This window comes from Toxoplasma gondii, chromosome VIIb (assembly GCF_000006565.2).
Source record: "Toxoplasma gondii ME49 chromosome VIIb, whole genome shotgun sequence".
Taxonomy (NCBI): Eukaryota; Apicomplexa; class Conoidasida; order Eucoccidiorida; family Sarcocystidae; genus Toxoplasma; species Toxoplasma gondii.
This window is the reverse complement of record NC_031475.1, coordinates 3,729,834-3,793,191: the sequence shown is the minus strand read 5'-3', so window position 1 is coordinate 3,793,191 and position 63,358 is coordinate 3,729,834. Positions and strand designations below refer to the sequence as shown.

At 50.4% G+C, this 63,358-nt stretch overlaps 2 protein-coding genes across 2 annotated transcripts; both read right to left on the bottom strand.

The window, feature by feature from the left end:
• Positions 1-21,981: 21,981 nt before the first annotated feature.
• TGME49_257810 (hypothetical protein) lies at positions 21,982-25,473 on the bottom strand (the record flags this gene model as incomplete). Its single annotated transcript, XM_018781156.1, has 7 exons — positions 21,982-21,992; positions 22,621-22,722; positions 23,165-23,253; positions 23,729-23,758; positions 24,176-24,278; positions 24,569-24,617; positions 25,180-25,473. 7 exons carry the CDS (start codon positions 25,471-25,473, stop codon positions 21,982-21,984), a joined length of 678 nt encoding a protein of 225 aa, XP_018636991.1.
• Positions 25,474-26,336: 863 nt separating this feature from the next.
• TGME49_257910 (hypothetical protein) lies at positions 26,337-39,755 on the bottom strand (the record flags this gene model as incomplete). The annotated part of the gene is made up of 17 exons (XM_018781157.1): positions 26,337-26,744; positions 27,338-27,441; positions 27,601-27,690; positions 28,543-28,647; positions 28,813-28,902; positions 29,381-29,482; positions 29,895-30,014; positions 30,799-30,855; positions 31,873-31,929; positions 32,501-32,581; positions 33,332-33,730; positions 34,474-34,590; positions 35,153-35,203; positions 35,585-35,641; positions 37,117-37,575; positions 38,143-38,379; positions 38,930-39,755. 16 exons carry the CDS (start codon positions 39,753-39,755, stop codon positions 27,377-27,379), a joined length of 2,913 nt encoding a protein of 970 aa, XP_018636992.1. The 3' UTR covers positions 26,337-26,744; positions 27,338-27,376.
• Between the last annotated feature and the right edge of the window lie 23,603 nt (positions 39,756-63,358).

Genomic DNA, 63,358 nt, shown 5'->3' with positions numbered 1-63,358 from the left:
ACTGCTGTGAGTCGTGTGAAAGTATTGGGTGAAATGCCAGTTTTGTTGGTGGATACCCGTCTACGGCTGATTCGTACAGTCCGCATCCTCGGGCACGGCCAAGGACCACAGAGCGCCGGCGTGCTTCCGCGTGGTTCGAACTGTGTATTTCCCGCCTTCAAAAAAGACTCCGTGTGGTCGTCGGATGCTGAAATGCACATGGCCCTGAAAGCAACCGTGTTTGGAGATTCAAGCAGTATGCCCAGGACTCCAAAGAGTGTAGTGCAGCTCTACGCAGTCCACACATTACTGCCACCTCGCTTACGCTGGTCTTCTGGCGCAAGTGTCGTGGCGACCTCCTGATCTAGGGTAGCGCCGCCTTCCGGGGATTGAGGCCCGTGATCCAATGGCACAGTAGAATCTGCATCCAAAGTGATGACAAAGCGGCGGGGCAGGAAAGTGCGTGATTGGCCGAGAGCCACGAACTAGTACAGAGTCAGCACTGAACAGACTGCTGTGAGTCGTGTGAAAGTATGGGAGAAATGCCAGTTTTGTTGGTGGATACCCGTCTACGGCTGATTCGTACAGTCCGAATCCTCGGGCACGGCCAAGGACCACAGAGCGCCGGCGTGCTTCCGCGTGGTTCGAACTGTGTATTTCCCGCCTTCAAAAAAGACTCCGTGTGGTCGTCGGATGCTGAAATGCACATGGCCCTGAAAGCAACCGTGTTTGGAGATTCAAGCAGTATGCCCAGGACTCCAAAGAGTGTAGTGCAGCTCTACGCAGTCCACACATTACTGCCACCTCGCTTACGCTGGTCTTCTGGCGCAAGTGTCGTGGCGACCTCCTGATCTAGGGTAGCGCCGCCTTCCGGGGATTGAGGCCCGTGATCCAATGGCACAGTAGAATCTGCATCCAAAGTGATGACAAAGCGGCGGGGCAGGAAAGTGCGTGATTGGCCGAGAGCCACGAACTAGTACAGAGTCAGCACTGAACAGACTGCTGTGAGTCGTGTGAAAGTATGGGTGAAATGCCAGTTTTGTTGGTGGATACCCGTCTACGGCTGATTCGTACAGTCCGAATCCTCGGGCACGACCAAGGGCCACAGAGCGTGATCGTTTGGGGGCATGCAACAGGCACTAGGGCCGCGGATTCATGATGAGTCTTCGTGTGAGGAGATGGTGACTACACAGGAGAAAATCACGCATGCAGGGGTTGGCAATAAGGGACAAGCATGACCACAGTAGCCGGGAGGCAATCGTCGAACCTAATGAGTCGCACCATACGTGCTGCAGGCGACTATGACCGCTTTGAAGCTCACCTGTGGTTTCAGTTGCTCTTTCGTCGTTTTCCACTGACACCTTTGTCTGTTCCGTGATCGCAGGTTCATCGTGGGTTTCAGATGGAAGAACGGAGCTCGCAGGACGGGGCGCAGGCCGTGCTGTTTGGAGTAAAAACACACAACTGCGATGGCTACACTGTAAACTTCAAAAGGAACCTATGGATCACCTGATACCAAATTGCTCACACTCAGAAACGAGCCTTGGTTATGTGATTGATTCTGAAACACTCCTCTGCGGATACCACTGTTTTCCGGTTTTTGCCGCAATGCTCCCTTCTATTTACTCGGTCGTTGCATGTGCATGGTGGAGTAAGTCATGCGCTTCCCCCGTGGCCCCAGCAGAGACGCGACGACTCCCGCCATAACTTGAAGGAACTCAGACAGCAGGAAAGTACACGCGAATAGCTCAACAGATGCGCGAGACGTAGGCGCACCAATCCAAATAAATTGACCAGGAACTAGGCACAAGAATAAAATGCAAGTCCCCAGAAGCAAGCGAACGAAGAACCCAAAGAACGGCTCAACGATGTAGTTCTCGTTTGGCGCAGACGGCGAGCATACAGATGCCCTACGCGGAAACTGTGAATGGCTTGGAACTGAGTCGTTGAGCACCGGCGGTGTCGCAGCCGCGCGTCAGCTGTCAGCACTTCACACGTGCCTCTAAGGATGCAGTCGAAGATGGCTAGCAAGGGACTGAACGTGGGCGACAGGCTACCGATACAACCGGACTCGAGGGATGAGGTGGAACGGGACTCAGGTGGATATGGACAGGTTTATCCCTACCAAAAAAGAAGGCACCAGAGGGCGGGACCAGCGACGAGATGAGACAGCGAGAAGAGAGGAACACATATGGAGGAGAACACAGAGCAACTGTAACTGCCGTACCTGCGGTGTTGAGAAGCAGCTGCTTCAACATTTCCGACCCTTTTTTTCTGCGACCGCCGTCTGGGTGTTCAAACGCCACAGGCGAAGCAGACGATAGGGATGTCATTCAGTCTCAAGGACGAGCAAAGCAGCGACATGTGCGCGTCAACTTCGAACTCATGACAGAGACCAGAGATAAAAAGATGAACCTGAATTTGGTTTTCTGACTCGTACTCGCATGACGGCTTTCGGTCGTTGCCCGTCAACTACTCCACATATACATTTACAAGCCTGTAGAGAGTCTACATCCCTTGAATCATTCACTGTCGTGTGCCGCCCTTTCGAGGCCTTCACACAACATTGCCAACTACAGAAGGAACATCTGGATCACATGAAACCAAAGGGCTCACACTCAGAAACGAGCCTTGGCTATGTGATTGATTCCGAAATACTCCTCTGCGGATACCACTGTTTTCCGGTTTTTGCCGCAATGCTCCCTTCTATTTACTCGGTCGTTGCATGTGCATGGTGGAGTAAGTCATGCGCTTCCCCCGTGGCCCCAGCAGAGACGCGACGATTCCCGCCATAACTTGAAGGAAATCAGACAGCAGGAAAGTACACGCGAATAGCTCAACAGATGCGCGAGACGTAGGCGCACCAATCCAAATAAATTGACCAGGAACTAGGCACAAGAATAAAATGCAAGTCCCCAGAAGCAAGCGAACGAAGAACCCAAAGAACGGCTCAACGATGTAGTTCTCGTTTGGCGCAGACGGCGAGCATACAGATGCCCTACGCGGAAACTGTGAATGGCTTGGAACTGAGTCGTTGAGCACCGGCGGTGTCGCAGCCGCGCGTCAGCTGTCAGCACTTCACACGTGCCTCTAAGGATGCAGTCCAAGATGGCTAGCAAGGGACTGAACGTGGGCGACAGGCTACCGATACAACCGGACTCGAGGGATGAGGCGGAACGGGGCTCAGGTGGATATGGACGGGTATATCCCTCCCGAAAAAGAACACCAGAGGGCCGGACCAGCGACGAGATGAGACAGCGAGAAGAGAGGAACAAATATGGAGGAGAACACAGAGCAACTGTAACTGCCGTACCTCCTGTGTATAGCAGCAGCTGCTTCAGCTTTACCGGTCCTTCTATGCCGTAAGGCCCTGCAAAGGGAAAAAGGAACAGACGAAGCAGGCGATAGGGAATTCATGTAGCCGAAGGCAGGCACGGCATGCAGGGGCATCTGACTGTCAACTTCAAAACACTATCAAAGACAACAAGATGAACCTGTAGCGTCGTTGTCTTACGCGTATACAATTGGTAGCTACCGTTGGTTGCCCTGCAACTGTTGTACCTCGACTATCACCATCCTTTTGAGCGAATCTCTCCTTTGAAACATTTGTTGCCGTCTGTCCCGTTTTTGCTGGTCTCATTGTGTCAGTTTGTTGACGGGCATGGCTGCGGGTTACCAACTTACCACGTTGTGCTTATTCGTGACCGCCTCCTCAGTTCTGGTTTCACACCTTTTTTCCTCAGTTGGCATTCACTCAATTTCTTCACAGTTGCTGCGGGATATCAGGTTGTCGCTTGCAGTTCTAGCTTCTGGTTTGTTTGTGAGATTCCCTACGTCTTGTTTCCGTTTTCCTTACTCATTTCGCTCTGTTCCGCTTTCGGGTTTTCTTGGTTTCAGAGGCGATGTCCCGTTGTGTGTCTCTGCATGTGAAGAAGCCCTACCTCTTTTCCATTCCTCGTCACTATCAAGAGATTCAAGAATGAGCTTCAGTGGTTGAATCCTGGCGAGGCCGTCCAGAGTTACTGTGTACAAAAGCCAGATACACACAATGCATGCATTACCGCCGCTTCAGATAAACAGCTCCGGACAGCAACTACGAGCTCCTACAAAGCGAAAGAGGATACGGCGCATCCAGCGTCACCCCATATCATCTGTGGGATTTGGCTGAAAGACCAGACGTCACTACCAACGTCTGGACATAAGCTCATCGTGACTGTTGGATGAACGAGGCATCGAGTTGATGTGAGTGGAATCACACAGGTCCACAGCTTTCTCGTGGACATCAACTGCTCCTGCTTCTTGGGAGGCCTGTGAACGCGTTGGCGACACGGTGAAGCTCATTCTCCCCCTCGTGAAGCCTCGACATTAGGGGCGTTTCACATCAATATTTGCTTTCGCTATGCTCTATGTTTCCGCTCTCAGCAAACCTTCCTCAATCATATGGACGATACCCCAAATGCGAAAATCCTCTATACAGTTACGTTGCAAATGTTGCACGCAGAAGGGGCATCCGGCAATCGTTTACGAGTCTCGACTGCACCTCAAAACGCACAGAGTAATGTAGCAGCTGTATTTAAATGATCAGTGTGCTGCCTAGGTATCCTGGTGACCTAGCGTCTGCAGTTTCCTCTTTCCACGGGCTGGTGTATCGTTTAGTTGGGACGTGTCGCAACATGCCCACCTTTTTCAACAAGCTGAAGCCGATTTCGCATGTTCACCCGGCTTTCAGATGCCTTCGCTGCATTTTGCCTCCATCGCACCGTTGCGGCGAGGCCGTGGCGTAGTAGCAGAGCCTCGAGACGTTCAGCAGCGGAGCTCCATATTTTAAGCGAAGCCCACACTGTGTGGATTGACGCCCGCAGATTTAAAAAGATGGAGTGCTTTTTCAGGGACGGGAAATATTTAGCTAAATGTGCCGCCCGCGCGATACCTATTAACCCGCGCGTGACATGGCGGAGTAAGCCGTTCATTCCTTTTGTCCCTTTCTCCAGCTGCAAATTCCGGTGGCTCCTTGTGATGCTAGCTCGCAGTTCGTTTCCCAGTTGCGTCAGCAATGCACTCCAGACGTGTGAAGGCTCAGCTATGCGTAAGATCATTCCACAGCAATATGGTTAAGGTACAGTGAAGAGATGTTGACATACCAGCATAACTACACAGACCCGTACCTTTCGCTGCCACACGCACATATTAATGAAGGAATGAAAAAATATCTAATGAAGTAAAACAATATACCTGGCTATCGCAACATCCGCAAGCTGCATACGCCATCAGGGGAACGCATCGGAGGAGAGAGAGCTGTAAAGGCGACGACGTGATCCAGGATTTTTACCCGTTGTCAAATGTATGGAAGGGCACGTCACAGACGTTTAGAGAAAAAGATGACAGAATGAGAGAACGTGCCGAAGACATTCTGGGCTAGCTAACGTATGGTGGGCATGCGCAAGGACGATCGAAACTCATCATGCTGGTTCCGTAGGCAGCATCATGGAAGCTCCTGGCAATACATGTGTACGTGCGTAGAGGTAGACAAGTGTGTTCGTGTATTTATCTGTGTTTTCAGGCACGTCAACCCAGGTCGGATCTGACATTTCCATTCAGCGGGAAGCATACGCTCTGTAGAGCCTCCTAATATGTTCTCATCCGCAGAAGCTACCTATCTAAGCCGTGAATGTACCTATACGAAATGTCGACACGGTTCGACACAGTCGCATTTCAACGGTCCCATACGTACAAGGAAGCCAGACCAACAGCATCGGGACAAAAGGCTTTTCGGCGTCAACAGTCTCAGCGGCAGCGGCATCAGCAGTGCATGAGAGAACTGACCTCTATAGGGAATGTCGGGGGTGAATAATTCCTGTGCGAGGGCAAAGAAATCCTCATGCGTCTGCGGGATGGAGGCTTTCAGTGGCGTAGACGGTCTTGAGTCGGCTCCGAGTTGATCTGCGTGCAAACGTGGGGCACAGAATATATCGATTCGTGAGCAGGAGTCAGTGACGTTTTTGCCAGTCACTGTACGCAGCTGGACACCTAGAGGACTACACGCCTTGCGCTAGCCACGCTAAAGGCCTTGATCACAAGAAAGAATTCATTACGGGTCTGTCACGGTCCTGCTGTGGTTCGGTTTGTCTATAACCACTCGAACCCTTGGTCACCGGAACCCATATGCGTACGGGTATTCGAAAGAACAAATTGGGAATACCAGAACAGAAAACCTCCTTCATGCTGTGTGTAGGAATTCATATGCATACGTCCACGCGCGTCTCATGCATGCCGGGGATCCACGCTGCCGTTGCGATACTTGGACAACTGTTCACGCAGTAGTTCAGAGCAACCGTAGTGTGCGGCCTAGTGGCCGCAGACACAGCTGAGACTTTTGAAGGCAGCGACGTCGGGGTGTGAGACGATGCATCCCGTGAATAAAAAATTCTGCAGAGGAAAGCTCATGAGCATGTTGGCCATCGAAAGAACAAGATGCGATTATGGGTGTTTCGGCATCTCGCCTGACCTGACTCAGCTTCTCTGATTGCCTCTTTTAGCAAAGAGGTCTCTGGGATGGCTGCAGGCAGACGTGAGACAACGCATATACTGGAAGGTTTTAACTCACGCAGAGAACGCAGCACAAAACGGAAGCATGAAATTAAAATTGATGCAGACTCCTAGCCACAGTGAAGGAAGTTGAATACAATAAAACAGCATGCTACGGCAGTGCACCGTGCCGCAGTCTATGCTCCCCGAAGAAGAACCGATTGACAACGCCAGGAACACCAGCAGTCCAGTTGAACGAGGCCACAAAAAACAGATCGACCGCCAGTCCGCAGTGTATTTCTTCCGATCTTCCTGGTATTTGAGCGCTCTTTCTCCATTCGTCTGGAGAGTTTGTTGCCTCGCCGTCGTCTGCTTCTTTGGTGCTCACCGGCAGATATATTTGGGTGCCTACGTAGAAACTCTCTGATGTCAAGCAACGGTTGCCTGCCAGACATACGCATGCCCAGATCTGCAAACAGGAAACCAGAAACGGCAGCATACGTTCATATGCATACTAATACACACGTGTAGTTCAAGGGAGACCTGGCACACTGCAGGGACGTGGGGAAACGACGAAGGGCGGTGCATATACTCGTCGTGTCCCACAACCGAGACTCCGACATCTTCTTGGATTTTCAGCACGTCTTCTCCAACATCCGGCCGCCACACCACCTTGCAGCTGTTTCGCTGTCAGCGTCGCTATGACCGTGTCGCAGTGAGGAGTGTTCCTGCGTAGCAGAGAAGGCCCTTTACGTCGGTTGGTACGCTCTGGTAGACGTCTCCGCTACTCAGGGCTCCTGCTCAACGCCCGTGACGAAGCCGTGGTGCGGTACTGGTTTCTTTTCGGCTGCACGCCAGTCTTGTACAGCGATACATATGAGGATGCAAACACGGGTAGCCCGAGCTTCACTTGCACAGTCACACAGACTCTTCATCCTGCAGCCCTGCGCGAGCAGTAAGTCAACTAGCCGTCGTTCAATCGTGCATGCCCAACACGCACATCCAATCTATTCGTCCATAGAAAAAGGCACGTGACTGTCTACTTCATGCTTGTGGTCACGTGGGTTACATTGAACGACCCCATCCGTAGTTCGTTGAGGTCGCCGATGTTTTGGCTGCGTTTACCGTCACATCGAGGAGATGGAGGGGAACACGTAAAACATCAGACAACGCACATACGTAGGTTAACGGAAACTGATGGACGTATCTGGAAATATCGAACAGACGGCTGCTGCATTTATCATCTTGTCTTACGCAGGCGGTTGACAGCAGAGGTGAATGGAGGAATGAGGGGAACACGAAGTACATGAATAATTCCCCAACTGCTTAAATATACGTTTACAGGCACCACTTTTTGGGAGATGCATTTTAGTAGCCAAATGGATGAACGTGAAGATGGCTATGCACCGTGCTATTTTAAACGGTTTGCGCTCTGGTACACTGATCGCTCAGGTATCCGACAGCAACACAGAAGGGGACATATTTATTGATCCGCATGCCTGAATCTGTCCGGTTCATGCACACGTGAATAGGCCGTCAGCCTCGCGACATAGCCGGGCAAAATACGGTAGTATGAGGGACGGGCACACGCTTCAAGTCATGAAAGCACGACAATGGTATGCAGGGTGCATGCAAAGCCTGCTTCGACCATGGGGACCAGACACATGAACATGCAGCTCCGTGGGTCACATGATGGTTGGGTTTCTGCCGGCATACATGTGGAGTCGTCTACGTGGACGTATATTATCGACGACCACTGTACCGATTGCGTACGCCTGTTGAAATTCGTTCAGCTGTGCTCATGCCGCCGTTGAGACGCTCTGTCGTAGCCTCCTCTATTTGTTTATATCACGACGCCAGGCAGAAGAAAGCAGCTCTGCTCATTTGCTGTCTTGCCGCATTACTACCACGGTAGCATGATGATTCTCTCGCGTATCTTACCAACTATCCGCCGCGATAATACGCGGTGGATTTGTCCGGAGAGTGACGCGACAGAGATCGCTGTTGGTGTCCGCATCGAACCGCTCGCGATGGGGCCATGAGCCCCTCGTGACGCGCCCACTGCCACTCGAAGCAGGACCTCTTCGATTTGAGGCATGCAGAAGGCTGCCTCCACACCGAGTCCCCTGATAAGTTTCCGCGTAATGCATCCTTGCAATCGGTTGTGCATAGCCATGGCCGCCTTTTCCACAGATGGATCTGGACACTGTGGTAGACGATTGTGCAATAGCCTGAAATGCGTACTCACGTAGATAGCCCTCGCCACAAGGCGGAGTACTGTACTGAGTGCGGAGCTGTCGCGTACCTGTCCCTCGAAACCCCACTGTCGTTTGGTTATGCTTCTAGTCAACCACAGCATAATCTTCGTGTACGCATCATACCACTCAACCAGTCGCTCTCCTGGATACAAAACAGAAAGCAGGAAAATAGAGTCCAAACACTGGACGGTCAGGGTGCGTAGTAGAGGCGCGAAGAGAGGATTTGCGCGGCACTAAAGTCCACAAATGGTGGAAGACAAGGGTAAGGCAGACAGCGGACCTCATCACACAAAACGAGACCGTGTTCGTGCTGCTTGGCACGAGTGCGGCAGAGTCAAAGATACTTGGTTGGATATCGAATCCTACGACGCAAAAGCAGAGATATACTTTGTATTGCAGACGAACTCGCACTAGATCAACCGATCGCACATTCAGCTCTGTGCAGCTCGAGCGACGTAGTCCGGAACCTATTTCCTGTGTTTCGACACCTTCTGAAGCAGTTCCATTCTTTCAGCTTACCACAGTTCTTCTGGTCATCTACGCTGCATCATCCGTGGGACGCAAATCGAGCCGCTAACAGGCGGGTCTGCCAAGAATCGGATGTTAGTCACGATTGTGTGACTGACCACTTGTTGCATGTCACGTAGATGTCTGTTGAGCATTTCTGTTCACGAACACTGCACAGCACGTCACATGTTTCGTGACCTACGGTCAGGAATGTCGCTTGGCTCAACAATCAGGGGCTCCAACTCTTCTTTGGTTAGGTTTGCGTACTCGTCGACGAAATTTGGATCCATGAAAGGTTGACTTTCCCTTTCTGATGCACCTTTCTTTCTCCTTTTTTTTCTGCCATGTTCTGCTTTATCAGCGCCTTCATCTTCTTTTGCCTCGCTCACAGCCTGCCGCCTCTTGCGTTTGTCGCGCCGCAGGGGAGCCTCACCATGACCTGTGCGAGATGCGATGGGCATCGATGTGAATGTCAGTCATGTGCAGACACCACATTTCAATGCCCGGGCGGCACCGAAGAGTACGTGACAAGGATACTCTGTTTTTTAAGGATGAGGAGACGAACGAGGATGCTCAAACAAAATATACAGAGTAGCGCTAGAAGTGGCAGTGCCCAGCAAACAGAAAATGGGGGAATCGAAATAGGGAATGGTGTCCAATAGGGGACCTGGGAAATAAACTAAAAAACAGTGAAGGAGCCAGAGCGTATCCGACGTGATGACAAGGGAGAGGAAAAAACACATGACAGATGATTTAGTCACCTGGGAAGTGAGCTCGGCATCTTGCTTTGCTGTAGATGAGGTACCGAAAGTGTGATAAACCAGGAGCGGGTATGGTAATCGAGGAACCAAACAGAACAGGTCCAGAGGTAAACACAGCAAACTAAGGAACATGGTGCCTTCACAGCGCCTCCTGACTGAACTTGGACTACCGCGCACAGCCGCAGGAAGAAGCACACAAACATCTAACAACTTACGAACCTTCAATAGGTGTTTTGTTTGTTTCCGAGCGTCGTACATCTTCGTCCTCCACTTCCCTTTCTGGACGTTCTCGGACTGCCTTTCGGCGTGGGCGACGACCTCGCGGCGTCTCTGCGTATTTGCTGCTGCCACTGCCTGCACGTGATCCTTTGTGTATGCGTAGCGTCGTCCCTCCGGTTGTTCCCTGTGACTGTGATCTGTTTCCGCCAGACCCCTCTTCCGCCTGACAGATTACAGAACCGTTATGAGGGAAGCCGTCGCTAGGGTCACGAGGCGGTGTGTCTGCGAGTTGCCGAGGGCGCTGACCGGGAACGATTCCGTCCCCTAGTCGGGCAGACAATGCAGGAGCATAAGAAGATAGAGGCAATGCGGTGAGTGACCGCGCTGCTGAAATCGCAGAATGTGAAGAGGCTCGGTTCGCACCAAGCACACATGTTACATAAAAGAGCCTTAGAGCTACCACAGACGCAGCGAGAATCGTACCCACAAGCATTGCCCGAGCAACAGAACGGAAGATTGTCGAGCCGTCATGTCTTGGCGAACGTGTCATCCGGTGTAGATGTTTTCGTCTGGATGTGACAACGCGAGTCCTCAACGCTGTCACAGTCAGGGCATCCGGAGGCTCCTCTGCAGGAGATGAGTTCATAGGAGGTGACTCGGCATGCCATGCCTGCTTGGCGCTTGGCGCGTCCAGTTCGTTTTGGATGGAAGGATACATTGTCGCTCTTCGCTGCGGTCCTGAAGCGGAAATGGTTAAATAAGGATAATGAGACCGGGAATCAAGAGGCCGAGGGCTCGTCTGAGGACCCGAAGCGGGTAGGGATGGCGTGGTGAATCAATGTTTCTTCGTCGAAAGCACCATGACCGTGTGCACCCGAAACGGCACTTTATTTCGAACCCGTAAACTAAGTAGAAGGCGTCCGGAGATGACACCAATAGCAGCATGCTACATGCATGAATGTAGTTGGAGGAACCACAACAGACGAAATGAAATACAATGCAAGGCGAAAGGAAGAGAGACACGAAAAATGGCGACAAATGGAAAAGGAAAGAAGTGGACAGTGTAGGAAGCACAACAAACAAAACAACGTGGCTAACAAAGTCAGGACAATAAATACAAATCATATCAAAAGCAATCGTCCACGGAAAGCATCGGGAAATCTGAATAAAACGTCTAGTGGTGTCTCAATCGTAAACTGTATGAGATGTGAGAAGTGGGATCGCGTGTACAAGCTTCCATCGGGACACGTTTCTGCACCAGTTCGCTCAGGATTACTTGAGTCCTTCACAGTATCATTCCTTTCTCTGGGCGTGTCAACGCTAGACGGTCGCGAAAAAGTTTCGGCAAACTCTTACAGAGTACAGTACGGCGGTTATAGCACGCATCGTAATTTCCATGCTTCAAGAAGACGGAAGAGGCTGCTGTAGCATGCACAAGAGGATACTGAATATGATTCCAGTTAACCAAACTGCCACTATTCGGCTCATACTTCATGCTTCGAAGCAGCTTTTGAAGGTGCAAATTTGAATGTCATATACGAATTTGAGCGAGATCGGCAACCCAGGTTTTGATCGGCAGGTTTCTTCCCGAGAGACAACGTCGTAGAGACAAGGGTACCATTTCGACAAGGAGGGTTCGCTTGCTCTCCGTGAAGGAAGGGAGATCCCAAAAATGCCCTCGTATATTCTTTGGCACGCCTGTAACTGGTGGGCGCTAGAAGCGGCAAGCTGCTAGACCCATGTCCCGTCAAAATAGGCAAGGCTACAACTGCAGCTATCGACGACGAACGAGTGAGGATACCAGGAACTCCCTTACTTGTTGATGGACTCAGAATATCAGGCGGGAAACAGGAGACTGCAAGAAAAAACGGCGTGGTCTTCTGCCGCTGCTAAAAGTAATACGGAATGCCCCACAGTGCCCCGAGCACAATTGGTGGCGAACGAAACGTCGAAGAACAAAATGTCGACGTGCATCTCCAGTTTTGCCGATATCTTCACGGCGCCCAAGTGAGCCTCCACCAGTCAACTTCACATAAAAAGAAACCGCTGGGCTTCAAGGATGTGTTTGCTGCCTCGATGAAGGATAAATAGCGCGAGGCTCGATCAGCCTCAGTCGGTCTGACGCGCGTATCCTGGCCCCCGGGCTTGCGCGCGGATGCTAAACCCATTTGGAGGCGGTGCAGCGAGGCACAATTTGGCACGGCTAGCAGGGGTGAGATGAACTCCAGAGGCAAATGTGGAAATGAATATCCCATGGAATGAACAGTCGCTCACGTGTTAAACAGACGCTTCAGATGAACTGCGACAACAAATATGTTCTTCTGAGCCAGCCACCCGTTGCCTAGTACAAGGATCGCTTTTACCGTCTAGAGCGTCGGTCTCATTTTATACACAGACTGGAGATCTGCATAACGACAGTTGCTGAAGCAGTGGGGCTATGGTGCTTAGCAGGCTTTTACTACAGTTTCCTATTCTGCCGCTTCGCGATAGCTAAGGCTTGCACTGTCTCCATGAATCCAGCATACCTGAAGCGGACGGTACGAAAACACGAAAAGCCGTCCGCGCCTCCCGTAGCCGATTCGGGAACACCAAAGCTCATTTGACACACCACAGACAGTACAGCTGCGCAGCAGGGCTATGTAAGATGTGGCGTCCCTGCTCTAGGGAGTCCTTCTTCCAGAGGTATTCATATTTCTCGGGGAAAAAACGCCTCAGTCCTTAGGCAAAGTGCTATGGTTTTGGCAATGATCTTTTTGCTTCTCCGCAACGTGCTGCCGTTTCTTTTTGTATCCCTCAGTCATCCTTCTGGCCAATTGACGTTTTGGGGAAAGGTACATGTCTCAATGTGGACTAGTGGTTTGCATCGCGAGTGTCTTCGTTTGCCATATCTCAGATATATCTTGCCAGCACATCATAGCAGAAATGAGAGTTCATGTAGAAGATGAACTACCTGGACAGAGTGCAACAGAATAAAAAGCAATGAGCCGGGTATCCTGCGATTGTTCTAGTCACAACGTTTCATGATCACTTGTCGGGGAGATTCCTTAAATTGTTGTTCAATGGATTATGATTAGATAGTGAGAAATCGAGCAATCATGGTGTAAACTAATTTTTCATGGTGCCACTACCGCTGTGGAAGCATACACATTCAAGTCCATCCCCGGCAGCAGAACACTTGTGCGGCTGTGTACCGCCCGCAGGTACCACCGTGCGTGAGAGCTGGCCCGTCTTTTTCCTGTAAGTTCTGCAAAGCCCCCATAACCAAAGACTATATTTGAATGGAGAGGTCACATTGGGGCCGATAGTAGAATCTGAACACTCGTGCACAAGACTGCATTTCGTAAAGCCTCTGCATGGCTTTCCATTTGAGCGACTCGGCAGGCACTACGCGTGGCGCGAAAGTGCTTCGCCGTTGTTGAAGAGCAGAGTGGCACGATTCAATCTTTGTGTTGTTATGGTAGGTATTAAGCTAACATTGAAAGGGTATTAAGTACCGGCTGAGCGTTGCACGGCGTCGTGTTTTCTCGTGTATGTCAGATGAGGTTCATCGGTCCTAATGTTTCATTACCATGTTGTCGACATGCGTCCCACCAAGTGTGGTCTCGATGTGTTACTTTCAACACCGCAAGCCTATGCGGGAGACATCCACTCCGGTATGATACGAATTGTGTAGAAGGAACAGTGTGCCGGTATGTAGCCATATGAGTGTGGAAGCGCAGTCGGAATGAGGGCTGCCCACAAGAAGCTGAATCAAATTGAACATGCTCGCCGCTTGTTCTCCGTCAACCGCATACGAACATGAAGAAAGGAGAGCACGCGCAAACTAATACTTGAGTCATTTGTGCATTGGCCGAATCCATGTGTGATTGTACCCAACGTAATCGCATCCAAAAAACAGCAGCTTCTGACTGCGAGTACGACTGATATAGACTTACCATACATTACCATAAAAACTGATCGGTGTGGAATAACCCGAGTGTCGTCGTAGACACAAAACCATCAGCTGCAATGACTTTCAAAAAACTCAGTGGCGACGTGTACGACGTAAAACAGTGGAAACCATCCGGGTCGTTTGTATGGTGTAACTGGAGTTACTGTCTGTTTTATGTTATCACAATTTCTATGATTGCCTGAATTCAGGTATACAGCCCTGAAGTGCCGACTACTTGCACAGGGCCAAGTTATAACACCCCACGATAAAGAGTATACGCGATTCTTCTGCGGCTTAACTGCAGACAGGTGAGTTGTCATGCAGACGAGCATAGGAACACAATACGCGCATGAATCCCAGTGTAAAGAGATGGTACACAATAGACTGTCAGAAGGCCTGGAAACAGACTGGCAGATATTCCTAGGAACCGACCGTTGGGGTATGAAACAGCATGTACAGACACACATATGTAAACAACTCGCTCGTATACGTAGATTTCACCAGATGATTGGCTATGGCTCTTTTCGTGGGAAGAGGCTTACGACATTTGGACAATCGTTTATGTAGTCTCAGCTACAGTACATCACTCGAGGATAAACATCGGTGCTTGCTTGCACAACAGCAATACACCCAGGTGGTTGTGTAAATTATTGTCTTTCGCACGGTCTGTGCGCACATTGAGGGCTGAGCCCTAACAGCCTTTTCCCAAGACAGACATTTCATTTGTTGACATTCGTTTGCTGATAAGCTCGCCCTGTCAACAGGACTTTTCGTGATGTCCTGCCCTTTTGACTCAGTACTAGCTCTTTCATTTCCGGGCATCTTTTTTCCGTATTCGACTCATGAATTCCGCTCATAACTTCAGGTCCGCTCTAGATTCTACCAACAATGAAGTGAGGACAGACATACGGTTCCTCCCGGTCATCCAAGGGGCAGGGAGCTCGGTACGTTTTCTGGACCTCACAAAAACCTCCACTCTCAACACTGATCACAGCAGCCAACAGTCAGGACATTTCTGATTCTGTTTATCCACCGCAATTTTGACAGCCATATCAGTTGTGACAGCGCCATCCCGTGCTCTCTGGTTTTTGTGTCTCCACCTGTGATAGGTGAGATGAGATCGTTTGCGTAAAGAGTGCGTAAGCAGTGCCACCCGCAACTCTGCAGCATCGACGGCGTCGCGATCCATGAGATGGACTCCCAAGCGGTGGTCTAGGTACCAGTGCAGTACTGTGTGATCTTGCTCAAACTCGATATGCACGCATTACAGTGATAGGACCAGAATGGTGTGTCTCGTGGACAGCCTGACGTGCACATGTACGAAGCCGTAATGCTCTGCGCCACAGACAGGAAGCATTGTGCCGCTCTCTGTAGGGGTGCCCGACCACCGGGCAAGACTCGTTCGTATCTGTTTTCCTGGTTGACCGCAAACATTGTTCAATAGGTGCTACACGTGTCAGGAATAATGCCGCATTCTAAAGCATTGATTGGCAACCACAACATACAAGGCGAATGTACGTGTTCCGGGATCGACTCAATTGGGACAGGCATTCCAGAGGACATAATTGACGCCGCCTTTCCACCATCAACTCCAAGTACAAATCAGGGTTTTGATAGCAGCCAGGTTTTCCTCTCAATCCTGGAGCATACGCCTGCTTCAGCGGAACTCCGGGTGTGCCTCGAAAGCTGAGATGACAGCCCGTGGCAGGAGGCGGGCTCTCGTTGTGGTTATCATAAGGGCATATACGCGCAGGTATGAATAGACGTATATATATATATATATATATATATACACACTATCACGTGAGACTATGTTCTGTGTATGCCAGAGGGGAGCAGGGGAAAGGAGAAGAGAAAACGACGAGACGAACCGGCGTTCCCATCCATGACTTTCTATAGTTGGACCAGTAGTATGGCAGCAACGGATATACTGCACCCTTGTGGAGCTGTCGAGAGTGACGCCGAATTCGCGAGAAGCATATTTGGACTGCCGGAAGACCCGTACGGCACAACACGTACTGAACAAAGGGAACTGTTTATTCAAGAATCAAAGCTCATGCATCGTCGCCAGAAAGGCGAAGTAGGAAACACATGAGATGCCTGCCTCGCGGCTGCCGTTGTGCAAGTAAGATTGAATTAAAAAACAACCATAAACAGAGGAATCACCTGTCGCTACATCCATGCCACCTGAATTCCGTTACCAGTCAGACTTCTGTCTTGCACTAGGGTGGATGGACCACGAAGTAGTGGTTCTAGGAAACTGTGACTAGGTTGGGACTTTTCCCATATTCCTATTCCTGCTACTGTTTGCCATCCGTCTCCTTGTTTTCCTCATCCGCATCACTTGAGTGGCCTTGCTCCGTCACCAGATCAAATAGGAAAGATGAAAACAAACAAGAGGGGGCAATATTGATGAAGAGGAGAGACCAGCACGGAGACATGAAAGACAAAACCAAAGTAGACGAGTGAGGGTAACACGGATGGGCGGTATATTCGGTGAGACAGACAGGACTGAAGAAAAAGTGCTCCGCTGAAGGCCAACGCTTGATTGATGACTTTTTCCAATGATGGTGCTTACTCACAGAGCGAGGCTACAAGTAGGGCATAAAGCGTTTACCTGGTACCACAGGACACGCGAACGCGCACGAGATAACCCTGTGAACGATCAGAAGCAATCGTGCAAGTGACCGAAGACACCAGATTGTTCAAAAGGCAGAACACCACGGGGATGGAAAGTATCACGAAGGAATAGCGGCTGACAGAAACAACGGAAAGAAAACAATATGTGGAGATTAAGCGTTTGAAGGAGAGGAACAAGCGAAGAGAAAATGAAGTCACGCGGTCTCTCATGAAAAAACCCTCACCTCGACGCGAGCACAGGATGTGCAAAATAGAAGCTGTGGCGTCACGTTTTCCAGGACGAGACCGCCACGCTGTTCTCTATACTACTTTTTACGTGTTTTCCACCAACATATAGCAGCACTACGAGGGTGCGCTAAATGCTGCAACGGATCGGTGCCGTAGAAGAAAAAGACACGAATACCCGGACCCTGACTCGGACGAGTCCACAGTGAACGTATAAGTCATATTCTACGCAGTGCGACAACACATCGAGTGCTCAGTGTCGGTCTTCACTCTTGCCTCCGGAGGTTCCTGACTGGAGACCTGCAGTCGTATCAGGCATGGCAGCGCCGTCCTAAGAAAATGGATGGGGCGGTTGAACGGTTCCGGAGGAGGCTGGATAAAAACGAACCACAAAATAGGATGAACGCAACGTAAGATCTTGGACGTACATCGGCATGTAACGATACTGACTGTCAGTACACTTTTACTTTGTACGCGGCAGCAACAAAACACTCACTATTGTGCGTTTGTTGCGCTGGGCAAAAACATTCGGAGTGTCGTCAAGTGAGACCTGGCAGAACGTGGACACTGTGTCAGAAAGAAAGGAGTGGGACTTCAAGCTTGCAACAATTTCGCACCTTACGCGACGAACGCAACGACGTGCTTCTACTTATCGTCCTACGCAGCCAAGCTTAAATTTTGCCGTGGTCAGAGGTGACGCAATCTGCCAGAACATCGTCGTCGTCGCACTCACCTCGAGAACCAGGAAGAGAAGAGAAGAGGGGTACGCTCTTGATATTTTCACTCAACAAAGGGCGGACTCCTCCGTGATGGGAAAACGAAGAAAAAGGAAGAATCATACAGAACACGCAGCCGGCAGATGTCACTGCGGCCGACACCTGGTATGTAATGGGTTTTGTGCAACACGAAACTGTGTGCTATTTTGCATTCGGTTCAGTCACTGCCGTCATGCGGACTCATGCATCGCATGCTGCTGAATACACTAGATCACAGTCAGGCTTGCCGTGGCAGGGGCCGACCACCAGGAGTTCCTCAGGGTCTTCGTGAACGCTGAGGTCGGGGACTGGTGGCGTAGGAGGGAACAATTGCTATTGTAAATTTTCTGAAGCGGCATGTGGATGCAGCCGAACAGAAAAAAGACATGAACAACATGTGAGCACATGTGAAGCAAGAATCCTATCATCGCGATATTCATGATAACGACCGCTAATATGGCGTGGGTAAGTCGTTGCGTTCCTCATACAACCGAGATGAATATTGTGACGCAGTAGATCGCGGTGGCCTGACTTCGTGCACCTCAGTTTGAATACTAGCACCGGCGATGACGCGGTTTGCCAGCACCTTTATTGCCAAAGGCCTAACGCCGAAGGAGTCCCAGGCGGGGCCGACTGCTGGGTGCAAGGCTTCCGCTTGTAATGTCGAATTCTCGCCTTGTTCCAGTGACGGATGCTTCAAAGACACACACACCAGTCTCACGAAAAGAGAGGTACGCTTGTACTAGGTTTTCTGAAAGGCATTATTCATTGTGACCTTTGCACCCCTGGCAAAGCCTAAACATTCCCCGTAATGACGCATGTCCCAATTATGAATGCGTTGCCAACTCGGATGAGTGCGCGTCTGATGAGACGACGCTTATAAAGGCCACGCATACCAGGGGCAGTTCATGAAACGGAAGAACGAAATACCTCTGCGTGCAATACCGCACTACACATACTATGTGCGTATGTATCGACCTGATTATATGAGGTATCCGCAACTACAGATTCATGTGCTGTCTTCCTCAGGGATGGCAACAACAATAAATGAAGCACCAAGGCATGCTGGTGTAGTCGTAACACTATCGCTCCGTCTGTCTACTGTCATCGCAGCATTGCCTACCAAAAATGTTGAACTAAACTCCTATTTTACATAACGGTTCGCTGACATCAGTTGTCCAGCTGGGACGGAGGTCACAATCTGATGATAGCCTCCAACCGCCTGTCAAGGATGAGTTGTAAGGAACTCAGTCCTAGAGCTTTTCCATGCCACTTTTTTAGTTGCCTTCCAGCACCAACATCACGGACAGAGCCGAGCTATTACACGTTCATACCAAGCGGCAGATGTTGGGAGTCTGGCAGAAAGCGAAAGGCGCAGAGAACCACAGCAGAATAATTGAAGTGTAAGACGACTTCAGGCGAGGAAGGTAAAAATGTAAGTGGTGACTTAAGCACACCCGCGTGCTCCCGGAGCAAGACAGAATCCATTCCGTGTTCCTATCAACTGCCCTTCTCTCCGGTTTTGAGTTCGTTTTCCTCTGATCTGTCTCTCATGTCTTGTCACCGTGCTCAGAGTCTTTTAACACTGCATAGCACTCCAAGATGGACCATTGAGGCACGATATAAATATGTAAATGAGGTGCTAGGAAGCTCAAGGCCGCTCCTGGCCACGCCACCGTAGTCACAAGCGATTCTCTCAGGGATGAATGACTGAGAACTCAGGCTGAACTTTGGGCTCATCAGCAACATTCCCGTCGTTCTGTGAAGACAGTAGTTTAGATCAGTAGGTGGTTCTCCTCAGACATCCAGGAGCATCCACGGCTGTTCCTCTGTCTTCTTGCTTTTCAGCACACCGCTGCCGCCTTCCGATATGGCGTCCGGTTTTCTCCCAGAACAGAGTTGACACCCCTGCCTTGCAAATGAAGCATCAGCAGAATCCACGCTATAAGTCCTGCTGTTTTTGAGTCTCCCATGTTTCGCTCTCTGCTCGTCGTGGGCGGCAAGTGCCTTCTCTCACTAACCCGACTTTTTCGTGCACCTGTTCCTCTACGCTTGTGTGTTCTCAACTGCTCATATCCATTTGAACTTGAAAACGTTTTTCTGTGTGCGGCGAAGAGGTGAAAGGGAATTTTGTCAACGGCGCGATTCGAGTGTTGCTGTTTCGTCCCATTTTCGCTTTATTGTCGCGCTCTGGCCACTTCCCCTCTTCTGTTGCGCATAGCTTCTGCACCTGGTTTTGTCTCTTCTAGACAGAGTTCTCAATGTTTCAATATCCTGTGGTGTTCTGCTCATGATTCCCCATTCTGCACTTCTTCAGGGGCGTCCACCAACGTCATGCCGTGCAAATGACCTTGAAAAACAAGAATAATTCAATCGAGCCGGAGATTTCGGTTGCCGGCGCCGTTGAGCTGACAAGGATGGCTGGACAGCACCGTGTCTCCTATCTAACGTAATTGCAGAGCTCGTCGCCCCTTAGCGCGGTCCTCATGACATGTAAAGGTCTGTTGTTATCCTGCTCGCTCTCCTCACTGCTGCTACCCTCGTCTCGAACAACCACGCCTATGTGCAGCGACAATGGTCGCTTTCCCAGTTTCTCACAACTGCATGCTTGCCTTCCTTTTGGCGTCTCTCTCCTTCGGTCACCACTATACTTTCCCTTTGTGCCACATATCCGCTTTCCGTCGATCTGCCCCATGCTCGTTTTCCCTGCGTTCGGCTTCTGTTTATATTGAGTAGTGACTTCTTCCTTAGCTTCATGTTCCCCCTGCACTCCTTCAACAGTTGGTTTGGCGTGGAGTAGACGAGACTCACATACTGTTTTCGCCCTTCCAGATACATGGGAATTAGAGGTTATCACGTATATTCAGTAAACAATTGCTTTTCGTTCTTGCAACATGCCATCTTGCACCGTGTAGTTCGAGAGCGGCCTTACTTGATCTGTTTCACCAGGCAGTTCAACTAGGTGATGAACTGCTACACCGGCTTATCCTTGACTCTCTTGCCTATGCGTTGCTCGGTAGGATGTGGGGGGGCGGTGACGTTAAATATCCCAGCGGAAGCTCCTCACGGCCGCAGGTGTAGAGGATCTTAGGCATGGCGGAAATATAAGATTGTTTTTGCAATGGACTATACCGATTCGATTTCGCCAAGCTGGACATATGCCACCATCAGACAAATCACACCATACCGCTTGAGTAAATGTCTGTCCTTATCAATTTCCAGTGCAGGTATGAAAACGCTCACCACCCGGTGTTGTGATTCCTTTTACAGCGGCCGATCCAAAATACCTGTCCTCGCATACTGCACTGGTTCGCAGAAGAGACAATCCCAATATCTGTTACATGCCCCAAGGTGGGCCCGGTGGTGTGATGCCGACAAGATAGAGATCCGTTGTGGTCTTTCTTTGAAGTTAGGTGGCAGATGATTGATGATGCCAGGTGCGCGGAGTCTGACGCCCTCTGTTATTGATTCTTTTCTTGCCATGTCGCGACAAAGGCGCCGAACAGATGAGGAAACTGCTAAAATCCCATTTAACTACATTGTTTCGAGTGTTGCAGCACGTGTGACGTGGGCTCTCCTCAGCCCGTCTGCTGTACGGCAGACACATGCAGGTATCTGCATACTATACTGTATGTAACGCCATGCAAAGAATCTCGAGACGGGAAGGCAAATGGCTTCGCAAAATTAAGTTTTCGTCTGTGTTGTTTGCTGACAACAGGGAAGGCGCTACGCAATCAACTAACGCAGTCGCGAAAAATGGGACAATGTGGTACTGGAACTGCGACTGGTGGATAAGACACAGCTGACGGGAGGTTACAACGACAAAAACAGTCGGGAACAAACTACGAGCAAGCGAGACAATAGGCCCATTGTCCCTCTGAGTTAGAAACTAGCAGTAGACGTTAAAGAATCTGCCTGTCAAACACGACTCTGACAGTGCCGCCATACACATGGGGATCCAATGTTGTAAAAATACAATACCGTTTCGCGCTACCTTCCCATGAAACCAACAGCATCCAACATGCCCCGCAGTCCCCCAGTTGACGCGTTGCAATGTCGCAAAGAAGTCGAGGACTATGGTGCAGATGACATTGTCTTGGTCAAAATCTGGCCAGACTTTCTAATTATGTTGGTCACTCGTTGTCCGTTCCTTTGCGCCTTTGCACGTATCCACTCCACAGCTAGCGCTGATCTGCAGCAAGATCGAACGCGCGCGACAATTGCCAGGCAGCAATGAACAAGATGCAAAATACTATAGACACAGCAAATGCTGGAAATGCGGGAGCATGTGACGGGAATTCCAGTGAATAACACTACACAGTAAGAAATAGACTGACGCGATTCCGAGGCAAGGTGTGGAACGTGACAGCACCACTAAGTCGAACATAGAGGGGACCTGTTACTTGCAGGGCATCACATCACCGGAGACGTGGGCTGACGTCAGGTCTCAAGTGGCGACAAAAAACAATACACTGTACTGAAGGTAACCGAGTGTTCAAAACTGCCGAGGTACAAGTAACCGAAGAGAATCGAAGAACGCTGAGAGAAGACGGAAAGGAAGGTCCATTTGACACGAAAGCCAGTAAGGTAGGCTAGCAAATGAACGAACACAGACGGCAAGCTGGAATACGGGGAAGAGGACTGAGGGAGACAGGAAAAAACCCGAAATATGGAGCAGGCGAAAACAAAATGACACGTAAACGAGAGGAAGATCTACGCCCAGTATTCGAAGGCCGTTCAAAGTCAAGAATGATACACTGAGTTCCCCAAATTCTACACCACCATCTGCGGCCACTATTGAAAAGGATGTGTTGTCTTACCAGTGTCGTCTTGGGGGTCAAGAGAGGGAATCAACTCATCCAAGAGATGTTGTTCATCTGGAGGTGATGGCACTGAATGTGCTGGAGAGGATCCGCCTGGTACTGGATGTCAACATGGAACACAAGGGTCAGGAGAAAGCATAAAACAGGAACCACGTGACTAATCATGCAGGAAATCAACAATTAAGCAATATGAATCGATGTCTGGATGCGCTGAGCGTGTGACGGTTGAACACCTATTTGCCTCCATCGGCGTTTCCGGATCGCCCTTACATTCGTCCTCGTATTCCAGAGATGATTCAGCCGCTTCAGCGACGAGGGTGCTCCGCGAAGAAAAAGAATGGAGAAGGCGGACAAATTGCTGCTTAACGGAGCTAAGCTGATTTCACTCAAAATAATGCGAGAATGAACACGATATTGACACAGGTTCCACATGCATGCAGGCACCTTCGAACAGGTCTCCTGCCAAACGCTACTGGCCGATAGCTTACGGGCAGGAGGCAGTGCGACTGTCATAGATCTTTCGAAAACCCGCACGTCTTACCAGTGCCGGATTCTTTGTCAATCATAGCCATCACGTCGTCTAAAAGCAAACCCTCATCCAACTTCAAACCAGAGAAGCCTCCAGATCCTCTGTACAGTGCACACAGCAAACAAAAAGTCAACCTGGCGAAAAGACGAGGTTAGAGCTCGGTTAAACAAAAATACCACAGGACACAACGCGATATAGCAGGCACACAGAAACATCCGTGACAGCGACAACACACCCCAACCAACCCTGCCGCGATCTCCCGTCGTGAAAGAAAAGTGCTCCGATTTACGCCTCCACGGTGCCCTGGCTCCTTGCTACATCGAACAAAGCGGCTGCTCGTATGCAGAACGGGGCTATATATAGACTGCCGACAGTCATCTTTGATGCGGACTGCACCGCCGACGATAACGACGTTGGAGAAGAGACAAGTGATTACAAAGTAGCGCAAGGTGAATGCGAAGCGAGCTGGCAAACCCAGCCCACGAAGGCCAGACTTAACATGTGCGACGAGCTGTGAGCTTTTGCGCAGTGCCTCGGTTGCAAGCTCACCAGGCGCTGTCGCGGACGCACTAGTACCTAACAACACATGGAGGATGCTCCTGGAACCTGCGGAAGACATCACATCTTCAGTTGTACGGAAGGAAAAACAAACACGACCGAGTGGTGACAAATGATCAGAGATCCATATCATTTAAGCGGATAAGCTCCAAACATAGCTGTGTGGGTTTTGCGTGACGAGAATGTGGTTTATTGGGTTATAGTGCTTTGGGAGTCGGTGCGTCATTCCTCGTTCCCTGTTTCATGCCATCGCATCTTGTGATATGCACCGCTGGGTGTTTCCAGATTAGGAGACCGATATCGGCATGATGGGGTTAGTTGTGGACTGCAAAAGTACAGAGTAATCAAGCGTCGCCCGCTAGACGTAGTAATAGGAGGCTCGAGTACCCGCACGTTCATTCAGATGTCGAGGGGCCACATTAACATCAAACTAGGGTGGCGATCTATGCGACAACGCAGTTTTACCTTGACGCCACTACCTCCGTCAAGGCAATGCGCACACAGCGAACAACGAATCCAGCGGAGAAGGTAATGGAATCTTTGAAACCACAACGGTCAGACGGTTGAACTGCTAACCGAAACGGTTAGCCGAAACAGCCTGATCATCCAACGCCTGTATTCACGTGGTCATGCATGAGTCTTCTTGTCCTGGGTCTGCAAGGGTGTCATTCGACAGCGATCCAAACATTCCGCATTGTCGTCAGGATCCATATTCGCTTCGCCACTCAGTATAACTCGACGAGCACGGCCACCTGGTTCTGACTACTCGCATCATTTATTCATCCCTCAAAGATGCTTGAGGCGCGCTTTCTAACCCCCTTCATGCTTCTCGCAATTACTACATTAACGTCCCCCTACAGTACTCCTCCATATTCCGATACCTGTAGGATCCACAGTCCATTGGTAGCTGCAGGGGAATTCACTCAAGCGGTCTGCACATGAAGTCCCATTGGCATTGCTTGTCAATGCAGAAGCGATTTGTCTTGGTGCGGTTCCATTACCCATCGGCATGTATTGTGTACCCTTCGCACCATGATATCATAGTTAGCGTCGAGAGAGCACCACCTGAACTTAATTGATATAACCTTGTTCAGAATGCAATGCAGTACCTTTCCGCTACGTAATAAGACCTACCAGTTGACGTCGGTAGACGAAAGCGGGAGCTTAATGGCTTGCTTGAGTAGAATTCTTTGCATGTCTACGGAAGCATTTACATATCAGGTGCAAAGTTTAAACATAGTGCTTTAACGTTACCCCTTTGCATATGACTGCTTTTAGCTTCCGTCTTCTCTTCACTGGAATGCAGATGATCCCCTCTTGCATTTCCTCACGTTTCTGGAGGTAGTCAACCCTCTTTTGAAGGCCCAAGCCATCCAACTCGGAGGCTGCCTTTTTCTGATGTCAGCATATGCACGACTGACACAGTCCACCAACTTCGTTCTGAGCTTCTGCGCTGAAGCCTCTCCAACCTGAAGGCTGCTCCAGGCTGCTTTCAGCCCCTGAAGAATGCGTGTTTTGGCTTGCTCTACTAAAATGTGACTCTCCAGTTCCGGATACGCTTCGCGCAGAGAAGCGATTCTACCGAGAAGAAGGTCTGAAGTCGCGATATGCGCGAGAACGGACTCCAACGATGTCTCCGTTGGCACACTCTTCAGGCGTAACCGGCTCATCTGGAACCTGCTTAGAGCCAGCTCAGACTGTTCCGAGGTGGCCAGAGCCCACGAGGAAGGTGGCGCAGCTGAGGACGGAAGACAGGGCAACATGGTGAAGACAACGTAGACGCCTGCATGTGGAGCGGACAGAACGAGTGAGTGTCACTGCGCCACTGGTTGTGCCAGCACTCAGGTCCTTTCAGCTTAATGGTTGGAGCCGTGGTCATCCTCTGAAAGGGCGCGCCACTAACCAACGCATTCTCGGAGCTGCCCAACGTAATTTGCATGGCGGTCAAACGAGCGACCAGGCCACCCGGATCCGCATGTGTCCTAGCTCTCTAAGTCGGCCGGTGGCAGTGAGACGGTGGATAGTTCAGGACTATGAGATACAGTCACTACATTGACCATCAATACAACGGTGTTTTCGGGTACGCGCTGTGAGCTACTGTCGTCTGCCCACGTCTGTAGAAGTCGAAGGGCACGTATGCGAGACCAGTTCAAAATCCGGACAAAATGAGGTGAATTTGTTGAGGTCAAGGTGAGCCGCCTGTACGTCGCTACGTGCACATTGCCCCGGGGAGGGTGAGCCACCAGGTATTCGCTACACTCACGCTGGAGCGTCCATCATACGTGCCCTAAAAGGGAGGCTAGTTGCACGTGTGAGTCCTAACATTTTTAGATCTTTGTGTTGGAAAGCGTGCGCAGAACTGCAACAGAGACCGTGGTGAGTATCCCCAAGGGAGCAAACTAGAGAGCAGAGATCGTTCGCTTGCGACACATCAACTAATATACTCGGTTCCAATACACAAACGAAACGACAAGTTCCGAGAGGATGAATATGATACAAGGAGACCCTTAACCGATCTATCGGCTCTATCTGAGCAACTAATAGCCATACATAGTGTTTCAAATCAGCAGTAGCACCATGCTGGTAATCCGTATGTGGAATCACAAACACTATATACGAACTGCTGTTTTAACATCTGACAAATGGAAAAGCAAAAACACGGGAATGAAAAGGGACAGAGACACAGCACAGCACGGTGGTGCTCACTTGCTGTCATAGTGACGACAGAGGCAAAGCGACAAAGCAAAATAATGTAACGCTCGGTTATATCTGGTAGTTCTTGAGAGAGCCCACTCATCTGAAGGCGAGTGTGTGATGAATTTGAAGCACTTACTAGATGACGTCGAACAACGTTATGAAGTCACATCCGCACATTTTGCCTAATGACCCGCGCAAGACAGGCCAAAACCGATATAGCCGCTCTGGTGGTTTTGGTGCGCTTTCATATGGGACACTCTTTTGCAAGCCTACACTACCGGTAACCGCTTTGGCCTTGGACTATTGCTGTCCACCTTGTTCGCCTATCTAAACAAAGCTGTAGACGAGGAAGAACGGACGACAACAGCACCAGGGGAAACAAACAAACGAAGATGAAAACCAGTATAGGTAGCCTTTGAAGGAGTAGAAAAACACACAGTGAACGCCGCAGTCACTATGCGTGACGTACAGTGCAGCGGCGAAGGAACGAGATTTGATACCCCGGAGGCCACTGCCGAAATTTTAACCTTCACTCTGGCGGAGTTCTCAAAACAATAGTGAAGCGATTGGATACAGAGCGAAGAACAGTAAAACAACTTAACGGAAGAAACGTCTGTGAGAGAAGAAAGACGGCAGTGATGACAGAGGGAGAGTCGGTAACGCTGTCCTTCGCGACTGAACAATACAAGCAAAAGAGAGAGAAGAGTTGCAAGAAGCTCGTACTTCGGGTAGGACGGAATGTGCATCGGCATCTACGCATACACCGAGAACTGAGCTGAATGAATGCAAACCAACGCTGGTTCATGTGGTATTAAAGCATGGGTGTGACGTCTCGGCAGATGACGAAAGTGAGTTCGAACCTAGGTGCGCCTGTACTCATGAATACGAAACACGTCAGATATTTGATTTGACGTCGTTCAGATTCCTTACCTGGTTCATCTTGAGCTTCTTGGTCGGTGTCACATTCGTTTACGACTCGTCCGTCTCGCCATAGAAAAGTTCATTGACGGCTGCTTCCAGGGCCGCTTCGAACGCTGAACAAGAAGATAACAACAGGAACGAAACAGCGGCGTTGGAGTTGCGGCAAAACGAGTAACAGAATATACGCCTAAACCAAGGAAATCCCTCTGTCGATCAGCGCTGCTGGGGGGAGCCGCCGAACGCAGCGACTGTTATTGAAGACTTTGCCGTACCTTCGTGGTCATCTGATTCGAGCATGGATAGTGCCTCGTCTATAAGCTGGTGGTCGGCTGGCGTCGGTATCCAGATGGGCGTATCATCTCCTACAAAAAATCATTTGCACGACGCAGTGTGACATATCCATCCAGTCTGACTCGCCTATGAACAGGCCACGCTGCGCACCACATTTGCAAGGGATGTTGAAAGTCACTGGGCAGTCTCGGAGCACCAGACGTGGGTGCCAGTAACGCGATCCCAACGTCGGGACGTAATCAGCCACCAATGGTTCGCATCCTCGGTACACACTGTTGATGGCGGAGACGCCGGAGAATAACAACGAAACTCAGCACACGGAAACCGAATTCGCGCATTTCCGTCGAGTCGCAAACCGGACTAGATCGAGAGGGACAAAATCGCGACACACAGTGAGGGCGAGAGATAGATTTACTGATGGACGGTGCGCTGCTTCTAAGGCATCGACGGTAGCTCGGATGCTGATGCCCTGGAGCAGCTCCAGAACTGATAAACGCCTCTTTACCGACTTGCCCAGGGATGTGAGAAGACTGAGCGAGAAACGGAAGACGCAAAATAAATGAAACGCAGGGAATACCGGGGGGATGGTTGGGTGGGAGAAAGCAGATCGAGGTGGCGATAGCTATGACGACAGCGCGAGTGCAGACAGCGTTTGACGGTGTGCGCCTAAAAGGTCTAGGCAGACACGCAAACAGAGGCTTCGCAGAGGCTAGCGAATCCGGTCCGGCGAAGTATACTCGAGTGCTACCTCGTACTCATATGGTTCATTGTCAGAACCGTGAGCAGTTTGTACGGAGAACGTGCAAAATAAGCTGTTCCCCATGATTCAGCGGAGAATTATCCGATGCATGTGTCAGCGTGACATAGTGCACGTGAGCGCGAAACCCATTGGCGAGGAGTGCTGATCCGTGTTGGTTCCTTACCCGCCTCATCGGGAGGTTGGACGTCGGCCATCACGGTATCTGCGTTGCCGGACGCGTCGTCGGGCAGTGCATCAGGTATCGGCATCTCCGACGTAACGTCGAGCGCTGAAGGAGAAAGAAGGCAGAATCGCTGACGAGCCACGGGTGTGCCAGGCAGAAGGGCTGCGGAAGAGCCACCGAACGCGTTTTAGCAAGGAACAGCCCTGTTGCGTTCAGGTCTATGAGGATACCAAATGAGCGTGCACCCTATTCGCGACGTCTCGACCATACCGGCGTGACTATCTGATTCGACCATGGATGGGGCCTCCTCTGCGGCCTGTTGAGTTTCAAGCGCCGGCTTCAGGACAGGCATTTGATGTCCTACGAGAAACAACGAGAACGCAGGTCACAGATACCCCTGTTCGTTTTCTTGAGTCTACGGATGGAAAAAGCCCCACTCAGCGCGTACGTGGAAATAGACAAGGGCGTAGATAATATAGTGACACGCTGTTTCTTGCTGCAGATGTCTCCACACCCTCCACGTGTATATTCGGCATGACTGTGTAGGCTGCCTGACCGCGTCGCCGCGACCCATGGGTTTCATCAACAACTTTAGCGGCAGCGGAGGCTACCGTGTTACCACCACAACGCACCATCCAGCTGACATATATCGACGTGCTTTCGAGTGGTTGGTACTGTGTGTACCATGCCTCCAAAAGAGACAGCGTGTGAATGTCGGATGCTGAAATGGACATGGCTCTGATACGAACAGCATTTTGAGATTCAAAACATGTTCCATGTACTTCAAAGAATGTAGTGCAGCTCTACGCACTCGGCACATTACTGTCACATGGCTTACGCTGATCTTCTGGCGCAAGTGCGATGGAGTCCTCCTGGTCTAGGGTAGCGCCGTCGTCTTGGGTTTGAAGCCCGTGATCCAATGACACTGTAGAATCTGCATCTAAAATGATGGCCCAGCGATGGCACAAGAAAGTGTGTGATGGGCGGAGTGCCACGAAATGGTACAGAGGCAGCACTGAACACACTGTAGTGAGTCGTGTGAAAGTATGGTTCAAACGCCAGTTTTGTTGGTAGATACCCGTCTACGGCTGATTCGTACAGTCCGCATCCTCGGGCATGGCCATGAGCCACAGAGCGTGATCGTTTGGGGGCATGCAACAGGCACTAGGGCTGCGGATTCATGATGAGTCTTCGTGTGAGGAGATGGTGACTACACAGGAGAAAATCACGCATGCAGGGGTTGGCAATAACGGACAAGCATGACCACAGTAGCCGTGAGGCAATCGTCGAACCTAACGAGTCGCACCATACGTGCTCGTGCTGCAGGCGACTATGACCGCCTTGAAGCTCACCTGTGGTTTCACTTGCGCTTTCGTCGTTTTCCACTGACTCTTTTGTTTGTTCCGTGAAAGCATGATCATCGTGGGGTTCCGGTGGAGAAACGGAGCTCGCAGGTAAGGATGCAGCTTTTTCTGTTTGGAGTAGAAGCAAACAACAGCGACGCCTGCAATGTCAATTTTAAAGGTAACCTATGGACCACATGAAACAAAATTGCTCACAGTCACCAACGAGCCTTGGTTATGTGTTTGATTCCGAGACACTCCTCTGCGGATACCACTGTTTTCCGGTTTTTGCCGCAATGCTCCCTTCTATTTACTCGGTCGTTGCATGTGCATGGTGGAGTAAGTCATTCGCTTCCCCCGTGGCCCCAGCAGAGACGCGACGATTCCCGCCGTAACTTGAAGGAAATCAGACAGCAGGAAAGTACACGCGAATAGCACAACACATGCGCGAGACGTAGGCGCACCAATCAAAATAAATTGACCAGGAACTAGGCACAAGAATAAAATGCAAGTCCCCAGAAGCAAGCGAACGAAGAACCCAAAGAACGGCTCAACGATGTAGTTCTCGTCTGGCGCAGACGGCGAGCATACAGATGCCCTACGCGGAAACTGTGAATGGCTTGGAACTGAGTCGTTGAGCACCGGCGGTGTCGCAGTCGCGCGTCAGCTGTCAGCACTTCACACGTGCCTCTAAGGATGCAGTCGAAGATGGCTAGCAAGGGACTGAACGTGGGCGACAGGCTACCGATACAACCGGACTCGAGGGATGAGGTGGAACGGGACTCAGGTGGATATGGACGGGTTTATCCCTACCGAAAAAGAACACCAGAGGGCGGGACCAGCGACGAGAGGAGATAGCGAGAAGGGAGGAACAAATATGCAGGAGAACTCAGGGCAGCTGTATCTCCCGTACCTCCGCTGTGAACTAGCAGGTGCTTCAACATCGCCGGTTCTTTTCGGGCGTAAGGCCCTGCAAACGGAATGAGGAACAGACGAAACAGACGACAGGGATATCACTCAGCCTCAAGCAACCGCGGCGAGCGGCGACATTTACGCGTCATCTTCGAAGCGATGCGAGAGGTAACAAGATGAGCCTGTATTTGTTTTCCTGACCAGTATTCACATGACGGTGTTCTTCGCTGCCGCCCATTTATTCACTAGATTCACAAGCCTTTAGCGCGTCTACCACATTCGAACTATTCATTGTCGTGTGTCGCCTTTTCGCAGGCTTCACACAACACTGCCAACTTCAACACGAACCTATGGATCACATGAAACCAAATTGCTCACAGTCACCAACGAGCCTTGGTTATGTGTTTGATTCCGAGACACTCCTCTGCGGATACCACTGTTTTCCGGTTTTTGCCGCAATGCTCCCTTCTATTTACTCGGTCGTTGCATGTGCATGGTGGAGTAAGTCATTCGCTTCCCCCGTGGCCCCAGCAGAGACGCGACGATTCCCGCCGTAACTTGAAGGAAATCAGACAGCAGGAAAGTACACGCGAATAGCACAACACATGCGCGAGACGTAGGCGCACCAATCCAAATAAATTGACCAGGAACTAGGCACAAGAATAAAATGCAAGTCCCCAGAAGCAAGCGAACGAAGAACCCAAAGAACGGCTCAACGATGTAGTTCTCGTCTGGCGCAGACGGCGAGCATACAGATGCCCTACGCGGAAACTGTGAATGGCTTGGAACTGAGTCGTTGAGCACCGGCGGTGTCGCAGTCGCGCGTCAGCTGTCAGCACTTCACACGTGCCTCTAAGGATGCAGTCGAAGATGGCTAGCAAGGGACTGAACGTGGGCGACAGGCTACCGATGCAACCGGACTCGAGGGATGAGGTGGAACGGGACTCAGGTGGATATGGACGGGTTTATCCCTACCGAAAAAGAACACCAGAGGGCGGGACCAGCGACGAGAGGAGATAGCGAGAAGGGAGGAACAAATATGCAGGAGAACTCAGGGCAGCTGTATCTCCCGTACCTCCGATGCAGAGCAGCAGCTGCCTCAACCTTTCCGGTCCTTCTCTGCCGTATAGCCCTGCGAACGGAAAAAGGGACAGACAAAGCAGACGGCAGGGATTTAAGGCAACCGAGGGCAAGCACGGCAGGCAGGGACATCTGACTGTCACCTTTGAGACGGTATTAAAGACAACAAGATGAAGCTGAATCGTCGTTGTCTTATCCAGATACACTTGGCAGCTATCATTCGGCGCCATGCAACTGTTGTACGTCGAGTGTTACCAATCGTTTGAGCGAATCTCTCCTTTGAAATACTCGTTGTTGTCTGTCGCGTTTTTGCCGGTTTCACTGTGTCCGTTTGTTGACCGACATGTCTGCGGGTTACCAACTCACCGTGGTGTGCTTCTTCGTGACCGCCTGCTCAGTTCTCGTTTTATACGCGTTTTCCTCAGTTGGCTTTCATTCAACCTCCTCACAGTTGCTGCGGGATATCAGCTCGCCACATGCAGTCCTAGCTTCTGGTTTGCTTGTGAGCATCCCCGTGTCTTGTATCCGTCTTCCTTATTCCGTTTGCTCAGTTCCGCTTTCGGGTTTTCTTGGTTTCAGAGGCGATGTCCCGTTGTGTGTCTCTGCATGTGAAGAAGCCCTACCTCTTTGCCATTCCTCGTCACTTTCAAAAGATTCAAGAATGATCCTCAGTGGCTGCATCCTCGCGAGGCCGTACTGCGTCGCTGTGTACAAAACCCAGATACACACAATGCATGCATTACCGCCGTTTCAGATAAACAGGTCCGGACAACAACTACGAGCTCCTACAAAGCGAAAGAGGATACGGCGCATCCAGCGTCACCCCATATCATCTGTGGGATTTGGCTGAAAGACCAGGCGTCACTACCAACGTCTGGACATAAGCTCATCGTGACTGTTGGATGAACGAGGCATCGAGTTGATGTGAGTGGAATCACACGGGTCCACAGCTTTCTCGTGGACATCAACTGCTCCTGCTTCTTGGGAGGCCTGTGAACGTGTTGGCGAGACGACGAAGCTCATTCTTCCCCCCGTGAAGCCTCGCCATAGGACGGGTTTCACGCCACTATTTGTTTTCGCGGTGCTCTATGTTTCCGGTGTCAGCAAACCTTCCTAAATCATACGGGCGTTGCGTCAAATGCGAAAATCCTCTACGTAGTGACGTTGCATATGATACAGGCAGACAGGGCATCCAGCAATCGTTTAGGAGTATCGACTGCACCTCATAATGCACTCAGCTGTCTCTTCTGAATGTGGTTTCTTTTTCGTCACGCACAAGTGCGCCATTTCGGCTGTGCTTGTGTGCGTGTTCGCATCGTAGGAATGTAGCGGCTGTAATCAAAAGACCAGCGTGTTGCCTAAGTATCCCGGTGACCCAGCTTCTGCAGTTCAGTAGTTTCGTCTTTCGGCGGAGTGGTGTATCGTTTAGCTGGGACGTGTCGCAACATGCTCACCTTTTTCAACAAGCTGAAGTCGATCCCACGACTGCACTTCGCCTTCGGACTCGTTGGCTGCCTGTTGCCTCCATGGCGCCGTTGCCGTGAGGCCGTGGCGTAGTAGCAGAACCTCAAGACGTTCACCAGCGGAGCTCCATATTTGAAGGGAAGTCCACACCGTGAGGATTGACACCCGCAGTTCCAGAACGATGGGGTGCACCTTCAAGGATGGGTAAAACTTAGCTAAATATGCCGTCCGCGCGATTCCAATTAACGCGCGCGTGACATGGCGTAGTAAGCCGTCCATGCTTCTTGTATCTCTCTGCAGCGCCAAACTCCGGTGACTCCTGGTGATGCTAGAGCGTAGATCGTGTCCCAACTGCGTCAGCAATGAATCCCAGCCGTGTGAAGGCTCCGCTATGCGTAAGATCATCCCACAGCAATATGGTTAAGGTACAGTGAAGAGATGTTGACATACCAGCGTAACTAGACAGACCCGTACCTTCCGCTGCCACACGCACATATTAATGAAGGAATGAAAAAATATCTAATGAAATAAAACAATATACCTGGCTATCGCAACATCCGCAAGCTGAATACGCCATCAGGGGAACGCATCGGAGGAGAGAGAGCTGTAAAGGCGACGACGTGATCCAGGATTTTTACCCGTTGTCAAATGTATGGAAGGGCACGTCACAGACGTTTAGAGAAAAAGATGACAGAATGAGAGAACGTGCCGAAGACATTCTGGGCTAGCTAACGTATGGTGGGCATGCGCAAGGACGATCGAAACTCATCATGCTGGTTCTGTAGGCAGCATCATGGATGCTCCTGGCTATACATGTGTACGTGCGTAGAGGTAGACAAGTGTGTTCGTGTATTTATCTGTGTTTTCAGGCACGTCAACCCAGGTCGGATCTGACATTTCCATTCAGCGGGAAGCATACGCTCTGTAGAGCCTCCTAATATGTTCTCATCCGCAGAAGCTACCTATCTAAGCCGTGAATGTACCTATACGAAATGTCGACACGGTTCGACACAGTCGCATTTCAACGGTCCCATACGTACAAGGAAGCCAGGCCAACAGCATCGGGACAAAAGGCTTTTCGGCGTCAACAGTCTCAGCGGCAGCGGCATCAGCAGTGCATGAGAGAACTGACCTGTATAGGGAATGTCGGGGGTGAATAATTCCTGCGCGAGGGCAAACAAATCCTCACGCGTCTGCAGGGTGGAGGCTTTCAGTGGCGTAGACGGTCTTGCGTCGGCTCCGAGTTGATCTGCGTGCAAACGTGGGCCACAGAGTATATCGATTCGTGAGCAGGAATCAGTGACGTGTTTGCGACCCATTCTACGCAGCTGGACACCTAGTGGACTACACGCCTCGCGCTAGCCACGCTAAAGGCGTTGATCACGAGAAAGAATTCATTACGGGTCTGTCACGGTCCTGCTTAGGTTCGGTTTGTCTATAACCACTCGAACCCTAGGTCACCGGAACCCATATGCGTACGGGTATTCGAAGGAACAAATTGAGAATGCCAGAACAGAAAACCTCCTTCATGCTGTGTGTAGGAATACATATGCACACGTCCATGCGCGTCTCATGCAGGGGCTCGAGGCCGCCGTTGCTATACTTGGGCAAGCGAGTACGTAGTAGTCCAGAGCAACCACAGGTGTGCAGCCTAGTGACTGCGGACACAGCTGAGACTTTTGAAGGCAGTGACGTCGGGGTGTGAGACGATGCATCCCGTGAATAAAGAATCCTGCAGAGGAACGCTCATGTGCATGTTGGCCACCGAAAGCACAAGATGCGATTATGGGTGTTTCGGCATCTCGCCTGACCTGATTCAGCTTCTCTGATTGCCTTTTTTAGCAAAGAGGTCTCTGGGATGGCTGCAGGCAGACGTGAGACAACGCATATACTGGAAGGTTTTAACTCACACAGAGAACGCAGCACAAAACGGAAGCATGAAATTAAAATTGATGCAGACTCCTAGCCACAGTGAAGGAAGTTGAATACAATAAAACAGCATGCTACGGCAGTGCACCGTGCCGCAGTCTATGCTCCCCGAAGAAGAACCGATTGACAACGCCACGAACACCAGCAGTCCAGTTGAACGAGGCCACAAAAAACAGATCGACCGCCAGTCCGCAGTGTATTTCTTCCGATCTTCCTGATATTTGAGCGCTCTTTCTCCATTCGTCTGGAGAGTTTGTTGCCTCGCCGTCGTCTGCTTCTTTGGTGCTCACCGGCAGATATATTTGGGTGCCTACGTAGAAACTCTCTGATGTCAAGCAACGGTTGCCTGCCAGACATACGCATGCCCAGATCTGCAAACAGAAAACCAGAAACGGCAGCATACGTTCATATGCATACTAATACACACGTGTAGTTCAAGGGAGACCTGGCACACTGCAGGGACGTGGGGAAACGACGAAGGGCGGTGCATATACTCGTCGTGTCCCACAACCGAGACTCCGACATCTTCTTGGATTTTCAGCACGTCTTCTCCAACATCCGGCCGCCACACCACCTTGCAGCTGTTTCGCTGTCAGCGTCGCTATGACCGTGTCGCAGTGAGGAGTGTTCCTGCGTAGCAGAGAAGGCCCTTTACGTCGGTTGGTACGCTCTGGTAGACGTCTCCGCTACTCAGGGCTCCTGCTCAACGCCCGTGACGAAGCCGTGGTGCGGTACTGGTTTCTTTTCGGCTGCACGCCAGTCTTGTACAGCGATACATATGAGGATGCAAACACGGGTAGCCCGAGCTTCACTTGCACAGTCACACAGACTCTTCATCCTGCAGCCCTGCGCGAGCAGTAAGTCAACTAGCCGTCGTTCAATCGTGCATGCCCAACACGCACATCCAATCTATTCGTCCATAGAAAAAGGCACGTGACTGTCTACTTCATGCTTGTGGTCACGTGGGTTACATTGAACGACCCCATCCGTAGTTCGTTGAGGTCGCCGATGTTTTGGCTGCGTTTACCGTCACATCGAGGAGATGGAGGGGAACACGTAAAACATCAGACAACGCACATACGTAGGTTAACGGAAACTGATGGACGTATCTGGAAATATCGAACAGACGGCTGCTGCATTTATCATCTTGTATTACGCAGGCGGTTGACAGCAGAGGTGAATGGAGGAATGAGGGGAACACGAAGTACATGAATAATTCCCCAACTGCTTAAATATACGTTTACAGGCACCACTTTTTGGGAGATGCATTTTAGTAGCCAAATGGGTGAACGTGAAGATGGCTATGCACCGTGCTATTTTAAACGGTTTGCGCTCTGGTACACTGATCGCTCAGGTATCCGACAGCAACACAGAAGGGGACATATTTATTGATCCGCATGCCTGAATCTGTCCGGTTCATGCACACGTGAATAGGCCGTCAGCCTCGCGACATAGCCGGGCAAAATACGGTAGTATGAGGGACGGGCACACGCTTCAAGTCATGAAAGCACGACAATGGTATGCAGGGTGCATGCAAAGCCTGCTTCGACCATGGGGACCAGACACATGAACATGCAGCTCCGTGGGTCACATGATGGTTGGGTTTCTGCCGGCATACATGTGGAGTCGTCTACGTGGACGTATATTATCGACGACCACTGTACCGATTGCGTACGCCTGTTGAAATTCGTTCAGCTGTGCTCATGCCGCCGTTGAGACGCTCTGTCGTAGCCTCCTCTATTTGTTTATATCACGACGCCAGGCAGAAGAAAGCAGCTCTGCTCATTTGCTGTCTTGCCGCATTACTACCACGGTAGCATAATGATGATTCTGTCGCATATCTTACCAACTATCCGACGCCATACTCCCTGGTAGAATTGTTCGGAGAGTGAAGCAACAGCGACTGCCGTTGGTTTCCGCATCGAACCGCTCGTGATGGGGCCATGATCCCCTCGTGACGCGCCAACTGCCACTTGCAGCAGAACCTCTTCGATTTGAGGCAAACAGAAAGCTACCTCCTCACCGAGTCCCCTGATAAGTTTCCGCCTAATGCATCCTTTCAATCGGTTGTGCATAGCTATGGCCACCTTTTCCACAGATGGATCTGGACACTGTGGTAGACGATTGTGCAATAGCCTGAAATGCGTACTCACGAAGATAGCCCTCGCCGCAAGGCGGAGTACTGTACTGAGTGCGGAGCTGTCGCGCGCCTGTCCCGCGACGCCCCACTGTCGTTTGGTTATGCTTGTAGTCATCCACCTCATAACCTTCGTCTGCGCATGATACCAGTCGACCAGTTGCTCTCCTGGATACAAAACAGAAAGCAGGAAAATAGAGTCCAAACACTGGACGGTCAGGGTGCGTAGTAGTGATGCGAAGAGAGGATTTGCGCGGCACTAAAGTCCACAAATGGTGGAAAACAAGGGTAAGGCAGACAGCGGACCTCATCACACAAAACGAGACCGTGTTCGTGCTGCTTGGCACGAGTGCGGCAGATTCAAAGATACTTGGTTGGATATCGAATTCTACGACGCAAAAGCAGAGATATACTTTGTATTGCAGACGAACTCGCACTAGATCAACCGATCGCACATTCAGCTCTATGCAGCTCGAGCGCCGTAATCCGGAACCTATTTCCTGTAGTTCGACACCGTCTGAAGCAGTTCCAGTCTTTCAGCTTACCACAGCTTTTCTGGACATCTACGCTACATCATCCGCGGGACGCAAATCGAGCCGCTAACAGGCGGGTCTGCCAAGAATCGGATGTTAGTCAAGATTATGTGACTGAACACTTGTTGCATGTCCCGTAGATGTTTGTCGAGGACTTCTGCTCACGAACACTCCACAGTACGTCCCATGTTTCGTGACTTACGGCCAGGGACGTCGCCTGGTCGAACAATCAGGGACTCAAACTTTTCTTTGGATACATTTTCGTACGCGTGGACGGACATTGGAGCCATGGAAGGTTGACTCTCCCTTTCTGATTCAACTTCTGTTCTCCTTTTTTTCCTGCCATGTTCTGCTTCATCAGCGTCTTCATCTTCTTTTGCCTCGCTCACAGCCTGCTGCCTCCGGCGCTTGTCGTGCCGTACGGCAGCCTCACCCTGACCTGTGCGAGATGCGATGGACATCGATGCGCAAGTCAGTCATGTGCGGACACCACATTTCAATGGCCGGGCGGCACCGAAGAGTACGTGACAAGGATACTCTGTTTTTTAAGGATGAGGAGACGAACGAGGATGCTCAAACAAAATATACAGAGTTGCGCTAGAATCGCTAGAATTGGCAGAGCCCAGCGAACAGAAAATGGGGGAATCGAAGTAGGGAATGGTGTCCAATAGGGGACCTCGGAAAGTAACGAAAAAACAGTGAATGAGCCAGAGCGTATCCGACGTGATGACAAGGGAGAGGAAAAAACACATGACAGATGATTTAGTCACCTGGGAAGTGAGCTCGGCATCTTGCTTTGTTGTAGATGAGGTACCAAAAGTGTGATAAATCAGGAGCGGGTACGGTAATCGAGGAACCAAACAGAACAGGTCCAGAGGTAAACACAGCAGACTAAGGAACATGGTGCCTTCACAGCGCCTCCTGACTGAACTTAGACTACCGCGCACAGCCGCAGGAAGAAGCACACAAACATCTAACAACTTACGAACCTTCAATAGGTGTTTTGATTGTTTCCGAGCGTCGTACATCTCCGTCCTCCACCTCCCTTTCTGGCCGTTCTCGGACTGCCTTTCGGCGTGGGCGACGACTTTGCGGCGTCTCTTGGTATTCGCTGCTGCCACTGGCTTCAAGCGATCCTTCGTGTATGCCTGCCGTCGTCCCTCCGCTTGTTCCCTGGGGATGTGATCTGTTTCCGCCAGACCCCTCTTCCGCCTGACAGATTACAGAACCGTTATGAGGGAAGCCGTCGCTAGGGTCACGAGGCGGTGTGTCTGCGAGTTGCCGAGGGCGCTGGCCGGGAACGATTCTGTCCCCTAGCCGGGCAGACAGTGCAGGAGCGAAAGAAGATAGAGGCATTGCGGTGAGTGACCGTGCTGCTGAAATCGCAGATTGTGAAAAGGCTCGGTTCGCACCAAGCACGCAGGTTACATAAACGAGCCGTAGAGCTACCACGCACGCAGCGAGAATCGTAGCCGCAAGCAAAACTCGAGCAACAGGGAAGAATGTCGAGTTGTCATATCTTCGCGAACGTGTCATCCTGTGTATGTGTCTTCGTCTGGATGTGACACCGCGAGTTCCCAACGCTGTCCCAGTCATGGCATCTGGAGGATCCTCTGCAGGAGATGAATTCGTAGGAGGTGACTCGGCAAGCCAAGCCTGCCTGGCGCTTGAAGCGTCGAGTTCTTTTTGGATGGAAGGATACATTGTCGCACTTCGTTGCGGTCCCGGAGCGGAAATGGTTAAATAAGGATAATGAGACTGGGAATCAGAAGGCCGAGGGCTCGTCAGAGGACGCGAGGCGGGCAGGGACGGCATAGTGAATCAATGCTTCTTCGTCGAAAGCACCATGGCCGTGTGCACCCGAAAAGGCACTTTATTTCGAATCCATAAACTCAGTGGAAGGCGTCGCAAGATGCCACCAATAGCAGCCTGCTAAATGCATAAATGTATCTGGAGGAACCACGACAGACGAAGTGAAATACCATGCAAGAAGCGAGGAAGAGAGTCACGAAAAATGGCGACAAATGGAAAAGGAAAGAAGTGGAAAGTGTAGAAAGCACAACAATCAACACAACGTGGCTAACAAAGTCATGGCAATACATAAAAGCCACAGCAAAAGCAGTTGTCCACGGAAAGCATCGGGCAATATGAATAAAACGGCTAGTGGTGTCTCACTCGTAAACTGTATGGGGTGTGAGAAGTGGGATCGCGTGTACAAACTTCCATCGGGACACGTTTTTGCACCAGTCGCCTCAGGATTCCTTGAGTATTCCACTGTGTCATTCCTTTCTCTGGGAGTTTTTCGTGTCATCGCTAGACGGTCGCGAAAAAGATGCGGCCAAGTCTTGCAGAGTTCAGGAAGGTGGTTGTAGCACGCAACATCGCAATTCTCATTCTTCAAGAAGGAAGAGGTTGTTGTAACATGCACCACAGGATACTGAATATGACTCCAGTTAACCAAAATACCACTATTCGGTTCATACTAATTGCTTCGAAGCAGCTTTTGAAGGTGCAAATTTGAAAGTCATACATGAATTTGAGCGTGATCGACAACACAGGTTTTGACCGCCAAGTGTCTTTGTGACAGAGAATGTCGTAGAGACAAGGGCGCCATATGGACAAGAAAGGGAGTTCGTTTGCTCGCCGTGAAGGAAGGGATGTCACAAAAATACCCCCTTATATTCCTCGGCACGCCTGTAACGGTTGTGCAATAGAAGAGGCGAACTGCTAGACCCTTGTCCGTTCAAAATAAGCAAGGGGACAGCTGCAGCTACCGACGACGAATGAGAGGGGACACTAGGAACTCCCTTGCTTGTTGATGGCGTCAGAATGTCAGGCGGAAAAAAGGAAACTGCAACAGAAAACGGCGTGGTCTTCTGCCGCTGGTAAATGCAATACGGAATGCCCCACTGTGCCACGAGCCCAATTAGCGGCGAACGAGACGTCGTCGAGGAACAGAGTGCCGACGTGCGTCTCCAGTTTTACCGATATCTTCACGGCGCCCAAGTGAGCCTCCACCAGTCAACTTCACATAAAAAGAAACCGCTGGGCTTCAAGGATGTGTTTGCTGCCTCGATGAAGGATAAATAGCGCGAGGCTCGATCAGCCTCAGTCGGTCTGACGCGCGTAGCCTGCCCCCCGGGCTTGCGCGCGGATGCTAAACCTATTTGGGGGCGGTGCAACGAGGCACATTTGGCACGGCTAGCAGGGGTGACATGAATTCCGAAGGCAAATGTGGAAATAAATATCCCATGGAATGAATAATCGCTCACGTGTTAAACAGACGCTTCAGATGAACTGCGACAACAAATCTCCTCTTCTGGGCCAACCAACCGCTGCCTACGACAAGGATCACTTTTACCTTCTAGTCCGTCTGTCTCATCCTACATACAGACCGGAGATCTGCATAACGACAGTTGCTGAAGCAGTGGGGCTACGGTGCTAGCAGGCTTTCACTACAGTTTCCTGTTCTGCCGCTTCGCGTTAGCTAAGGCTTGCACTGTCTCCATGAATTCAGCATACCTGAAGCGGACGATACGAAAACCACGAAAAGCCGTCCGCGCCTCCCGTAGCCGATTCGGGAACACCAAAGCTCATTTGACACACCACAGACAGTACAGCTGCGCAGTAGGGCTATGTAAGATGTGGCGTCCCTGCTCTAGGGAGTCCTTCTTCCAGAGGTATTCATATTTCTCGGGGAAAAAACGCCTCAGTCCTTAGGCAAGGTGATATGGTTTTGGCAATGATCTTTTTGTTTCTCCGCAGCGTGCTGCCGTTTCTTTTTGTATCCCTCAGTCACCCTTCTGGCCAATTGACGTTTTGGGGAAAAGTACATATCTCGATGTGGACTAGTGGTTTGCATCGCGAGGGTCTTCGTTTGCCATATCTCAGATATATCTTGCCAGCACATCATAGCAGAAATGAGAGTTCATGTAGAAGATGAACTACCTGGACAGAGTGCAACAGAATAAAAAGCAATGAGCCGGGTATCCTGCGATTGTTCTAGTCACAACGTTTCATGATCACTTGTCGGGGAGATTCCTTAAATTGTTGTTCAATGGATTATGATTAGATAGTGAGAAATCGAGCAATCATGGTGTAAACTAATTTTTCATGGTGCCACTACCGCTGTGGAAGCATACACATTCAAGTCCATCCCCGGCAGCAGAACACTTGTGCGGCTGTGTACCGCCCGCAGGTACCACCGTGCGTGAGAGCTGGCCTGTCTTTTTCCTGTAAGTTCTGCAAAGCCCCCATAACCAAAGACTATATTTGAATGGAGAGGTCACATTGGGGCCGATAGTAGAATCTGAACACTCGTGCACACGACTGCATTTCGTAAAGCCTCTGCATGGCTTTCCATTTGAGCGACTCGGCAGGCACTACGCGTGGCGCGAAAGTGCTTCGCCGTTGTTGAAGAGCAGAGTGGCACGATTCAATCTTTGTGTTGTTATGGTAGGTATTAAGCTAACATTGAAAGGGTATTAAGTACCGGCTGAGCGTTGCACGGCGTCGTGTTTTCTCGTGTATGTCAGATGAGGTTCATCGGTCCTAATGTTTCATTACCATGTTGTCGACATGCGTCCCACCAAGTGTGGTCTCGATGTGTTACTTTCAACACCGCAAGCCTATGCGGGAGACATCCACTCCGGTATGATACGAATTGTGTAGAAGGAACAGTGTGCCGGTATGTAGCCATATGAGTGTGGAAGCGCAGTCGGAATGAGGGCTGCCCACAAGAAGCTGAATCAAATTGGACATGCTCGCCGCTTGTTCTCCGTCAACCGCATACGAACATGAAGAAAGGAGAGCACGCGCAAACTAATACTTGAGTCATTTGTGCATTGGCCGAATCCATGTGTGATTGTACCCAACGTAATCGCATCCAAAAAACAGCAGCTTCTGACTGCGAGTACGACTGATATAGACTTACCATACATTATCATAAAAACTGATCGGTGTGGAATAACCCGAGTGTCGTCGTAGACACAAAACCATCAGCTGCAATGACTTTCAAACTCAGTGGCGACGTGTACGACGTAAAACAGTGGAAACCATCCGGGTCGTTTGTATGGTGTAACTGGAGTTACTGTCTGTTTTATGTTATCACAATTTCTATGATTGCCTGAATTCAGGTATACAGCCCTGAAGTGCCGACTACTTGCACAGGGCCAAGTTATAACACCCCACGATAAAGAGTATACGCGATTCTTCTGCGGCTTAACTGCAGACAGGTGAGTTGTCATGCAGACGAGCATAGGAACACAATACGCGCATGAATCCCAGTGTAAAGAGATGGTACACAATAGACTGTCAGAAGGCCTGGAAACAGACTGGCAGATATTCCTAGGAACCGACCGTTGGGGTATGAAACAGCATGTACAGACACACATATGTAAACAACTCGCTCGTATACGTAGATTTCACCAGATGATTGGCTATGGCTCTTTTCGTGGGAAGAGGCTTACGACATTTGGACAATCGTTTATGTAGTCTCAGCTACAGTACATCACTCGAGGATAAACATCGGTGCTTGCTTGCACAACAGCAATACACCCAGGTGGTTGTGTAAATTATTGTCTTTCGCACGATCTGTGCGCACATTGAGGGCTGAGCCCTAACAGCCTTTTCCCAAGACAGACATTTCATTTGTTGACATTCGTTTGCTGATAAGCTCGCCCTGTCAACAGGACTTTTCGTGATGTCCTGCCCTTTTGACTCAGTACTAGCTCTTTCATTTCCGGGCATCTTTTTTCCGTATTCGACTCATGAATTCCGCTCATAACTTCAGGTCCGCTCTAGATTCTACCAACAATGAAGTGAGGACAGACATACGGTTCCTCCCGGTCATCCAAGGGGCAGGGAGCTCGGTACGTTTTCTGGACCTCACAACAACCTCCACTCTCAACACTGATCACAGCAGCCAACAGTCAGGACATTTCTGATTCTGTTTATCCACCGCAATTTTGACAGCCATATCAGTTGTGACAGCGCCATCCCGTGCTCTCTGGTTTTTGTGTCTCCACCTGTGATAGGTGAGATGAGATCGTTTGCGTAAAGAGTGCGTAAGCAGTGCCACCCGCAACTCTGCAGCATCGACGGCGTCGCGATCCATGAGATGGACTCCCAAGCGGTGGTCTAGGTACCAGTGCAGTACTGTGTGATCTTGCTCAAACTCGATATGCACGCATTACAGTGATAGGACCAGAATGGTGTGTCTCGTGGACAGCCTGACGTGCACATGTACGAAGCCGTAATGCTCTGCGCCACAGACAGGAAGCATTGTGCCGCTCTGTGTAGGGGTGCTCGACCACCGGGCAAGACTCGTTCGTATCTGTTTTCCTGGTTGACCGCAAACATTGTTCAATAGGTGCTACACGTGTCAGGAATAATGCCGCATTCTAAAGCATTGATTGGCAACCACAACATACAAGGCGAATGTACGTGTTCCGGGATCGACTCAATTGGGACAGGCATTCCAGAGGACATAATTGACGCCGCCTTTCCACCATCAACTCCAAGTACAAATCAGGGTTTTGATAGCAGCCAGGTTTTCCTCTCAATCCTGGAGCATACGCCTGCTTCAGCGGAACTCCGGGTGTGCCTCGAAAGCTGAGATGACAGCCCGTGGCAGGAGGCGGGCTCTCGTTGTGGTTATCATAAGGGCATATACGCGCAGGTATGAATAGACGTATATATATATATATATATATACACACTATCACGTGAGACTATGTTCTGTGTATGCCAGAGGGGAGCAGGGGAAAGGAGAAGAGAAAACGACGAGACGAACCGGCGTTCCCATCCATGACTTTCTATAGTTGGACCAGTAGTATGGCAGCAACGGATATACTGCACCCTTGTGGAGCTGTCGAGAGTGACGCCGAATTCGCGAGAAGCATATTTGGACTGCCGGAAGACCCGTACGGCACAACACGTACTGAACAAAGGGAACTGTTTATTCAAGAATCAAAGCTCATGCATCGTCGCCAGAAAGGCGAAGTAGGAAACACATGAGATGCCTGCCTCGCGGCTGCCGTTGTGCAAGTAAGATTGAATTAAAAAACAACCATAAACAGAGGAATCACCTGTCGCTACATCCATGCCACCTGAATTCCGTTACCAGTCAGACTTCTGTCTTGCACTAGGGTGGATGGACCACGAAGTAGTGGTTCTAGGAAACTGTGACTAGGTTGGGACTTTTCCCATATTCCTATTCCTGCTACTGTTTGCCATCCGTCTCCTTGTTTTCCTCATCCGCATCACTTGAGTGGCCTTGCTCCGTCACCAGATCAAATAGGAAAGATGAAAACAAACAAGAGGGGGCAATATTGATGAAGAGGAGAGACCAGCACGGAGACATGAAAGACAAAACCAAAGTAGACGAGTGAGGGTAACACGGATGGGCGGTATATTCGGTGAGACAGACAGGACTGAAGAAAAAGTGCTCCGCTGAAGGCCAACGCTTGATTGATGACTTTTTCCAATGATGGTGCTTACTCACAGAGCGAGGCTACAAGTAGGGCATAAAGCGTTTACCTGGTACCACAGGACACGCGAACGCGCACGAGATAACCCTGTGAACGATCAGAAGCAATCGTGCAAGTGACCGAAGACACCAGATTGTTCGAAAGGCAGAACACCACGGGGATGGAAAGTATCACGAAGGAATAGCGGCTGACAGAAACAACGGAAAGAAAACAATATGTGGAGATTAAGCGTTTGAAGGAGAGGAACAAGCGAAGAGAAAATGAAGTCACGCGGTCTCTCATGAAAAACCCTCACCTCGACGCGAGCACAGGATGTGCAAAATTAGAAGCTGTGGCGTCACGTTTTCCAGGACGAGACCGCCACGCTGTTCTCTATACTACTTTTTACGTTGTTTTCCACCAACATATAGCAGCACTACGAGGGTGCGCTAAATACTGCAACGGATCGGTGCCGTAGAAGAAAAAGACACGAAATACCGGACCCTGACTCGGACGAGTCCACAGTGAACGTATAAGTCATATTCTACGCAGTGCGACAACACATCGAGTGCTCAGTGTCGGTCTTCACTCTTGCCTCCGGAGGTTCCTGACTGGAGACCTGCAGTCGTATCAGGCATGGCAGCGCCGTCCTAAGAAAATGGATGGGGCGGTTGAACGGTTCCGGAGGAGGCTGGATAAAAACGAACCACAAAATAGGATGAACGCAACGTAAGATCTTGGACGTACATCGGCATGTAACGATACTGACTGTCAGTACACTTTTACTTTGTACGCGGCAGCAACAAAACACTCACTATTGTGCGTTTGTTGCGCTGGGCAAAAACATTCGGAGTGTCGTCAAGTGAGACCTGGCAGAACGTGGACACTGTGCTAGAAAGAAAGGAGTGGGACTTCAAGCTTGCAACAATTTCGCACCTTACGCGACGAACGCAACGACGTGCTTCTACTTATCGTCCTACGCAGCCAAGCTTAAATTTTGCCGTGGTCAGAGGTGACGCAATCTGCCAGAACATCGTCGTCGTCGCACTCACCTCGAGAAACCAGGAAGAGAAGAGAAGAGGGGTACGCTCTTGATATTTTCACTCAACAAAGGGCGGACTCCTCCGTGATGGGAAAACGAAGAAAAAGGAAGAATCATACAGAACACGCAGCCGGCAGATGTCACTGCGGCCGACACCTGGTATGTAATGGGTTTTGTGCAACACGAAACTGTGTGCTATTTTGCATTCGGTTCAGTCACTGCCGTCATGCGGACTCATGCATCGCGTGCTGCTGAATACACTAGATCACAGTCAGGCTTGCCGTGGCAGGGGCCGACCACCAGGAGTTCCTCAGGGTCTTCGTGAACGCTGAGGTCGGGGACTGGTGGCGTAGGAGGGAACAATTGCTATTGTAAATTTTCTGAAGCGGCATGTGGATGCAGCCGAACAGAAAAAAGACATGAACAACATGTGAGCACATGTGAAGCAAGAATCCTATCATCGCGATATTCATGATAACGACCGCTAATATGGCGTGGGTAAGTCGTTGCGTTCCTCATACAACCGAGATGAATATTGTGACGCAGTAGATCGCGGTGGCCTGACTTCGTGCACCTCAGTTTGAATACTAGCACCGGCGATGACGCGGTTTGCCAGCACCTTTATTGCCAAAGGCCTAACGCCGAAGGAGTCCCAGGCGGGGCCGACTGCTGGGTGCAAGGCTTCCGCTTGTAATGTCGAATTCTCGCCTTGTTCCAGTGACGGATGCTTCAAAGACACACACACCAGTCTCACGAAAAGAGAGGTACGCTTGTACTAGGTTTTCTGAAAGGCATTATTCATTGTGACCTTTGCACCCCTGGCAAAGCCTAAACATTCCCCGTAATGACGCATGTCCCAATTATGAATGCGTTGCCAACTCGGATGAGTGCGCGTCTGATGAGACGACGCTTATAAAGGCCACGCATACCAGGGGCAGTTCATGAAACGGAAGAACGAAATACCTCTGCGTGCAATACCGCACTACACATACTATGTGCGTATGTATCGACCTGATTATATGAGGTATCCGCAACTACAGATTCATGTGCTGTCTTCCTCAGGGATGGCAACAACAATAAATGAAGCACCAAGGCATGCTGGTGTAGTCGTAACACTATCGCTCCGTCTGTCTACTGTCATCGCAGCATTGCCTACCAAAAATGTTGAACTAAACTCCTATTTTACATAACGGTTCGCTGACATCAGTTGTCCAGCTGGGACGGAGGTCACAATCTGATGATAGCCTCCAACCGCCTGTCAAGGATGAGTTGTAAGGAACTCAGTCCTAGAGCTTTTCCATGCCACTTTTTTAGTTGCCTTCCAGCACCAACATCACGGACAGAGCCGAGCTATTACACGTTCATACCAAGCGGCAGATGTTGGGAGTCTGGCAGAAAGCGAAAGGCGCAGAGAACCACAGCAGAATAATTGAAGTGTAAGACGACTTCAGGCGAGGAAGGTAAAAATGTAAGTGGTGACTTAAGCGCACCCGCGTGCTCCCGGAGCAAGACAGAATCCATTCCGTGTTCCTATCAACTGTCCTTCTCTCCGGTTTTGAGTTCGTTTTCCTTTGATCTGTCTCTCATGTCTTGTCACCGTGCTCAGAGTCTTTTAACACTGCATAGCACTCCAAGATGGACCATTGAGGCACGATATAAATATGTAAATGAGGTGCTAGGAAGCTCAAGGCCGCTCCTGGCCACGCCACCGTAGTCACAAGCGATTCTCTCAGGGATGAATGACTGAGAACTCAGGCTGAACTTTGGGCTCATCAGCAACATTCCCGTCGTTCTGTGAAGACAGTAGTTTAGATCAGTAGGTGGTTCTCCTCAGACATCCAGGAGCATCCACGGCTGTTCCTCTGTCTTCTTGCTTTTCAGCACACCGCTGCCGCCTTCCGATATGGCGTCCGGTTTTCTCCCAGAACAGAGTTGACACCCCTGCCTTGCAAATGAAGCATCAGCAGAATCCACGCTATAAGTCCTGCTGTTTTTGAGTCTCCCATGTTTCGCTCTCTGCTCGTCGTGGGCGGCAAGTGCCTTCTCTCACTAACCCGACTTTTTCGTGCACCTGTTCCTCTACGCTTGTGTGTTCTCAACTGCTCATATCCATTTGAACTTGAAAACGTTTTTCTGTGTGCGGCGAAGAGGTGAAAGGGAATTTTGTCAACGGCGCGATTCGAGTGTTGCTGTTTCGTCCCATTTTCGCTTTATTGTCGCGCTCTGGCCACTTCCCCTCTTCTGTTGCGCATAGCTTCTGCACCTGGTTTTGTCTCTTCTAGACAGAGTTCTCAATGTTTCAATATCCTGTGATGTTCTGCTCATGATTCCCCATTCTGCAGTTCTTCAGGGGCGTCCACCAACGTCATGCCGTGCAAATGACCTTGAAAAACAAGAATAATTCAATCGAGCCGGAGATTTTCGGTTGCCGGCGCCGTTGAGCTGACAAGGATGGCTGGACAGCACCGTGTCTCCTATCTAACGTAATTGCAGAGCTCGTCGCCCCTTAGCGCGGTCCTCCTGACATGTAAAGGTCTGTTGTTATCCTGCTCGCTCTCCTCACTGCTGCTACCCTCGTCTCGAACCACCACGCCTATGTCCAGCGACAATGGTCGCTTTCCCAGTTTCTCACAACTGCATGCTTGCCTTCCTTTTGGCGTCTCTCTCCTTCGGTCACCACTATACTTTCCCTTTGTGCCACATATCCGCTTTCCGTCGATCTGCCCCATGCTCTTTTTCCCTGCGTTCGGCTTCTGTTTATATTGAGTAGTGACTTCTTCCTTAGCTTCGTGTCCCCTCTGCACTCCTTCAACAGTTGGTTTGGCGTGGAGTAGACGAGGCTCACATACTGTTTTCGCCCTTCCAGATACATGGGAATTAGAGGTTATCACGTATATTCAGTAAACAAATGCTTTTCGTTCTTGCAACATGCCATCTTGCATCGTGCAGTTCGAGAGTGGTCTTACTTGATCTGTTTCACCAGGCAGTTCAACTAGGTGATGAACTGCTACACCGGCTTATCCTTGATTCTCTTGTCTATGCGTTGCTCGGTAGGATGTGGGGGGGCGATGACGTTAAATATCCCAGCGGAAGCTCCTCACGGCCGCAGGTGTAGAGGATCTTAGGCATGGCGGAAATATAAGATTGTTTTTGCAATGGACTATACCGATTCGATTTCGCCAAGCTGGACATATGCCACCATCAGACAAATCACACCATACCGCTTGAGTAAATGTCTGTCCTTATCAATTTCCAGTGAAGGTATGAAAACGCTCACCACCCGGTGTTGTGATTCCTTTCACAGCGACCGATCCAAAATACCTGTCCTCGCATACTGCACTGGTTCGCAGAAGAGACAATCCCAATATCTGTCACATGCCCCAAGGTGGGCCCGGTGGTGTAAGCTGTGTGATGCCGACAAGATAGAGATGCGTTGGGGTCTTTCTTTGTAGGTGGCAGAACATGTCAGGTGCGCGGAGTCTGACGCCCTCTGTTATTGATTCTTTCCTTGCCATGTCGCGACAAAGGCGCCGAACAGATGAGGAAACTGCTAAAATCCCATTTAACTACATTGTTTCGAGTGTTGCAGCACGTGTGACGTGGGCTCTCCTCAGCCCGTCTGCTGTACGGCAGACACACGCAGGTATGTATCTGCATACTGTACTGTATGTAACGCCATGCAAAGAATATCGAGACGGAAAGGCAAATGGCGTGGCAAAATTAAGTTTTCGTCTCTGTTGTTTGCTGACAACAGGGAAGGCGCTACATAATCAACTAACGGAGTCGCGAAAAATGGGACAATGTGGTACTGGAACTGCGATTGGTGGATATGAAACAGCTGACCGGTAGGTTACAACGACAAAAGCAGTCGGGAACAAACTACGAGCAAGCGAGACAATAGGCCCATTGCCTCCCCAAGTTAGAAACTAGCAGTAGACGAACAAGTGTTTGTCTGCCAAATACGATTCTGACAGTGCCGCCATACACATGGGGATCCAATGTTGTAAAAATACAATACCGCTTCGCGCTACCTTCCCATGAAACCAACAATATCCAACATGCCCCGCAGTCCCCCAGTTGACGCGTCACAATGCCGCGATGAACTCGAGGACTATGGTGCAGATGGCATTGTATTGGTCAAAATCTGGCCAGAATATCTTATTTTTTTCGTCAGTGGTTGCCCGTTCCTTTGCACCTTCGCACGTATCCACTCCGCAGCTAGCGCTGATCTGCAGTACGAGCGAACGCGCGCGACAATGGCCAGAAAGCAATAACCGAGATGCAAAGGACTATAGACACAGCAAAATTTGGAAATGCAGGAGAAAGTGACGGGAAGTCCAGTGAATAACGCTACACAGCAAAAGGCAGACTGATGAGATTCCGAGGCAAGGTGCGGACTTGACAGCACCACTAAGTCGAGCATAGAGGGAACCTGTTGCTTGCATGGCATCACATCACCGGAGACGTGGATTGACGTCAGGCCTCAGGTGCCGACAAAAAACAATACACTGTACTGAAGGTAACCGAGTGTTCAAAACTGCCGAGGTACAAGTAACCGAAGAGAATCGAAGAACGCTGAGAGAAGACGGAAAGGAAGGTCCATCTGACGCGAAAGCCAGTAAGGTAGGCTAGCAAATGAACGAACACAGACGGCAAGCTGGAATACGGGGAAGAGGACTGAGGGAGACAGGAAAAAACCCGAAATATGGAGCAGGCGAAAACAAAATGACACGTAAACGAGAGGAAGATCTACGCCCAGTATTCGAAGGCCGTTCAAAGTCAAGAATGAGACACTGAGTTCCCCAAATTCTACACCATCACCTGCGGCCACTATTGAAAAGGATGTGTTGTCTTACCAGTGTCGTCTTGGGGGTCAAGAGAGGGAATCAACTCATCCAAGAGATGTTGTTCATCTGGCGGTGATGGCACTGAATGTGCTGGAGAGGATCCGCCTGGTACTGGATGTCAACATGGAACACAAGGGTCAGGAGAAAGCATAAAACAGGAACCACGTGACTACTCATGCAGGAAATCAACAATTAAGCAATATGAATCGATGTCTGGATGCGCTGAGCGTGTGACGGTTGAACACCTATTTGCCTCCATCGGCGTTTCCGGATCGCCCTTACATTCGTCCTCGTATTCCAGAGATGATTCAGACGCTTCAGCGACGAGGGTGCTCCGCGAAGAAAAAGAATGGAGAAGGCGGACAAATTGCTGCTTAACGGAGCTAAGCTGATTTCACTCAAAATAATGCGAGAATGAACACGATATTGACACAGGTTCCACATGCATGCAGGCACCTTCGAACAGGTCTCCTGCCAAACGCTACTGGCCGATAGCTTACGGGCAGGAGGCAGTGCGACTGTCATAGATCTTTCGAAAACCCGCACGTCTTACCAGTGCCGAGTTCTTCGTCAATCATAGCCATCACGTCGTCTAAAAGCAAGCCTTCATCCAACATCGAACCTGCGGATTCCTGCACTTCCTCTGTACAGGACACCAAGCAAAAAAAATATCAATCTGGTGAAAAGACGAGATTAGCGCTCGGACAAACAGGGATACCACAGGACGCAGCCCGATACAGCAGGCGCAGAGAACGTCCGAGGCGCCGACGACACACCCCGGCCAACCCCGCCCCGACCTACGTTCGCGAAGAAACGGTGATCCGAGTTACGCCTCCACAGTGCCCTGGCGCCTTGCCACATCGAACAAAGCGGCTGCTCGTGTGCAGAACGGGACTCTAGACTGCCGACAGACATCTTTGATGCGGACTGCACCGCCGACGATAAAGACGTTGGAGAAGGGACAAGTGATTACAAAGTAGCGCGAGATGAATGCGAAGCGAGCTGGCAAACCCAGCCCACGAAGGCCAGACTTAACATGTGGGACATGCAGTGAGGTTGTGCGCAGCGTCGCGGCTGCAAGCTTACCAGGCGCTTCCGGCGACGCCCGTGTATCCAACAACCGGTCGATAAGACTATGCGAAATCGCGGAAGATACCGTGTCGACTCCGTCGTCACCACTCTCATCTTCTGATTAGGAATTGAGAAGGGAAACACGAGAAGGAGGCAATTGAGCAACTCACATGTGAACTTGGCTTCACCACAGGATGACGAGTGGTTACGACACAGAACTGGACTCGTCGTCTGTCTGCCGAAGTTGTGGCGGATGGCTTCATCGTGGTTTGGGCTTTTGTGTTTCATTCCTACCATAGTCTGTTGCGTGGGACGCTGGTCCAGATGGATCAGGTGCCGCGCTGCTGTGGCCAAATGGCGGGTGAAAGGAGGAAGAAGGCGCGAAAGGAGACTGCGGATGGGGGTACGATGGAGGCACGTGGGGGTACGGTGGATGCGGGGGGAGGAATGCTTCTTGGCCTGAATCAAAACTACAAAGTGGAAGAAGTACTTCACGAACAACAGACGCACTACTAGGTACGAGAAGATACACAGAAACGCCAGTTCAGTGTTCGCTCAGAAACTGAGCATTCACCACAACTGACTTAACCAGTCGGGCATTCGACCCACTCGCGGGCTAAGCGCTTATATCAAGGAGAGCAGCATTTACGACTACATGCTCGGCCGAAAACATCCGACTCGCGAGACTGATTGTGCTGCGTCACGCATGGAATGGACCACATGACCGCATTCGACATGGTGACAAGGCGAAACGCCGACAAACGAAGCAGTGGCAAGGCCACTGCGATATAGCAGGCGCCGAGAACGTCCGAGGCGCCGACGACACACCCCGGCCAACCCCGCCCCGACCTACGTTCTCGAGGAAACGGTGATCCGAGTTACGCCTCCACAGTGCCCTGGCGCCTTGCCACATCGAACAAAGCGGCTGCTCGTGTGCAGAACGGGACTCTAGACTGCCGACAGACATCTTTGATGCGGACTGCACCGCCGACGATAAAGACGTTGGAGAAGGGACAAGTGATTACAAAGTAGCGCGAGATGAATGCGAAGCGAGCTGGCAAACCCAGCCCACGAAGGCCAGACTTAACATGTGGGACATGCAGTGAGGCTGTGCGCAGCGTCGCGGCTGCAAGCTTACCAGGCGCTTCCGGCGACGCCCGTGTATCCAACAACCGGTCGATAAGACTATGCGAAATCGCGGAAGATACCGTGTCGACTCCGTCGTCACCACTCTCATCTTCTGATTAGGAATTGAGAAGGGAAACACGAGAAGGAGGCAATTGAGCAACTCACATGTGAACTTGGCTTCACCACAGGATGACGAGTGGTTACGACACAGAACTGGACTCGTCGTCTGTCTGCCGAAGTTGTGGCGGATGGCTTCATCGTGGTTTGGGCTTTTGTGTTTCATTCCTACCATAGTCTGTTGCGTGGGACGCTGGTCCAGATGGATCAGGTGCCGCGCTGCTGTGGCCAAATGGCGGGTGAAAGGAGGAAGAAGGCGCGAAAGGAGACTGCGGATGGGGGTACGATGGAGGCACGTGGGGGTACGGTGGATGCGGGGGGAGGAATGCTTCTTGGCCTGAATCAAAACTACAAAGTGGAAGAAGTACTTCACGAACAACAGACGCACTACTAGGTACGAGAAGATACACAGAAACGCCAGTTCAGTGTTCGCTCAGAAACTGAGCATTCACCACAACTGACTTAACCAGTCGGGCATTCGACCCACTCGCGGGCTAAGCGCTTATATCAAGGAGAGCAGCATTTACGACTACATGCTCGGCCGAAAACATCCGACTCGCGAGACTGATTGTGCTGCGTCACGCATGGAATGGACCACATGACCGCATTCGACATGGTGACAAGGCGAAACGCCGACAAACGAAGCAGTGGCAAGGCCACTGCGATATAGCAGGCGCCGAGAACGTCCGAGGCGCCGACGACACACCCCGGCCAACCCCGCCCCGACCTACGTTCGCGAAGAAACGGTGATCCGAGTTACGCCTCCACAGTGCCCTGGCGCCTTGCCACATCGAACAAAGCGGCTGCTCGTGTGCAGAACGGGACTCTAGACTGCCGACAGACATCTTTGATGCGGACTGCACCGCCGACGATAAAGACGTTGGAGAAGGGACAAGTGATTACAAAGTAGCGCGAGATGAATGCGAAGCGAGCTGGCAAACCCAGCCCACGAAGGCCAGACTTAACATGTGGGACATGCAGTGAGGTTGTGCGCAGCGTCGCGGCTGCAAGCTTACCAGGCGCTGTCGCGGACGCACTAGTACCTAACAACACATCGAGGAGGCTCCCGGAACCTGCGGAAGACATCGTATCTCCTTTGACGTGACGATGTGTACGGAGAGAAAACGAAAAATGACTGAGCGGTGACAAATGATCAGAGATCGGTATCAGTAAAGTGGATGACCCCCCAACATAGCTCTGTGGGTTTTGTGTGACGAGAATGGGGTGTATTGGGTCATAGTGCTTTGGGAGTCGGTGCGTCATTCCTCGTTCCCTGTTTCATGCCATCGCATCTCGTGATATGCACCGCTGGGTGTTTCCAGATTAGGAGACCGATATCGGCATGATGGGGTTAGATGTGGACTGCAAAAGTACAGAGTAATCAAGCGTCGGTCGCGAAACGTAGAATGGAAGGATCACCCCTCAATGTGACATACACTACACCATACCGTACAATTGGCAATCCGCGGTCGGAAGATTTCGCATGGAACAAAACAAACGAACAACCTAGCATGAAACTGCGGAAGCCAAAAGCAGACGAGCAACCGCAGATATCCGAGAGAAAAACAAACCAGACACCTGGTAACAGCGACAGGCATATAGTTCCAGAAAATGATGGCGACCCCGTGAGGGGGGAGGACACATCTGCCGAACCATCGTATCATCCGAACATTTGTGCCTTGAGGGTCCGCGGTACAGGTGTTGTGGCAGCACAGATTGAGAACGACATATGCACACCTAACTCAGCCAGAACATGCGAGCATTAAACAGGCAATCTAAGCACTAGATCCTTGTTTTCAAGGTAGAAGCGCAACTCAGTAGCGAACCGGTAGAGTGGGATGTACTAACAAGCGTGCAAGCAAGTATTTATTCACCTGTACCTATTTCCAGATAGCGGTCAAAGCACGAACACACTCGGATACGCGGCCCCATGAGTGTTCAGAAGGGTACAGAAAAGCACATGGATCGCAGACACCGACACCGTGATAACGACGTGATAGGAGACATATGTAGCGTGTCAATACAAGCCACAGATATTGGATGATACTACAGAAAGGATGAGAACTGGACAGATGTTTGCACCTTTCTTGGTAATGAGCTTTAATACGTACGTCGAGTGACCAGTTGAATGAGGGCTCCGTTTGACATGAATACAGGCATTCGCAGGAAGTAGCCAGAGCAACACATAGGTGCAGTGTGAACGTGTGTGCAGCACGTCATGAAAAGCCGAAAGCATTTCCAACGGTGTAACGCCCGTAAGCAGAAGTCACATTACTCCGTGCACCTTGAACGGTTTCCATGGTGTCCGGAGAAACATCAACACATTCCCATAAACGTGTTGTTGCACATATGAGAAAACATAATAAATATGGAAAAACGTAAGAGGGCCAGGTTGAATGTCAGCCTACCAGCAAAGCACGGCGCCAGCGGATGAGAACGAGTGAGGCGGAAACGATAGCGCCGACGACCACCTCATCAGTCACTCGATTACATACATGATGGTGTGTGTCAGAGCAGATAGCGGCCAGTCATGCTGTCGTCTAAATGAATTTGCGACCTGGCGCAGCCCGAATAACGAGAGGCGAGCCCCTCTAGGTATGCACGGAAATATGCACTTATATATACGGATATGCAACCTACTTTTTTTTGGCAAAATGCGATGGACATTTGCACGCATATTGTTTCAATAAGCTCTGAGGGGAATGTCGAAGACCAAGAAGTGGCAAAATCCGACACGGCCGACCACCTCGCCTACGTTTGGTGCTAGCCACCTGCAGTCAATTTTTTCGGTCTCTCCGTTCTTCCTTATTAAGCGCAACGCTCACCCGATGATGTAGAGTGTTGAGCGCCAGTCGCCGTGTCAGCCTGCGACTGTGGAGCTAGTTGGCGCACGTCTGTTTGCAGCTCCGGTTGTATCGAGGCTACATCTGATACCCGAAGTGTACCTATAGGCATGAGAGATAAGATATCGCACCAGAAAAATAGAAAGTGACGTCTCACAGTGACGGCAACGCAACTTGAAACGTTGACGGAAAAGTGACAGACGGAGGGATATGAGGTCCCATCTGCAGGTGAAGTCTCCATTTGTCGAATGGTGACTAGAAGGTGCGCCTGCGATCTTACCTCTGTTCATACTGCACAATGGAGCGCTCACTGTCACTGAAAGCGTGCAATCGAGTTTCGTACGCCAGTTACATAAACATGAGTCTTTGAAACGTGGCAGCCCATAAATGCGTTTGCCGTTATATATGGGTGTGTACACGTGTGCAACCAGAGGTTGAAACGCTGGAGAAAATGCTTGGTTATCTATATCTCCTCAGGAGGAAACAAGATATATATATATATATATATATTTCTACCTGAAGGGTCGTCGTTAGACACGTATGCAGACGCTCGCATCTTACGGAGTCACAAATACGCAAGAACATGCATAGAAGTGTTGGCCTCTCTTAAAATTTCCACAAATGTCCATGTCCAGCAACGTCACAGCGGCACGCGTTATGTTGCCCTCCACACCGGCTCAGATCCAAACAGTAACTGCGAAGTATGAAGCTACAAAGGCGTGATGCGTGCTTGCTCTCTTTACGGCCGCGCCTGTCTGCCCAGTTGAGATCAAACCACTTCCATGCCAAGCCACAAAAGCGAGGCCAGTTCAAGAAAGTGTGCGATCACAAAATGGGTGCAACCATCAAAAGAGCAACTGTTACAGCTGCACACCAGTCAAGGTGGGTCACTGCGAAAACCAGAGACAACGTCTTCATGAGGTATGCACTTCTTACGCAGAAAACACATTCAGGTATAATGGGAGTCCGGAGGAACCTTGGATAAGAGGCAAACACTGAGCTGATGAGCGAACGCAGATGCCGCGAAGCGAACGCCAGACGTCTGACCGACGGGGAGAAGGTACTACATACACGTTACAGAATTATCAGACGGAGCACGACGTATGACCCTCATGGCACGACGACGAGGAGCCCAAGTACAAACACGCAGAAAACGGGCAGACAACACAAGTCGTTGTACCTCTTCTGAATCGCTTTAAAAAGCCCATGAGGCTCCTGTTCTTCATCTTGACGTCACTGTCTGCACGCACGTCAGCATCCAGAAACAGAGGAATGTGTAGCACAAGATCGGTGGCGTCATCGTGAAGAGAATAACGTAATTATGAAGCAAGGTTGGAAGCGCCAACGGGCAAGACGCCAGAAAAGGCTACGGCTGCCAATGGTGCCGCCTGCATGTTCCCTGATGCCTTTCTTTTTCAAACGCATAGCCCACACAGTATCCTTTGTACTATCTGCATCTACTTCCTATTGCGAGCCAGGCTCCCAATCACCTTTGTTCGAGCTCCAGCATCACACACTCCGTGTGATCGATTTCATTTTCTGAGGTCGCTGGTTCACAACTGTGTCCTCGACCAGTTCTACGATTTTCTTCCCGCTGCATTCACGCCTTAGATGTGGTGTTCTGATTCCACCTAGGATTATCCTGGATCCATGCAGCTGTTATCCGTGCGTGTATTCACGACAACTATGTTGTCGAGTGTTTGCCCACAGGTTGATTTCGCTTGTAGCTATGCTGCGGTTTCTCCGTAGCGAAGTCTTTCTCAACGGTTACCGCTTTCGGCGGTCTCCTCGGTTTCAGCTTCACCACATCGCTACGTAAATTACCGCTGGTTTTCTCAACTCTGTACTTGCCTCGTAGCTGGTTACTTCGCCTACTTCTGCGAAAGGGCTGTGCTCCTATAGGCAGCATCTGCGAAAAAGACTACTTACCGTGGATAAAATCGTCGTTTTCTAAACTCCACTCCGATACCAGCCTCACCAGCCCTTGCTGTCGCCCTGCTTCCCACGCAACTGCAGGCATATGACCAGCGAAGCGACGTTCAACGAAGACGCAGCCGCATGCTTAGTAGGAGGCTCGAGTACCCGCACGTTCATTCAGATGTCGAGGGGCCATATTATCATCAAACTAGGGTGGCGATCTATGCGACAACGCAGTTTTACCTTGACACCACTACCTCCGTCAAGGCAATGCGCACACAGCGAACAACGAATCCAGCGGAGAAGGTAATGGAATCTTTGAAACCACAACGGTCAGACGGTTGAACTGCTAACCGAAACGGTTAGCCGAAACAGCCTGATCATCCAACGCCTGTATTCACGTGGTCATGCATGAGTCTTCTTGTCCTGGGTCTGCAAGGGTGTCATTCGACAGCGATCCAAACATTCCGCATTGTTGTCAGGATCCATATTCGCTTCGCCACTCAGTATAACTCGACGAGCACGGCCACCTGGTTCTGACTACTTGCATCACTTATTCATCCCTCAAAGATGCTTGAGGCGCGCTTTCTAACCCCCTTCATGCTTCTCGCAATTACTACATTAACGTCCCCCTACAGTACTCCTCCATATTCCGATCCCTGTAGGATCCACAGTCCACTGGTAGCTGCAGGGGAATTCACTCAAGCGGTCTGCACATGAAGTCCCATTGGCATCGCTTGTCAATGCAGAAGCGATTTGTCTTGGTGCGGTTCCATTACCCATCGGCATGTATTGTGTACCCTTCGCACCATGATATCATAGTTAGCGTCGAGAGAGCACCACCTGAACTTAATTGATATAACCTTGTTCAGAATGCAATGCAGTACCTTTCCGCTACGTAATAAGACCTACCAATTGACGTCGGTAGACGACAGCGGGAGCTTAATGGCTTGCTTGAATAGAATTCTTTGCATGTCTATGGAAGCATTTACATATCAGGTGCAAAGTTTAAACATAGTGCTTTAACGTTACCCCTTTGCATATGATTGCGTTTAGCTTCCGTCTTCTCTTCACTGGAATGCAGATGATCCCCTCTTGCATTTCCTCACGTTTCTGGAGGTAGTCAAGCATCTTTTGAAGGCCCAAGCCTTCGAACTCGGACGCTGCCTTTGTTCTGATGTCAGCAGATGCACGACTGACACAGTCCACCAACTTGATTCTGAGCTTCTGCGCTGAAGCCTCTCCAACATGAAGGCTGCTCCAGGCTTGTTTCAGCCCCTTAAGAATGCGGGTTTTGGCTTGCTCTACTAAAATGTGACTCTCCAGTTCCGGATACGCTTCGCGCAGAGAAGCGATTCTACCGAGAAGAAGGTCTGAAGTCGCGATATGCGCGAGAACGGACTCCAACGTTGTCTCCGTTGGCACACTCTTCAGGCGTAACCGGCTCATATGGAGCCTGCTTAGAGCCAGCTCAGACTGTTCCGAGATGGCCAGAGCCCACGAGGAAGGTGGCGCAACTGAGGACAGAAGACAGGGCAACATGGTGAAGACAACGTAGACGCCTGCATGTGGAGCGGACAGAACGAGTGAGTGTCACTGCGCCACTGGTTGTGCCAGCACTCAGGTCCTTTCAGCTTAATGGTTGGAGCCGTGGTCATCCTCTGAAAGGGCGCGCCACTAACCAACGCATTCTCGGAACTGCCCAACGTAATTTGCATGGCGGTCAAACGAGCGACCAGGCCACCCGGATCCGCATGTGTCCTAGCTCTCTAAGTCGGCCGGTGGCAGTGAGACGGTGGATGGTTCAGGACTATGAGATACAGTCACTACATTGACCATCAATACAACGGTGTTTTCGGGTACTCGCCGGGAGCTACTGTTGTCGTGGCCAAAAGGCACGCGATATAAGCTCATGCACGATCCCATCCATGCGTCCTCCAGAACAGTCGAATTTCTCACAAGATATTCGATTCCAGCTGATTCGTAAGTCTATCTTTCCACCCGCTGCATTCCTCGGACTGTTATCTTTTTACATGAATAAACATATACGCCTGTACATAGTTATCCATTTGAGACACCAACCGTTGACCCTTGACCTGGGATTTTGGCCAAGCAAGCCAATACTTACAGCTCCATAATGGCATTGGTGTAGACCTCTTAAGGTAGATATATATGTAAATATGTATAAATGCGTGCCAGTATTCAGGTGAGGACAAAGCAATCACGGAGGGATTGTGCAGCAGTAAACGGTTCTAGAATCCTTCAAATGCAACCGCAAACAAGGAGCATCTAAACACAAACCTGATAGCGGAAGATCTTCTATAAATAGCTGTCCAGCAGTCCAGGGCGATTCGAGTGCTTCGTCCGGGTCCCCCCGCGCCGATGACCTAACGGAAAGCCGGACGTCGTGCAGCGCATCGCTCTGCTTCCTCGAAGTAGTGGACAACCGAGCCCTCGCGCCCTTTGGCTTAACTGCGTCAACTAAAAAGGACACACAAGAGATATGTCAACCCACCAGAACACGTCTGGACAACTTGGTTCACTGTGAACAGCAAACAGGCTGCAACACCTGCGGCAGCGCCGGTAGAGACATCAGAACAAACGAGTTAGCCCTGGAGTTAGAATAAGCAGCCCATCATAGGCACGAATGAGTTTATGACTGTATGGTCTTGCACATCATCAAAGTATTATGTATGGTAAGATTGAGCGTGGACTATCGAATGAAACAATGTGATCCAACGCTAGTCTAAGTCTCTAACATACGTTTTACCTACAACTGTACGGAACGTAACAAACCTCCAGCATGCTCCCGTGTCTTGCGTCTTCCAAAGGGAACCACAACAGTGGCACAACTCGCGCCAACCCCAACCCAAGAGTCCCCACACCCGTTATAGAAACGGGACGTATATGCACATAAGGATAGGTTCATAGATCGTGGCAGGACCATGTTTACGCACCTATAGTCATGCACAGTAATGTTTGTGGTTCAAAACCTGGGAAGCTGACGTGCATTACCTGTCGTCTTGCGTAGAATATTGCCCCAACAGCGGCCTACGTGTGCCAAGTGAGGAGCATTCGTGGCGAGTCACACAAAACTTGATCTTATAACTTGTCATATCCCTCCCACACGCACCGGAGCACACAAATGCTCTCGGATAACCTGAAAGATCTTCGTTTGCCACCGTGCCGGCCTGGCCCACGTACCTGCGTCTTGTGCTCGAACAGCAGCTTTCAGGAGGTTGTCCTCTTTTACCACTAAAGGGACATAGCAAAGGAGAAAACGGATGGGAAACGACGCGAACACGAGTGGAACACTACAATCGAATATATTGGTTGTAGATGGCTCTTCACAATCTCGGTTCGCTGGCTGTGCCATGCTGCAGCCAACCGCAGTCACTTGATTGAGCTGCATCACCTCCAAGAACCAAGAAAAACAAGCCTATGCACGCCTGCAAGCAAGGCAAGAACTACCATATCAGCAGTTGGTATTAGAGATAACCGCTGGCGCAGACTCTGAAAGAGAAAAGGGGATATTAGGCGTTGGACGACGGACCCGAACAGAAATACAAAAGCTGGAACAGAAAACGGCAAATCAACGGGAAATTAGGCTCTCCACTGACGGCAAAAAGGTAATAATAGTGCACGAGACAGTCGATCTGGTGCTATCTCGAAGACGCGTCAAACTAGTGTTCTGCCTCTCTCCTGTACGCATGTTTCTAATTCCTGGTGTCTCATCAGGGCAAGCATTTCTCGCTCACAGTTGCTGATGTGGGGATGTCGCCGTAGCCATCCCGCAAAATCCTTGATGATCATGCGCCCTTCCAGGCGACTTCTCAAATCTAAGTAGCATTGCAGAACAGTCGCAGAACATAGGTTCAGCTAGCTGATACACTGTGTCTTGCACGCAGCAGTAGCCAGCCGTCATTTGTCTCAATGCAGCAAGATGTACGCTGCTGTTGGAGACCCGCAGTATGACTACGTGCTCGCAAAGATGGGAAACCAGTGCTATAAGTGCACAAGGCGGTGTGCTTGTTTCATGGGAGACCTACATGTGCGCAGGAATGTATGTTAACACCTAAACGTAAAACGTCTCATCATTCTAGGCAAGGAGTACGCTTTCGGCCGTAGATATTCTACTTCGCAAACACATATCCAGGCACTCTTGTAGAGGCTGTGTGACTCGGCCGGCAGCCGCCGGCTCCCTGGCAGACGCACCATGGTCCCCCATTGTGCAGATATTCATATTCCCACAGATATGCATTTAGTTATCGGCAATGGATTGACACAGCAGCGTCCCTCATCCATATGACTCTAACTTCGGACACGTCCGTGCATCGTGACTACTGTGTCTAAAGTCCTAGACAATCACCATGGCGGGGGGATCTGTGTAGGTGCGTCTGCAAAACGCATAACCATGTTCGATGGTATGTACTGTCCAAATCAGTGAATGCAGGCAAGTGTAGGACGAGTGACGGTACAACAACAGATGTGTTGGGAAGACATTTAACACGTGGTAAACGTACGTGGACACCTGCACCTACGTGGGGAAATGAAAACACACAAATGGAGTCGGACATAGGCATTGACCGAGAGGACCACAACTAGGTGGGACCCTAAAACCTCACTAATACACATGCACTCCGAAACTCGCAAAAATATGCAGCGCCTTCGGTCGGACGTAAGCGAAATCACCTCACGTACTATCACATACGCAGACACAAAATTAAGATAATCCGGGGAAGACACGCAGCTAGAGTATCATATAGAATGAAGGAATGTCGGGTGAGCATTCACGTTTCCAGTAGACATGAACATCGCTCCACTCATTAATTGAACGGATTCTCCTTTGCGGAGCAACGGGAAAGAAGCCTCTATGAGTTTTGCAAAACGCTGGAATGCTATGGCGAGACAAAGTGGCTTTCAGGTGCCTATCACAGATTCGAAAAGATGAGAAATTACTTCGTATAGCCGTAGCTAGTGCTGT